Source organism: Triticum aestivum, chromosome 2D (genome assembly GCF_018294505.1).
Source record: "Triticum aestivum cultivar Chinese Spring chromosome 2D, IWGSC CS RefSeq v2.1, whole genome shotgun sequence".
NCBI classification, from domain to species: domain Eukaryota; kingdom Viridiplantae; phylum Streptophyta; class Magnoliopsida; order Poales; family Poaceae; genus Triticum; species Triticum aestivum.
In genome coordinates this window covers 238,180,465-238,252,553 of record NC_057799.1, presented here as the reverse complement: position 1 = coordinate 238,252,553, position 72,089 = coordinate 238,180,465, and the positions used below count along the sequence as shown (strand labels likewise).

Below are 72,089 nucleotides of genomic sequence, written 5' to 3'. Positions count from 1 at the left end.
TTAGTTGATTTGGATCACGTAATCACTTAGATGATTAGAGGGATGTCTATCTAAGTGGGAGTTCTTAAGTAATATGATTAAAAGAACTTAAATTTATCATGAACTTAGTACCTGATAGTATCTTGCTTATCTATGTTAATTGTAGATAGATGGCCCGTGCTGTTGTTCCGTTGAATTTTAATGCGTTCCTTGAGAAAGCAAAGTTGAAAGATGATGGTAGCAATTACATGGACTGGGTCCGTAACTTGAGGATTATCCTCATTGCTGCACAGAAGAATTACGTCCTGGAAGCACCGCTGGGTGCCAGGCCTGCTGCAAGAGCAACACCAGAAGTTATGAATGTCTGGCAGAGCAAAGCTGATGACTACTCAATAGTTCAGTGTGCCATGCTTTACGGCTTAGAACCGGGTCTTCAACGACGTTTTGAACGTCATGGAGCATATGAGATGTTCCAGGAGTTGAAGTTAATATTTCAAGCAAATGCCCGGATTGAGAGATATGAAGTCTCCAATAAGTTCTACACCTGCAAGATGGAAGAGAATAGTTCTGTCAGTGAGCATATACTCAAAATGTCTGGGTATAATAATCTCTTGATTCAACTGGGAGTTAATCTTCCGGATGATAGCGTCGTTGACAGAATTCTTCAATCACTGCCACCAAGCTACAAGAGCTTCGTGATGAACTATAACATGCAAGGGATGAATAAGACAATTCCCGAGCTCTTCGCAATGCTAAAGGCAGCGGAGGTAGAAATCAAAAAGGAGCATCAAGTGTTGATGGTCAATAAGACCACTAGTTTCAAGAAAAATGGCAAAGGGAAGAAGAAGGGGAACTTCAAGAAGAACAACAAGCAAGTTGCTGTTCAGGAGAAGAAACCCAAATCTGGACCTAAGCCTGAGACTGAGTGCTTCTACTGCAAGCAGACTGGTCACTGGAAGCGGAACTGCCCCAAGTATTTGGCGGATAAGAAGGATGGCAAGGTGAACAAAGGTATATGTGATATACATGTTATTGATGTGTACCTTACCAGAGCTCGCAGTAGCACCTGGGTATTTGATACTGGTTCTGTTGCTAATATTTGCAACTCGAAACAGGGACTACGGATTAAGCGAACACTGGCCAAGGACGAGGTGACGATGCGCGTGGGAAACGGTTCCAAAGTCGATGTGATCGCCGTCGGCACGCTACCTCTACATCTACCTTCGGGATTAGTATTAGACCTAAATAATTGTTATTTGGTGCCAGCGTTGAGCATGAACATTATATCTGGATCTTGTTTGATGCGAGACGGTTATTTATTTAAATCAGAGAATAATGGTTGTTCTATTTATATGAGTAATATCTTTTATGGTCATGCACCCTTGAAGAGTGGTCTATTTTTAATGAATCTCGGTAGTAGTGACACACATATTCATAATGTCGAAGCCAAAAGATGCAGAGTTGATAATGGTAGTGCAACTTATTTGTGGCACTACCGTTTAGGTCATATCGGTGTAAAGCGCATGAAGAAACTCCATAATGATGGACTTTTGGAATCACTTGATTATGAATCACTTGGTACTTGCGAACCGTGTCTCATGGGCAAGATGACTAAAACACCGTTCTCCGGAACTATGGAGAGAGCAACTGATTTATTGGAAATCATACATACAGATGTATGTGGTCCGATGAATATTGAGGCTCGTAGCGGATATCGTTATTTTCTCACCTTCACAGACGATTTGAGCAGATATGGGTATATCTACTTAATGAAACATAAGTCTGAAACATTTGAAAAGTTCAAAGAATTTCAGAGCGAAGTTGAAAATCATCATAACAAGAAAATAAAGTTTCTACGATCAGATCATGGAGGAGAATATTTGAGTTCCGAGTTTGGCCTACATTTGAAACAATGCGGAATAGTTTCCCAACTCACGCCACCCGGAACACCACAGCGTAATGGTGTGTCCGAACGTCGTAATCGTACTTTACTAGATATGGTGCGATCTATGATGTCTCTTACTGATTTACCGCTATCGTTTTGGGGTTATGCTTTAGAGATGGCTGCATTCACTCTAAATAGGGCACCATCGAAATCCGTTGAGACGACGCCTTATGAACTATGGTTTGGCAAGAAACCAAAGTTGTCGTTTCTTAAAGTTTGGGGTTGTGATGCTTATGTGAAGAAACTTCAACCTGATAAGCTCGAACCTAAATCGGAGAAATGTATATTCATAGGATACCCAAAGGAGACTGTTGGGTACACCTTCTATCACAGATCCGAAGGCAAGACATTCGTTGCTAAGAATGGATCCTTTCTAGAGAAGGAGTTTCTCTCGAAAGAAGTGAGTGGGAGGAAAGTAGAACTTGATGAGGTAACTATACCTGCTCCCTTATTGGAAAGTAGATCATCACAGAAACCAGTTTCTGCGACACCTACACCAATTAGTGAGGAAGTTAATGATAATGATCATGAAACTTCAGATCAAGTTATTACTAAACCTCGTAGGTCAACTAGATTAAGATCCGCACCAGAGTGGTATGGTAATCCTGTTCTGGAGGTTATGTTACTAGACCATGATGAACCTACGAACTATGAAGAAGCGATGGTGAGCCCAGATTCCGCAAAATGGCTTGAGGCCATGAAATCCGAGATGGGATCCATGTATGAGAACAAAGTATGGACTTTGGTTGACTTGCCCGATGATCGGCAAGCTATTGAAAATAAATGGATCTTCAAGAAGAAGACTGACGCTGACGGTAATGTTACTGTCTATAAAGCTCGACTTGTTGCGAAAGGTTTTCGACAAGTTCAAGGGATTGACTACGATCAGATCTTCTCACCCGTAGCGATGCTCAAGTCTGTCCGAATCATGTTAGCAATTGCCGCATTTTATGATTATGAAATTTGGCAAATGGATGTCAAAACTGCATTCCTGAATGGATTTCTGGAAGAAGAGTTGTATATGATGCAACCGGAAGGTTTTGTCGATCCAAAGGGAGCTAACAAAGTGTGCAAGCTCCAGCGATCCATTTATGGACTGGTGCAAGCCTCTCGGAGTTGGAATAAACGCTTTGATAGTGTGATCAAAGCATTTGGTTTTATACAGACTTTTGGAGAAGCCTGTATTTACAAGAAAGTGAGTGGGAGCTCAGTAGCATTTCTGATATTATATGTGGATGACATATTGCTAATTGGAAATGATATAGAATTTCTGGATAGCATAAAGGGATACTTGAATAAGAGTTTTTCAACGAAAGACCTCGGTGAAGCTGCATATATATTAGGCATCAAGATCTATAGAGATAGATCAAGACGCTTAATTGGGATTTCACAAAGCACATACCTTGAGAAAGTTTTGAAGAAGTTCAAAATGGATCAAGCAAAGAAAGGGTTCTTGCCTATACTACAAGGTGTGAGATTGAGTAAGACTCAATGCCCGACCACTGTAGAAGATAGAGAGAAGATGAAAGATGTTCCCTATGCTTCAGCCATAGGCTCTATCATGTATGCAATGCTGTGTACCAGACCTGATGTGTGCCTTGCTATAAGTTTAGCAGGGAGGTACCAAAGTAATCCAGGAGTGGATCACTGGACAGCGGTCAAGAACATCCTGAAATACCTGAAAAGGACTAAGGATATGTTTCTCGTTTATGGAGGTGACAAAGAGCTCATCGTAAATGGTTACGTTGATGCAAGCTTTGACACTGATCCGGACGATTCTAAATCGCAAACCGGATACGTGTTTACATTGAACGGTGGAGCTGTCAGTTGGTGCAGTTCTAAGCAAAGTGTCGTGGCGGGATCTACGTGTGAAGCGGACTACATAGCTCCTTCGGAAGCAGCAAATGAAGGAGTCTGGATGAAGGAGTTCATATCCGATCTAGGTGTCATACCTAGTGCATCGGGACCAATGAAAATCTTTTGTGACAATAGTGGTGCAATTGCCTTAGCAAAGGAATCCAGATTTCACAGAGAACCAAGCACATCAAAAGACGCTTCAATTCCATCCGTGATTTAGTCCAGGTGGGAGACATAGAAATTTGCAAGATACATACGGATCTGAATGTTGCAGACCCGTTGACTAAGCCTCTTCCACGAGCAAAACATGATCAGCACCAAGACTCCATGGGTGTAAGAATCATTACTGCGTAATCTAGATTATTGACTCTAGTGCAAGTGGGACTCTGAAGGAAATATGCCCTACAGGCAATAATAAAGTTATTATTTATTTCCTTATATCATGATAAATGTTTATTATTCATGCTAGAATTGTATTAACCGGAAACATAATACATGTGTGAATACATAGACAAACAGAGTGTCACTAGTATGCCTCTACTTGACTAGCTCGTTGATCAAAGATGGTTATGTTTCCTAGCCATAGACATGAGTTGTCATTTGATTAACGGGATCACATCATTAGGAGAATGATGTGATTGACTACCCATTCCGTTAGCTTGGCACTCGGTCGTTTAGTATGTTGCTATTGCTTTCTTCATGACTTATACATGTTCCTATGACTATGAGATTATGCAACTCCCGTTTACCGGAGGAACACTTTGTGTGCTACCAAACGTCACAACATAACTGGGTGATTATAAAGGTGCTCTACAGGTGTCTCCAAAGGTACTTGTTGGGTTGGCGTATTTCGAGATTAGGATTTGTCACTCCGATTGTCGGAGAGGTATCTCTAGGCCCACTCAGTAATACACATCACTATAACCCTTGCAAGCATTGTGACTAATGAGTTAGTTGCGGGATGATGTATTACGGAACGAGTAAAGAGACTTGCCGGTAACGAGATTGAACTAGGTATCGAGATACCGACGATCGAATCTCGGGCAAGTAGCATACCGATGACAAAGGGAACAACGTATGTTGTTATGCGGTCTGACCGATAAAGATCTTCGTAGAATATGTGGGAACCAATATGAGCATCCAGGTTCCGCTATTGGTAATTGACCGGAGAGGTGTCTCGGTCATGTCTACATAGTTCTCGAACCCGTAGGGTCCGCACGCTTAACGTTACGATGACAGTTATATTATGAGTTTATATGTTTTGATGTACCGAAGGTTGTTCGGAGTCCCGGATGTGATCGCGGACATGACGAGGAGTCTCGAAATGGTCGAGACATAAAGATTGATATATTGGAAGCCTATGTTTGGACATCGGAAGTGTTCCGGTGAAATCGGGATATTTTCGGAGTACCGGGAGGTTACCGGAACCCCCCGGTAACTTAATGGGCCTTAGTGGGCCTAGGTGGAAGAGAGGAGAGGAGGCCAGGGCAGGGCCACATGCCCCTCCCCCCCAATCCGAATAGGACAAGGAGAGGGGGGCGCCCCCCCTTTCCTTCCTCCCCTCCACCTCTTCCCCCTCTCTCTCCTAGTCCAACATGGAAAAGGGGGGAGTCCTACTCCCACCGGGAGTAGGACTCCTCCTGGTGCGCCTCTCCCCTTGGCCGGCCGAACCCCCCCCTTGCTCCTTTATATATGGGGGCAGGGGGCACCTCTAGACACACAATTGATCATTGATCTCTTAGCCGTGTGCGGTGCCCCCTCCACCATATTACACCTTGATAATATCGTAGCGGTGCTTAGGCGAAGCCCTGCGTCGGTAGAACATCAACATTGTCACCACGCCGTCGTGCTGACGAAACTCTCCCTCAACACTCGGCTGGATCGGAGTTCGAGACGTCATCGAGCTGAACGTGTGCTGAACTCGGAGGTGCCGTGCGTTCGGTACTTGATCGGTCGGATCGTGAAGACGTACGACTACATCAACCGCGTCGTGTTAACGCTTCCGCTTTTGGTCTACGAGGGTACGTGGACAACACTCTCCCCTCTCGTTGCTATGCATCACCATGATCTTGCGTGTGCGTAGAAATTTTTTGAAATTACTACGTTACCCAACAATTCCCCCCTCCGGCAGGGTGCCGGAACGGGTCTAGATTGGTTTTTGGTGGCCACGGAGCCCTGCGGCAGCGGAACTTCTGATCTAGGTTAACCTCGAAGGGTTTCGGAATATTTGGGAATTTATAGTGCAAAGAAGGGGTGCGGGAGGCCACCGAGGTGGGAACAACCCACCTGGGCGCGCCAGGGGGGCCTGGCATGCCCTAGTGTGTTGTGCCCCCCTCGGGGCACCCCCCAGGTGCAGCTCTGGCCCATTGGGTTCCTTCTGGTCCATAAAAAATCTCTGTGGAGTTTCGCGGTGTTTGGACTCCGTTTGATATAGATTTCCTGCGATGTAAAAAACAAGCAAAAAACAGCAACTGGCACTGGGCACCGGGTCAATAGGTTAGTCCCAAAAATGATATAAAGTTGTTATAAAATGATTGTAAAACACCCAAGAATGATAAAATAACAGCATGAATACTTCATAAATTATAGATACGTTGGAGATGTCTCAATCATACAATTTTTTATGCCGGATTGAATTTTGCATCTAGAAATCTTTTAGATTCCACCATGGGAGGTACTTTTATGGAAATTACTTTGGGAGAAGCTACTAAACTCCTATATAATATTATGGCTAATTATTCCAATGGCATACCGAAAGATCTTCCACTAGTAAAAAGGTGCATGCGATTGAAGAAATTGATACCTCGAGTGGAAAGATGGATGAACTTATGAAATTGGTTGCTAGTAAGAGTGATCCTATTGATCCTAATGATATGCCTTTGTCTACTTTTATTTAGAATAATAATGAATCTATGGATGTGAATTTTGTTGGTAGGAATAATTTTGGTAATGATGCATATAGAGGTAATTTCAACCCTAGTCCATTTCCTAGTAATTCCTTTAATAATTATGGTAATTCCTACAACAATTCTTATGGAAATTATAATAAAATACCCACTTATCTTCAGAACAATATTAAAGAATTTATTAATTCGCAAAAAAAATGCAATGCTATGGTTGAAGAAAATTGCTCAAGATTGATGATTTGGCTAGGAACGTTGATAAAATTTCTCTTGAGATTGATTTTTTGAAAATTAGATCTATGATACCCAATCATGATATTAATGAATCTCTAAAAGCTATTAAAATTTCTATTGATGCGTGTAAAGAAAGAACCGCTATGATGCGTGCTAAGCGAGATTGGTTTGTAAAAGCGTGTTCTTCTAGTTTTTGTGAGAATAATGATGAAGATCTTAAAGTGATTGGTGTGACTCCTATTGAATCTTTGTTTTCTAATATAAATATTGATAAAGATGGGACTAGAGATGATTCAACTTTAGCTAGAAGGCGTCCCAATGATTCGGAGTTTATAGATCTTAATGCAAAATTTGATAAAAGTGGGATTGGAGAGTTCAAAACTTTAAGTAGCAATGAACCCACTCTTTTGGATTTCAAGGATTTTAATTATGATAACTGTTCTTTGATAGATTGTATTTCCTTTTTGCAATCCATATTGAATTCTCCTCATGCTTATAATCAAAATAAAGCTTTTACTAAACATATCATTGATGTTATGATGAAGTCTTTTGAAGAAAAGCTTGAATTGGAAGTTTCTATTCCTAGAAAACTTTGTGATGAGTGGGAACCTACTATTAAGATTAAAATTGAAGATTATGAGTGCCATGCTTTGTGTGATTTGGGTGCTAGCGTTTCCATGATTCCAAAAAATTTATCTGATGTGCTAGGTTTCCGTGAATTTGATGATTGTTCTTTGAATTTGCATCTAGCGGATTCCACTATTAAGAAACCTATGGGAAGGATTAATGATGTTCTTATTGTTGCAAATAGGAATTATGTGCCCGTAGATTTCATTGTTCTTGATATAGATTGCAATCCTACATGTCTTATTATTCTTGGTAGACATTTCCTTAGAACGATTGGTGCAATTATTGATATGAAAAAATGAAAAATTAGATTTCAATTTCCGTTAAGTAAAGGCATGGAAAACTTTCCAAGAAAGAAAATTAAGTTGCCATATGAATCTATTATGAGGGCTACTTATGGTTTGCATACCAAAGATGACAATACCTAGATCTATGTTTTATGCCTAGCTAGGGGCGTTAAACAATAGCGCTTGTTGGGAGGCAACCCAATTTTATTTGTATGTTTTTGGTTTTTGGTTCTGTTTTGCAATAAATACACATTCTTACCTCTGTAATAATTGTGTTTTGGTGTTTTAATTAGTGTTTGAGCCAAGCAAGACCTTTGGGATGGTCTATGGTCATAGTTGATTTGATCTTGCTGAAAAACAGAAACATTTGCGCTCATTGCCAGAATTTCTAAATATCACATAAGCGTGGAAAAACTCTGAAATTTTTACACAAGATTGATATACAAATTGCCTCTGTTGTTCTAATTTTTCAGAATTTTTAGAGTTACAGAAGTATACGATGTTTTCATATAGCTACAGACTGTTCTATTTTTGACAGATTATGTTTTCTATGTGTTGTTTGCTTATTTTGATGAATCTATGGGTAGTATCGGGGGGGTATGAACCATGGATAAGTTGGAATACGGTAGACATTACACCAATATTAATAAAGAATGAGTTCACAACAGTACCAAAAAGTGGTGATTTATTTTCTTATACTAACGGATCTCACGAGTTTTCTTGTTGAGTTTTGTGTTGTGAAGTTTTTCAAGTTTTGGGTAAAGATTTGATGGACAACGGAATAAGGAGTGGCAAAAGCCTAAGCTTGGGGATGCCCCGGATGGCATCCCCACTTTTGTCCTCGTCTATCAGTAAGTTTACTTGAGGCTATATTTTTATTCACCACATGATATGTGTTTTCCTTGGAGCGTCTTGTATGATATGGGTCTTTGCTTTTTAGTTTGCCACAATCATCCTTGATGTACACACCTTTTGAGAGAGTCACGCATGAATCGCGAATTTATTAGAATACTCTATGTGCTTCACTTATATTTTTTGAGCTAGGCACTTTGCTCTAGTGCTTCACTTATATCTTTTTAGAGCACGGTGGTGGCTTTATTTTATAGAAATTGTTGAACTCTCATGCTTCACTTATATTATTTTGAGAGTCTCTAAACAGCATGGTAATTTGCTTAGGTTATGAATTTAGTCCTAATATGATGGGCATCCAAGAGGGATATAATAAAAACTTTCATATAAAGAGCGTTGAATACTATGTGAAGTTTGATTCCTTATAATTGTTTTGAGATATAAAGATGGTGATATTAGAGTCATGCTAGTGAGTAATTGTGGATTGGTAGAAATGCTTGTGTTAAAGTTTGTGATTCCCGTAGCACGCACGTATGGTGAACCGTTATGTGATGAAGTCCGAGCATGATTTATTTTTTGATTGTCTTCCTTATGAGTGGCGGTCGGGGACGAGCGATGGTCTTTTCCTACCATTCTATCCGCCTAGGAGCATGCGTGTAATACTTTGTTTTGATGGCTAATAGATTTTTGCAATAAGTATGTGAGCTCTTTATGACTAATGTTGAGTCCATGGATTATATGCACTCTCACCCTTCCACCATTGCTAGCCTCTCTAGTTTCGCCGGTGCATTAAACCCACCATTACCTTCCTCAAACAACCACCATACCTACCTATTATGGCATTTCCATAGCCATTCCGAGATATATTGCCATGCAACTTCCACCGTTCCGTTTTATTATGACACGCACCATCATTGTCATATTGCTTTGCATGATCATGTAGTTGGCATAGTATTTGTGGCAAGGCCACCGTTCATATTTTTTATACAAGCCACTCTTGATCATTGCACATCCCGGTACACCACCGAAGGCATTCAAATAGAGTCATATTTTGTTCTAGTTTCGAGTTGTAATTCTTGAGTTGTAAGTAAATAAAAGTGTGATGATCATCATTATTAGAGCATTGTCCCATGTGAGGAAAGGATGATGGATGCTATGATTCCCTCAGAAGTTGGGATGAGTCTCCGGACTTTATAAAAAAAGAGGCCAAAGAAGCCCACAAAAAAATAAAAGAGGCCAAGAAGTCCAAACAAAAAATGAGAGAAAAGAGAGAAGGGACAATGTTACTATCCTTTTTACACACTTGTGCTTCAAAGTAGCACCATGATCTTCATGATAGAGAGTCTCCTATGCCGTCACTTTCATATACTGGTGGGAATTTTCATTGTAGAACTTGGCTTGTATATTCCAATGATGGGCTTCCTCAAATTGCTCTAGGTCATCATGAGCAAGCAAGTTGGATGCACACCCACTTAGTTTCTTTTTGAGCTTTCACACACTTATAGCTCTAGTGCATCCGTTGCATGGCAATCCCTACTCACTCGCATTGATATCTATTGATGGGCATCTCCATAGCCTGTTAATACGCCTAGTTGATGTGAGACTATCTCCTTCGTTTTGTCTTCTCCACAATCACTATGTTCTATTCCACCTATAGTGCTATATCCATGGCTCACGCTCATGTATTTCATGAAAGTTGAACAAGTTTGAGAACACCAAAAGTATGAAACAATTGCTTGGCTTGTCATCGGAGTTGTGCATGATGACATACCTTGTGTGATGAAGATGGAGCATAGCCAGACTATATGATTTTGTAGGGATAACTTTCTTTGGCCATATTATTTTCAGAAGACATGATTGCTTTATTAGTATGCTTGAAGTATTATTGTTTTTATGTCAATATTAAAATTTTGTTTTGAATCTTATGGATCTGAATATCCATTCCACAATAAAGAAAATTACATGGATAAATATGTTAGGTAGCATTCCACATCAAAAACTCTGTTTTTATCATTTACCTACTCGAGGACGAGTAGGAATTAAGCTTGGGGATGCTTGATACGTCTCCAACGTATCTATAATTTTTTATTGTTCCATGCTATTATATTATCTGTTTTGGATGTTTTATATGCATTATTATGCTATTTTATATTATTTTTGGGACTAACTTATTAACCTAGAGCCCAGTGCCAGTTTCTGTTTTTCCTTGTTTTTGAGTTTTACAGAAAAGGAATATCAAATGGAGTCCAAACAGAATAAAACTTTACAATGATTTTTCTTGGACCAGAAGACACACGTAAGACCTGGAGATGAAGTCAGAGGAGTCCCGAGGCGGCCACAAGCCTCAGGGGCTCGCCCTGAGGGATTGTGGGCCCCTCGGAGCTCCTCCAACCCTAATTCTTGGCCTATAAATTCAGAAATATTCCCCAACCAACAAAAGGGTCCAACAAAATACTTTTTCGCCGCTGCAAGCCTCTGTTTCTGTGAGATCCCATCTTGGGGCCTTTTCCGGCATCCTGCCGGAGGGGGATTCAATCACGGAGGGAATCTACATCAACTCTATTGCCCTACCGATGAAGCGTGAGTAGTTTACCGCAGACCTACGGGTCCATAGCTAGTAGCTAGATGGCTTCTTCTCTCTCTTTGACCAATAATACAATGTTCTCCTCGATGTTCTTGGAGCTCTATCCGGTGTAATATTCTTTTGCGGTGTGTTTGTCGAGATCCGATGAATTGTGGATTTATGACCAGATTCTTTATGAATATTATTCGAGTCTTCTATGAATTCTTATATGCATGATTTGATATCTTTGTATTTCTCTTTGAATTATCGGTTTGATTTGGCCAACTAGATTGGTTTTTCTTGCAATGGGAGAGGTGCTTAGTTTTGGGTTCAATCTTGCGGTGTCCTCACCCAGTGACAAATAGGGGTAGCGAGGCACATATTGTATTGTTGCCATCAAGGGTAAAAATATGGGGTTTTCATCATATTGCTTGAGTTTATCCCTCTACATCATGGCATCGTACTTAAGGCGTTACTCCGAACTTAATACTCTAAATGCTTGCTGGATAGCGGTCGACGTATGGAACCATGAACATATTGCAACACCCTACAACGGGCATCCCTCCGTTTGCGCGACACGGAGGGCACCGTAGGACAACACCAAAATAAAATATACAACTCAAACCAATCATGATCATCTATCAACCCATAGGACAAACAGATCTACTCAAACATCATAAGATAGCCATAGATCATTGGGAAATAATATATAGCGTTGAGCACCATGGTTAAGTAGAGATTACGGCGGAGAAAAGGGGTGTTACACTGCTGCATAGAGGGGGAGAGAGTTGGTGGTGACGACGGCGAAGTTGTTGGAGTAGGTCGCTGTCACAATGATTGCCCCGGCGGCGCTCCAGCGCCACCGGGAGAGAGGGGGAGAGAGCCCCCCTCCTTCTTCTTCCTTGCCCCTAGATGGGAGGAGGGTTCCCTGTATGGTCCATGGCCTCCATGGCGGCGGAGAGCCCCTCCGTGGTTGGATCTGTCTCTCTATTTTCTTTTGTTCCACGTTCCTGTTTTCTGGCCCTTCACCGTTTCTTAAATTCCCGGAGATTCATAACTTCGATTGCGCTGAGATTTTAACACGATTTTTTTTCGAATATAAGCTTCCTTGCACCCAAAGTAGAGCTCTAACCGATGTTCGAGGAGGGCACAACCCATCACCACGCGCTTGGGCTGCCTGGCGCGCCCAGGTGTCTTGTGGTGGCTGTGGGCCCCCGTTTGCATTGATTCCACCTCCCCAAAATCACATATATTCCAAAATAATTCTCCATAAACTTTTATCGCGTTTGGACTTTGTTTGATATGGATATTCCGCGAAACAAAAAACATGCAACAAACATGAACTGGCACTAGGCACTAGATCAATAGGTTAGTCCAATAAATCATATAAAATGTTGCCAAAAGTATGTGAAAGTTGTATAATATTGGCATGAAACAATAAAAAATTATAGATACGACGGAGACATGTGAGGAGTCCTCCTCCAACCCGAATTCACCCCAAGCTTCTCCAACAAGCTAACGGAGGCGCCCCACTCTTATTGGGTCTTATGACCCAATAACTCTCCCCTACCAGGCCTTATTGATATTTTCTTTAGCAAATTGACTCTAAATAAATATTAGGGACTCTTGATAATTATCTAAGCCCTCTATTATTTATATTAGGTCCCCCAAAACAATTTCCGCCTATATATCATTTCCTGGTATTCCCTGAAACACTTCTGGTAACTCCGAAACGCTTCCGGTTTCTCTCGAAACTATTTCTATCATTCCTGAAACTATCTCGGGAATATTTTCTCATATTGAATCCAATAAAACTCAACAGATCGTAATTCCCTTTAGCATGTGACCCTGTAGGTTTGGTAAAACATAGACATGAACGAAAACACCTTTCATTCAATGGTCAATAGCGGGACCGTGGACATCCATATTGACCCCTATCTTTACACGAATGATATTCCTTTTGCTTTGCGATAAGTTACAAAACTCAGGTGAGATATGTCGGTATCCCTGCGAGTCATACACATGCTCACTATACCGGTCTCCTCGTTACCGGTTTTGTTCTTCTTTCTCGTAGTCATGTTCCGGCATCCCTGTGACCTAGTCACATGTGTCTGGACAAACGATGGTGGATGTCGTCAAACCGATAGGGCCATAAGAACATCTCTCCACTATCGGAGCAGCAAATCCCACTCTTGTGCTATCTAGCCCCTTTTCATACTTTTTGATAAACCTATAAGTTGTCGTTATGATCACTGTGTTACAGCTCATGTTGGAGCAACCCGAAAGGTGTACTGTCCATTATGAAGTCACTGGATACTCTCATGGTCTAAGGAACTAGGCATACATTAACTCTTCGTGTTATTACTATAGACTTGCGACGATAACATCTCTAAGTATGACAAACAAGTTGGGTCAATTCAATATGATCATTCTTATAACATCCTACTCTCAATGTTTTTGGCATCCTCATTAAAGTAAACAAATGCCTATGATCAGGAAAACATAATCATCATACAACGCTTGAGCTAGTCCTAGAGGCAAGACTAGGAATCAGGTTAATGAGTTTATCATTCTACACGTGCTAATGAGTTTTCCTCTGAATCACATACTCAAGAATCATGATAGTTATAGTATAGAACATAATACTTAATTATAAATGTGGAAATAAATAATACAAATATTATTTCCTCTAGGGCATATTTCCAACAAGCTTTGAAACCCTTGACTCCCAGAACCACACCGCCGTCTTCACATTTTCCGGTGAGTCTCCAATGAACTAGCCACCGCGGCGAGCCTCAATTTTTTCAGCCGTTCGATTTAGATCCAATGCACCATGCGCACTTAGTTAAGTCAACGAATCGATACGCAATGACAACTATTAAATCTAAATCCGATGATCCACATTTTAACTTAACCGATACCAACCAATCAGAAGCTCCCACGTGTCCTAGCCTTATACAAAAACATATCACGTTTTAATTTAAATCACTGGATTAGAATGGCACTTTTACAAAAAAAACCCTAAATATTCAAACCATTATAAGTTTTTACGAGGGAGTCTAAATCAAGTGAAACCTTTTGCAAAATGATCCTTAGGAAATACACTTAAACCTGAAGCAATAAATTTATATTTTGAAAAATTTAGAAATTCAAATTCAAAAATAATGTATTCAAATTAAAAAAAATGTATTCAAATTCAATAGGTGTGACGCCCCCGATTTGACCGTACACTAATCATGCACGCAAATGTGTACGACCAAGATCAGGGACTCACGGGAAGATATCACAACACAACTCTACAACATAAATAAGTCATACAAGCATCATAATACAAGCCAGGGGCCTCGAGGGCTCGAATACAAGTGCTCGATCATAGACGAGTCAGCGGAAGCAACAATATCTGAGTACAGACATAAGTTAAACAAGTTTGCCTTAAGAAGGCTAGCACAAAAGTAGCAACGATCGAAAAGGCAAGGCCTCCTGCCTGGGACCTCCTAACTACTCCTCGAAGCCGAACTCCATGTAGAATCATCCTCGGGATCTCTAGCTCCTGGACTCCAGCATCTGGTTGCGACAATCAGGTATAGAAAGGGGAAAAGAGGGAGAAAAGCAACCGTGAGTACTCATCCAAAGTACTCGCAAGCAAGGAGCTACACTACATATGCATGGGTATATGTGTAAAGGGCCATATCAGTGGACTGAACTGCAGAATGCCAGAATAAGAGGGGGATAGCTAGTCCTGTCGAAGACTACGCTTCTGGCCATCTCCATCTTGCAGCATGTAGAAGAGAGTAGATTGAAGTCCTCCAAGTAGCATCGCATAGCATAATCCTACCCGGCGATCCCCTCCTCGTCGCCCTGTTAGAGAGCGATCACCGGGTTGTATCTGGCACTTGGAAGGGTGTATTTTATTCAGTATCCAGTTCTAGTTGTCATAAGGTCAAGGTACAACTCCGGGTCGTCCTTTTACCGAGGGACACGGCTATTCGAATAGATAAACTTCCCTGCAGGGGTGCACCACATAACCCAACACGCTCGATCCCATATTGGCCGGACACACTTTTCTGGGTCATGCCCGGCCTCGTAAGATCAACATGTCGCAGCCCCACCTAGGCTCAACAGAGAGGTCAGCACGCCGGTCTAAACCCTATGCGCGCAGGGGTCTGGGCCCATCGCCCTATGCACACCTGCACGTTGCGTACGCGGCCGGAAGCAGACCTAGCCCCCTTAATACAAGCGCGAGCTTACGGTCCAATGCGGCGCGCGCCACTCAGTCGCTGACGTCAAAAAGAGCTTCGGCTGATACTACGACGCCGGGATACCCATAACTACTCCCGCGTAGATGGTTAGTGCGTATAGACCAAATGGCCAGACTCAGATCAAATACCAAGATCTCGTTAAGCGTGTTAAGTATCTGCGAACGCCGACCAGGGCCAGGCCCACCTCTCTCCTAGGTGGTCTCAACCTGCCCTGTCGCTCCGCCACAAAGTAACAGTCGGGGGCCGTCAGGAACCCAGGCCCACCTCTACCGGGGTGGAGCCACCTGTCTTTTCAGCCCCCTCATCAGAATCACTTGCGGGTACTCCTCGAGCCGACCCGACTTTAGTCACCACATGTGTCATGTATATAATGTATATAGTATATACCCGTGATCACCTCCCGAAGTGATCACGGCCCAGTAGTATAGCATGGCAGACGGACAAGAGTGTAGGGCCACTGATGGAACACTAGCATCCTATACTAAGCAGTAGGATAGCAGGTAAGGGTAACAACTGTAGCAACAATGACAGGCTATGCATCAGGATAGGATTAACGGAAAGCAGTAACATGCTACACTACTCTAATGTAAGCAGTATAGAGAAGAATAGGCGATATCTGGTGATCAAGGGGGGGGCTTGCCTGGTTGCTCAGACAAGAAGGAGGGGTCGTCGGTGACGTAGTCGACCACAGGGGCATCAGCATCGTCACGGGGTCTACCGAAGAGAAGAGGGGGGGAGAAACAGTAAATACATAGCAAGCAAGTGCATAACAGGACAACAGGCAGAGCTAGACGTGTTCTAACGCGGTATCAGGTGATACCGGTGAAGGGGGGAAACATCCGGGAAAGTATCCCTGGTGTTTCACGTTTTCGGACAGATGAACCGGAGGTGAAATGTTGCAGGTTCACTATGCTAGGGACCCGTGGCGGATGAACGGACTGCGTATTCGGATTCGTCTCATCGTTCTGAGCAACTTTCATGTAGAAAGTATTTTCATCCGAGTTACGGATTATTTTATATGATTTTCTAAAGATTTAATCATTTTCTGAATTTTAATTAATTATTTAATTCAACATTATCCAAAACAGTGTTGCGATGACATCAGCATGACATCATGCTGGCGTCAACAGTCATCTGACACGTGGGTCCCACATGTCATAGATTGATTAGGGTAATTAGGGTTAACTAATTAATTAAATTAGATTAATCTAAACAGGGTTAATTAACTAATTAATTAATTATTTTTATTTTATTTTTATTTATTATTATTTTTAATTCTTTTTTTATATAAACGTTCTGTGGGTTGGGCCCCACATGTCATTGGCCCTAGGGGCCTTGGCCGGTTTGATCGCTAGCGGGCGTGGGCACCAGCCCACCCGATAGGGCGCTGCGGCCAGTGGTGAAGGGGGCCGGCGCGAGGCCCAGCGCGGCGACCGTGGCCGGAGCGAGGCGGCGCGGCAAGGCCAGCCGGAGCGAAGGGAGGCGCGGCGGCGTGCGCGCGGAGTAGGACGCGCCCGGGGTGGCGATGCGCGCGGGGCGAGGCACAGGTCGCGGGCGGGCAGGGGCGACCACGGTGAGGCAAGGCGAAGGGGAGACGCGGGGACAGGTGGCCAGCGGCGGGGTCCGAACTCGGCGGAGGTCGATCCGCAATAGCACGCACGATGGAGGCAAGGCGAAGGGGAGGCTCACATCGCAACGTGTAGGGGGGCCCAGGGGAGCCAGAGGGACCCTGCCGGCGAGGTCCGGCGGCTGGACGGGCTGGCAGGCGCGAGGGCGAAGTAGAGGTGCGGGTTGAGGGAGGCCGTCATGCGGAGGAAGAGGAGCCGCGGGGACGGAGCCGACGAGGAAGGCGCGAGAGGAAGGGAGCTGCGAGGAGGAGGCCGGGGAGGCGGCCCTCGGCGCCGGCGGGCGGCGGCCGTCCTCGGGCGCGGGCGCGCCGAGAGGAGGGGAACGAACAGGGGCGCCCCTCTCCCTGGCAAGATGCGTGTGTGTGTGTGTGTGTGTCGTGTGTGGCTGCGCTGGGTGGAGGGGAACGAGGGGAGAGATGGGGATCGTGGGGGGGGGGTGCGGGGCTAGGGTTCGTTTCGGTGGGGGGGTATGTGTAGGCTGGGGTGGGCCGGCCTGGCTGGGAGATGGCCCAGTTGGGCCGGAGTCTGTTCTCTTTTCTGTTTTTACTCTTTTTTTGTTTATTATTCTTTTACTGTTTTTATTTTATTTCCCAATATATTTACTTTTTGTAAAATATGTAATTAACACCCAAATTGCATTACTAAATATACCTCTGCCACAATAACTTGGGCACCCAAACAAATTAGTTTAATATTTTATATATTATAAAAGGAATTTAATTATTGGTTTTAGCTACTGTTTTATTCATCTAATAGTATTTAAATATTTTATAAAGGTGTCATTTCTCCACCAATATATCCTATGAGTTATTTGCCACAATAAGAACATTTTAGTTTTTATGTTTGAAAACATTTATTGTTTGCCTATATTTTAAATTTGAATTTGAATCATCTTGAACTAACGCGAGTTTATCAACAGTAACCGGGGTGACATGGCATCGTTAACGTGGGATTACTGTAGCCTAATTATCCGGGCGTCACAATTCTCCTCCACTACAAGAAATCTCGTCCCGAGATTTAAGAGGGGAGTAAGGGGGAAAGTTCTGGTTACGATATTCTAACGGATCTTCTCGAAGAAGTTAATCCTTTGGTTGATGTCTTCAATTCTTTATTCCAAGGCATCATGATGAAGTCGTCGTCCTTTCTTCGGGAACTCCATCGTACTTACGGAAGGATAAGGGGCATTACGGATAAACGGGCCGCTACAATGTTTGCTTATCTAGTAGATAACATCAGGGAAGGTGGCGGGAGGTAACCCTCGAATTGAAACTTAAGACATTATCGAGAGCAAGTAAGAAGGTGCAAAACAGAAGTTTCAAGCGCATAGACAACCGTTCGTTGCCTGATACGAGATGTGACAGGGGTTCAGAGCAAATGGGAAAGTATTGTGTCTGGTACCTGAATAGATCACTAGGCAGGTGGCCCGTGAATCACATACGAAGTCAAGCTCGCGGAATAACTTCGACAACAGGGTGTATAGGAGAGTCAGGTTTCGATCCTGTGGAACTGTCGGTTATGGGCCCACCATGTGGGTTAAAAGTAGGAAGGGCGGTGACATCTTGCATGATCATGATAGCAAGGCATGTTAGAGGGTAGCCTGTCGATTATGTCGGCAACAACGTCGGTACCAAGGGCAAGGGACGAAGAGAACCATTTTCCTGCTCGTTGAACGAGGCGGACCAATAGCCAAGGTTCTCGTCCATCGGTGGCTACCGGAATGTCATCAACAATAGTAACATGGTCTACTGAGAGAGTGGTACAACGAGGTGCTCAACTAAGCAGGGAATTATCTCTGCTCAGCTAAGTCAGATTACAAGAAAGGTTAAACAAAAATAATGGAAAGGAAAATATGATTATCAGAGTAAACAGAACAATGGAAAGGAAAATGTGTTTAAACACATATTTCAAGGGTATAACCTTCCCAAGGTCAAGCAGAGCATGATATCCATGACAGGATATAATGTAGAAAACCCTTTAGGTAAGGGGAGAGAAATTTCATGTCATTACCCATACAACGGTGTCTGGATAATTGAGCAGGAAACAATTAGCTTTGGGCTACAAATGTTTTTATTGAAGATCGGAGTACCATAGACATTCTTCGAGATAGCATTGACATGGTCAACAGGTGAAGATCAGACTTTGGAAACAAAAAGGATCCATCAGGAACAACTTATAGAATAAGTCTTACAATTTCCTCATGGAAGAATGGCTAACCTTGCTAAAAAGGAAACTATAACAATAGGTCCCCCGGACAGGTGTGTTAAGCATGGCATCACCTTACCGGGTCTTATAAGGACCAATGTTATAACTCTTGGAAATATGTTCCAACCATCATATCTGACCGAGATTCAGATCTGATTGGTGTCAGGATAACTCAGACTCAGGATGCCTGAGAAGAAAGGTGCAACACAAATGGTCGAGATGACATTGTAAGATTCTCGAGAATTGAACTATGGAAGCGAGTTCCGAAACAAGAGTTCATCATTAAACCAAGGAGAGGATGAGGGGGTGGCTGATGGACTCAGCGACAATTCCTCGAGATTTCCAAAAAGAGGGATTTCCACACTTATGTGAACAAGGAGATAACATTTGTCAGATCAAATGATATAATGAGGTATGCTCGAGGAAAACATACACAATTAAACATTGGTTGAAAGGGGCACCCGAAATATGGGCTGGGTTGCACGACCAACGTCGGAATGGAAATTTAGCAACCAGCACACTACATTGGAATTATTGTCCATTAACTCTGAAGTAACAAGGTTGCTAGAGATATTAAATTCTCATAACAGAGTTCACTCAACACGGGGACCAAGAGAAGAATGATGATGGTGAGAAGCATCACTGTATCAAGAATTTCTTAAGAGGTGGTGAAACTCTCACGACATTCTTGACATAAAAGATGGTAATACTCCAGTGTAAAGAAGAACAATTGCTGGATTGCAAGGAACTCAAGGTATAACACAAAACAAGAACAAGTTTGTGTTGGAGGAAAGGTAGTAGAGAGGTCGATGATAATACTAATCATCGAGGGCAAGGATGGTCTTTCTCATCATGAATTCCATTGATATCCTGGAAGAGCTCGGAATGCTGTTTGTTGAGAGAATTCATGAAGATGTAATCGATTGGCGATGACATCAAGTCAAGGGAATGATGAAGCAGAAGGTTATTGGAACCAGGGGTACGACACAAACTCGAAATCAAGTTGTTGTTCAAGGCTAAATTATATGGCAAGGAAAATCGACGTAAGATTAGCTCACTGTCGAAATTTGTGCGCTGGGAAGGACCAGGTAGCACAGTTAAAATCGGCACGATAATGACATAGCTGAGCAAGCTAGGGATGACGTGATCGAGTACGAACTCGTAAGCAAAAGAGATTACTAAGAGTTGTTTAATCGTGATGCGGACTCGATTCAGTTATCGATGTCCTTGAGTGTTTAATAACTCGGAGCCCGTGAACAATTGGATTCAATGAGAATGTAATACTTGATGGAGAACTCATAAGAAGTTATGCAGTTCCGTGATAATCTCGAGATACCAGGGGGGTAATACTCGATGACAGATTAGGTTGGATTGGGTATTGCTCTACAGAAGTCAAGTGCTTAAACTTGCACGAGAAACGGAATCAAGGAGAAACATGGTCGGAACCACGTCCACGGATACCAGATGAACTTATTACAAGGGGGTAATTATTATAAGAGAAGCTTCCATGATAGGATCTACATCGTGTCCATGGGCATGAACACAAAGGTTCAAGGTCGACTCCCACTTCTTTAATGCATAACCTTCCATTCGCCTCTCGTATTTTGATAATGACATTAGTTGTCGAAAGTTTTACCTGGTGCAATACCAGATAAGTATGTCCCGCGAAATCTTTCGGGTTCACACAGATTAAGGAAGGCATAGGTTCAACCCATCGGGGCATCGTAGAAAGATATACTACAAACTTCAGGAGTAATTAACACAAGCTCAAAATTAGAGCATGGTTGACAAAGCAGAGGATACAATTTACCAAAGGCATTATGTATCCGAGGAAAAGCTCACCAGCTTATTTAATATGGAGGACATTGTCGGATAAAATCTGACAAAAGGGTCTGGTGGTCCACAAGGGATCTGATGTGAGCATCAGTACTCAACCAGAGGAAGAAGAATGCAAGGAGATCAGACTATAGAAACAACTGACTAACTCACAAGCTCAAATGCAAAGGAATTATGAATTCCAAGACAAGGGATCAGAAGCAATGCTCTGATTAGGGATGGATAAGTTGAATAGCCTTAGGGGTACAATCGATGACGATTTGATTGGTCGAGATCCAGCTCATGTTAAAGATGTCTGAGCCGGAAGGATGAATTCTAGGATCTGATTGAGGATTGCGAGCATTCGCAACATATTGAATCAATGGACTCCAAAAGATAATGACAAAGGGTGCCAATAAGATTTCGAGACTTATGGGATTAATCATAATGCTAGTAAGCAAGAATTTCAAGAGCAACAGGCTGCTGAGGATTTTCGGAAGATCGAATGGTATTTCGAAGACTTTGTGAAATACATGAATCATTTGGGGATGAGCGGATACTCGATAAGTGCGAGAAATTATTCGTAGGGGTATTCAGGTGGAAAAGAACTGCAAGGCAGTGGTACAAAGGATTCTTAAAAAGCCGGAGAGCAATTCGATGTATCTGGTAATAACACGAGAAACTCAGAGTAATTGTATGAACAACAAGTGTATGTTGTTATCCATATGGATATATCGGTAGTAGGGAATTGAAAAGGAAGAGAGCACAAGGGTCTCGGGAATGATCGAAGAGTATCTTCAACATCTTCTGGTGCAGTCGGCGACCATCTGTGATAAAGGGCTCTCCGGGAGAAAGTATTTACGAGAACCTACAGTTAGCCCTTTTAGCAAAATCATTTAACCCGAATAGGAGAGAGTTCAGAGTCCCAGAGTATAGACAAGGAGAAAAAGATCCTAATACCACCCAATGGCGACGTGGGCCCGTAAGACACACAGTCATGTTAGTAAAAGTTTTGTAATGTCTAGACTCGACTTCGGCCAAGGAGTGTGGAAAGGGCGATTCCTACAGGCAGTCGGCTCTGATACCAACTTGTGACGCCCCCGATTTGACCGTACACTAATCATGCACGCAAATGTGTACGATCAAGATCAGGGACTCACGTGAAGATATCACAACACAACTCTACAACATAAATAAGTCATACAAGCATCATAATACAAGCCAGGGGCCTCGAGGGCTCGAATACAAGTGCTCGATCATAGATGAGTCAGCGGAAGCAACAATATCTGAGTACAGACATAAGTTAAACAAGTTTGCCTTAAGAAGGCTAGCACAAAAGTAGCAACGATCGAAAAGGCAAGGCCTCCTGCCTGGGACCTCCTAACTACTCCTCGAAGCCGAACTCCATGTAGAATCATCCTCGGGATCTCTAGCTCCTGGACTCCATCATCTGGTTGCGTCAATCAGGTATAGAAAGGGGAAAAGAGGGAGAAAAGCAACCGTGAGTACTCATCCAAAGTACTCGCAAGCAAGGAGCTACACTACATATGCAATGGGTATATGTGTAAAGGGGCATATCAATGGACTGAACTGCAGAATGCCAGAATAAGAGGGGGATAGCTAGTCCTGTCGAAGACTACGCTTCTGGCCATCTCCATCTTGCAGCATGTAGAAGAGAGTAGATTGAAGTCCTCCAAGTAGCATCGCATAGCATAATCCTACCCGGCGATCCCCTCCTCGTCGCCCTGTTAGAGAGCGATCACCGGGTTGTATCTGGCACTTGGAAGGGTGTATTTTATTCACTATCCAGTTCTAGTTGTCATAAGGTCAAGGTACAACTCCGGGTCGTCCTTTTACCGAGGGACACGGCTATTCGAATAGATAAACTTCCCTGCAGGGGTGCACCACATAACCCAACACGCTCGATCCCATATTGGCCGGACACACTTTTCTGGGTCATGCCCGGTCTCGTAAGATCAACATGTCGCAGCCCCACCTAGGCTCAACAGAGAGGTCAGCACGCCGGTCTAAACCTATGCGCGCAGGGGTCTGGGCCCATCGCCCTATGCACACCTGCACGTTGCGTACGCGGCCAGAAGCAGACCTAGCCCCCTTAATACAAGCGCGAGCTTACGGTCCAATGCGGCGCGCGCCACTCAGTCGCTGACGTCAAAAAGAGCTTCGGCTGATACCACGACGCCGGGATACCCATAACTACTCCCGCGTAGATGGTTAGTGCGTATAGACCAAATGGACAGACTCAGATCAAATACCAAGATCTCATTAAGCATGTTAAGTATCTGTGAACGCCGACCAGGGCCAGGCCCACCTCTCTCCTAGGTGGTCTCAACCTGCCCTGTCGCTCCGCCACAAAGTAACAGTCGGGGGCCGTCAGGAACCCAGGCCCACCTCTACCGGGGTGGAGCCACCTGTCCTTTCAGCCCCCTCATCAGAATCACTTGCGGGTACTCCTCGAGCCGACCCGACTTTAGTCACCACATGTGTCATGTATATAATGTATATAGTATATACCCGTGATCACCTCCCGAAGTGATCACGGCCCAGTAGTATAGCATGGCAGACGGACAAGAGTGTAGGGCCACTGATGGAACACTAGCATCCTATACTAAGCAGTAGGATAGCAGATAAGGGTAACAACTGTAGCAACAATGACAGGCTATGCATCAGGATAGGATTAACGGAAAGCAGTAACATGCTACACTACTCTAATGCAAGCAGTATAGAGAAGAATAGGCGATATCTGGTGATCAAGGGGGGGGGCTTGCCTGGTTGCTCAGACAAGGAGGGGTCGTCGGTGACGTAGTCGACCACAGGGGCATCAGCATCGTCACGGGGTCTACCGAAGAGAAGAGGGGGGAGAAACAGTAAATACATAGCAAGCAAGTGCATAATAGGACAACAGGCAGAGCTAGACGTGTTCTAACGCGGTATGAGGTGATACCGGTGAAGGGGGGAAACATCCGGGAAAGTATCCCTGGTGTTTCACGTTTTCGGACAGATGAACCGGAGGTGAAATGTTGCAGGTTCACTATGCTAGGGACGCGTGGCGGACGAACGGACTGCGTATTCGGATTCGTCTCATCGTTCTGAGCAACTTTCATGTAGAAAGTATTTTCATCCGAGTTACAGATTATTTTATATGATTTTCTAAAGATTTAATCATTTTCTGAATTTTAATTAATTATTTAATTCAACATTATCCAAAACAGTGTTGCGATGACATCAGCATGACATCATGCTGACGTCAGCAGTCATCTGACACGTGGGTCCCACATGTCATAGACAGATTAGGGTAATTAGGGTTAACTAATTAATTAAATTAGATTAATCTAAACAGGGTTAATTAACTAATTAATTGATTATTTTTATTTTTATTTTTATTTTATTTATTATTTTTAAATTCTTTTTATATATAAACGTTCTGTGGGCTGGGCCCCACATGTCATTGGCCCTAGGGGCCTTGGCGGGTTTGATCGCTAGCGGGCGTGGGCACCAGCCCACCCGATAGGGCGCTGCGGCCAGTGGTGAAGGGGGCCGGCGCGAGGCCCAGCGCGGCGACCGTGGCCGGAGCGAGGCGGCGCGGCAAGGCCAGCCGGAGCGCAGGGAGGCGCGGCGGCGTGCGCGCGGAGTAGGACGCGCCCGGGGCGGCGATGCGCGCGGGGCGAGGCACAGGTCGCGGGCGGGCAGGGGCGACCACGGTGAGGCAAGGCGAAGGGAAGACGCGGGGACAGGTGGCTAGCGGCGGGGTCCGAACTCGGCGGAGGTCGATCCGCAATAGCACGCACGGTGGAGGCAAGGCGAAGGGGAGGCTCACATTGCAACGTGTAGGGGGGCCCAGGGGAGCCGGAGGGACCCTGCCGGCGAGGTCCGGCGGCTGGACGGGCTGGCTGGCGCGAGGGCGAAGTAGAGGTGCGGGTTGAGGGAGCCGCGGGGACGGAGCCGACGAGGAAGGCGCGAGAGGAAGGGAGCTGCGAGGAGGAGGCCGGGGAGGCGGCCCTCGGCGCCGGCGGGCGGCGGCCGTCCTCGGGCGCGGGCGCGCCGAGAGGAGGGGAACGAACAGGGGCGCCCCTCTCCCTGGCAAGATGCGTGTGTGTGTGTGTCGTGTGTGGCTGCGCTGGGTGGAGGGGAACGAGGGGAGAGATGGGGATCGTGGGGGGGTGCGGGGCTAGGGTTCGGTTCGGTGGGGGGGTATGTGTAGGCCGGGGTGGGCCGGCCTGGCTGGGAGATGGCCCAGTTGGGCCGGAGTCTGTTCTCTTTTCTGTTTTTACTCTCTTTTTTGTTTATTATTCTTTTACTGTTTTTATTTTATTTCCCAATATATTTACTTTTTTGTAAAATATGTAATTAACACCCAAATTGCATTACTAAATATACCTCTGCCACAATAACTTGGGCACCCAAACAAATTAGTTTAATATTTTATACATTATAAAAGGAATTTAATTATTGGTTTTAGCTACTGTTTTATTCATCTAATAGTATTTAAATATTTTATAAAGGTGTCATTTCTCCACCAATATATCCTATGAATTATTTGCCACAATAAGAACATTTTAGTTTTTATGTTTGAAAACATTTATTGTTTGCCTATATTTTAAATTTGAATTTGAATCGTCTTGAACTAACGCGAGTTTATCAACAGTAACCGGGGTGACATGGCATCGTTAACGTGGGATTACTGTAGCCTAATTATCCGGGCGTCACAATAGGGTCTAACTTGCAAATTATAAATCCAATTAAATCGAATCTTTTTGCAAAGTTAAAATTAGTGAATTATAGTTTCAACTTAGCTCACCATAATTTAGATTTGAACAGGTTAAAATTTGAATTTAAAAATAGTTCAACAAAGGCAAAATTCAAAATAAACTTCAAACCGTATTTAATGAGAGATAAGGAGTACCCCCTCATCTAGATGTGGGTTCGACTTCATCTTATTGGATAGGGAACCCTCCATCCCTCTGCTAGCAGGAGCCCATCAGCGACAAGCTCGATGCACGCTTGCTCCATCACCATGGACGACAACCAATCGCCCTTCTTCCAGTCAGGCAAAAGCACACTTGAGGAGGACGCATTCTTCTTGTTCTTCTTCTTCTTCTACTCGAGCTTGTTGTAAAGACATAGGAGGTGGCGAGAGATTGCGCATGGAGAAGATGGGCGCAACAGTGAGACCGCGGTGGAGATGAGGAATTGGGGAGAGAATGGCAGGATTTGATCCCTTTGTTTATTTATATATGGTAGAGGAGTAGAAACCAATGTGTGACCTCAGCCTCTCATTCACCAGATCAGCTCGACATGTGTCCAAGGTAATGGCATAAATTTTGGCAAGTGGAGTAATTGGGATGCAATAACTAAGGCGTTGTCTGGGCCCCTTCACCACACTGGTAACTATTCACACTAGTCAAAGGAGGTCAAGCGTGGGAACCAAGGAGCTTTCCTATGAAATTCTCCCGTCAATTCCTTTTGATCTCGCTCTGAATCTTTCGGCAACACGCACAATATATCCCCTGATCCATTTGAACGAGCCATTAAACGAATTAATTCCAGCCAGATGAAACAATATCGACTGGGAAAATCTTAAACCAAATTTTCCGCATAACTAGTGCAAAGAAAAGGGCGAGTGACCAATCACTCTTTGCAAATCAATTCTACAAGGTTATGAACCGATGATCCCTTCTTTCAGATTTTAAGATCACTCGGGAACATCTTGAATAAGGGGCAAAGTATCAAAACTGCAAGTTTGGATCTGAAGTGGATGAGGAATTGGTATTCCTATGGGATAATGGTTGGCATCTCTCTGAGAGAGTTAGTCCAAACACCATAACCAACACTTGAATTTTATGACACATCCTCACTCGAATCACTAGCTAGCCTCTCCTAAAAGATACTGAGTATCACTGAACATTTCCCAAAAACTTGTTCGTGATAATTAGGGCCATGAAAGTTCTTGCTCTCTAGAATCCACCAGGATCTTTCTCTGAGAAAACCCACGGCTCATTGAGATTTAACGATCACTTGGGATTCTGTTTTTCATGAATATTTAGCCGAGGTCCAATGAATTGCGTGATTCAACTTCCCAAGATCTTGATGGCCTCGAGGGCTAATGACGAGGTCATCTCCCACCAGGTAGACCCATGATGATCGGTTTTTGTCAGTTGAGATGGGTTACGGTTGAAGAGAATTTTGTCACTGCGCTCATAATTTTTTTCCGAGAGTACGCCAATAGCATACAGTATTTTTATAGAAGGAAGCAAAAAGTTTACAAGATTCCTACAATGATGCGAACATCGATGAGGTTATACCAACTCCAACTCCAACTAGATGATGCAACTACTCTCTCACAAATCTACTCAAACCTACCACACCCACTCCCGCAAGCTTCCAAGTTTTGATCTCATCTAGAATTTGTTGAGCTAGCCTAGTGGGAGAACTAACTTGCTCGACCCGGTTGAACACTCTTGCATTTCTTTGCTTCCAAAGCAACCATGCAGCAACAATGACAAAAGTGTCAAACCCTCGCTTGTATGGTTGTCGAAAGTTGCACCTTGTCTTCAACCACCACTCCTGGAAAGTATTAAGTGCGTATGGGATCTCCATATTTACCTGCATAACAAGAAAACATTGATGCCAAACTTCTCTCGCGTAGACGTGTTGTGCCAAGATATGATCCACATTACCCTCTTCTTGCAGGCACGTATAGCATGCCAAAGGCGCATCCTGTAACCCATGTCGAGCTCTGCGATCTGATGTCCATATGCGATATTGCACAGTCAGCCATGCAAAGATCTTGCACTTAAGGGTCGCCTAGCTTCGCCAAATGCATGAGGCCGTGCTTGATCTCACCAGTCCCTGGCATAGCCTCTCATACGTGGACCTGGTCGTGTATGCACCAGATGGCTCACATGGCCATCGGAAGGCGTCCTCGGTATTGACATCTCGTGAGGTGTTAGCAATGACATGTTGGAGGTGAATAAGTTGGATGTGAGCCATGAAAGATAGATCACCTTGGATGTCATGGGTCCATGCATTGTCTATCATAGCTTGCTGAATCGTTCTTCTATTTTTGATGCGCACATCAACTGATGCCACAATCATGGGTGCAATATCCGTAGCAGCGAAGCCTTGAATCCATCGATCAGTCATGAAAAGCACCTTGTCACCCTTCCTACTGTGATCTGGATGGTGTTGTCAAACACTGCTCGCGCCTCCTCATCAATATCATTAGTCAGTCCATGCCACGGCCGCTCAACGTCAGTTCGGCGTAGCCATTCCCAGCGGACTTGTAGAGCTAGTGCTTGCAGCTGCAGATTTTTGACGCCGAGACCTCCAAACTTGGTTAGTCTACATATGGTGCTCCATGCAACCAGGCATTGCCCTCCATTGGTTCTGTCTTTTCCGGCCCAGAAAAACGACCTCATCCAAGAATTGATTTCTTCAAACACCCAGAGGGGTGGGTTCAGTACGAGCAAATGGTGTATTGGTCTAGCTGCTATGACACTCTTGACAAGGATTAGTCCGCCTGGTCTCTGGATAAGGCCTCGCTGCCATGCTAGAATGAATTGCTTAACCTGGATAGCAGCAGCTGCCAATCAATCCTCGTGAGCTGGTTTGTGGCAAGCGGCAACCCGAGATACTTACAGGGAAATGTCCCAGATTGGCAATCCAGGAAGCTTATCACCCTTTCCTTGTCATCTTGATCTCCACGTATTAGTATGGCCGAAGTCTTCCTGTAGTTGATTTGTAATCCTGAGGCGATCCCAAAAATGTTGAGCACCTCTCTCACACAAGCCAGGTCAGAGGTAGATGGACAAATGAACAGGGCCACATCATCGGCAAAAATGGATAGCCTCTGTGCGGCTTTAATGCCCGAGAAGGATGAGAGCACCCCTTCGCTTGCTGCCTTTCCAATTACTACTATAAGAATGTCCATAGCTATGACGAAAAGTAGCGGCGAACTTGGAACTCCCTGCCTCAACCCTCGGCTGTGATAAAATCTCTTCCCAAGACATCAATTTACTATCACCTTAGTGCTCGCAGTCTGCAGCATAATTTCCAGCCATCAAATGAACCTTGGACCAAAGCCTTTGGCTCTTAGCACTTGGAAGAGGAATGGCCAGGAGAGTGTGTCGAATGCTTTCGAGATGTCCAATTTAAGAAACACACCTGGAGCTCTCCTAGCATGAATTCTCCTTGCGACATGCCTAACCATTATGAAGTTATCATGGAGCACTCTCCCCTTGATAAATGCTGATTGATTGGCATTAAGTAGGGCTTTCATCTGTTTCCTTATTCTGGTCGTGAGCATATTCATGAACAACTTTTCAAAACTGTGCGTCAAGCTGATGGGGCGGAAATCTCCCACCTCCTCGGCATCGCTTTTCTTCGGAATGAGCATAATGAAGGCTTGATTGAGCTTTACAAAGCCTGCTCCATCACATACGTAGAGCTTATGCACCGCTGCCATAATGTCGTGCTTGATGATAGGCCATGCTCTCTGATAGAACGCTCCAATGAAACCATCGGGACCCGGAGCTCTGTCGGGGTGCAGATCATTTATAGCATCAAGCACTTCCTGCTCCCTGAACATGGCGTCTAGTTCAGCTAGATCAATAGGTTGGACATCCAGGTATTCCAAGTCTATCGTGAAATCTCTGTCCTGATCTGTCCCAAGCAGGGTTTCAAACGCAACTATGAACACCTCTTCCTTCTGACTTTGTTCCGTATACACTGCATCTCCAACTCTGACGCGTGGTATGAATTTTTTTGCTTGCCTTCCATTAGTAAAAGCTTGGAACAGTTTTGTGTTTGCATCGCCCTCCCTAATCCATCCCATCCATGATCTCTGCCTCTCAATGGTCCGTTCAAGAGATGCCATACCCAACAGAGCAGGTTTGAGGGTGCGCCTAAGCCACAATTCCTGATCCGTGAGAATGCGACTCTCTTGCGCTTAGTCAAACCGAAAGATCACCATTGTTGCAACCGCCATGAGTATTTTGATGTTTCCTGTCTTTCTTTGACTCCATGCTTGCAACGCGGGCGTCGTGTTCCTATATAATGCATCAAGTCTCTTGAAGGGATCTACTATGCTATCTTCACAAACCCATGCCTCTCGCACAGCATCATCAAAGCCCTCCAACTTTGTCCAATATAGTTCAAACCGAAATCTCTTTTTAGGGCAAAACAGGGCTACGGTGTGAAGGACAGAAGGTGTAGCGGGGCGTGATCAGACACGCCAGAAGATAAAGCTTGGAGAAGACAATCCAGTTCGCCAGCTCCCAATCCACAAAGACTAGCACTCTATCGATCTTGGTCATGGTGGGCGAGTCCCTCTCATTTGACCAAGTGAATCTCCGCCCATGCATGTAAACTTCCTTGAGCTCATTGTTGTCCATGAAAGCCCTAAACTTCCCCATCATGCTTCGGTTTAGGTTAGCATTGTTTTTCTCAGACGCACACAAGATCATGTTAAAATCGCCCAAGACCATCCATGGCCCCGGACAGAGCTCTCTCACATGTTTAGCTGCTCCAAGAAGGCTGTTTTAAGCGCATCTCCTTGTGGTGCATATACAACCGTTGGCCACCATTGTTCTCCTGCTTTAGTGTGTATCATGCCTGTTATAAAGTTAGTGTCCAGCTGGAGCTGATCCACCATCCACCACATATGAGTCCCATGCATGTAGGATTCCTCCTCTAGTCTCAACAGCCGGCAAGTAAGCATAGCCATCAAAGGACGGCCCCAAGCATTGCATTACTGAGTAGCGATCAACTACATCAAGTTTAGTCTCCTGCAAACAAGCTATATTCGCCCTAACGGTGGTCACGAAACCTCTCACAACATCTCTTTTGGTTGGGTTGTTCAACCCTCTCACATTCCAGCATATGATTGATGGGCTTGGATCCATAGATGATCAAGCAGCCACCAACTCCATCTCACTCCGGGGCCTATTGTGCTCCCACAATCACCGAGTCCAGTGGGGCTAGAGCCCCTCCGATGGGCGTGGTTTTGCCAAACAGAGCTGCAATTACCCGGATGTGCTGCTCGCGTAGCGGTGAGTCAAACAGCCCCTTAAGCTCTTCCATAGCTCGATCATCAACTGCGAGATCCTCTGCAGCAAGTCCCAGCGTTCGGAGTAGCACATTTTCAGCAGGCGATGCTTTGGATGCTCCTATCCCCATGGTGCGCTTAGTGGCGCGTGTGGTGCGCCTAGGCGTGCATGGCTCAACAGTCGGGTGTAGGGACAAAGCCTGGATTTCCTTCAGAAGTGGGGGAGCCAGCTTCTTGACGATGCATGAGCAAAAAGCCTTGAGTTTAGCGAATGCAATCGCCTCTGGAGCTGTCATCCCTTGCTGAACCGAGTCTTGGACCTCCGAAAGGATCTCCCTTTCATACATGGCCAGCTCCGTGCATGGCCAGCTCTCAAGAGCGTTCGCCTCCAGGTGCATGTTGCCTATAGCCACGCGGGACGTGGTCACATCCAGGGTGCCATGCAGCGAGTTGCAGGCCAACACGTTCTCGCCCTCCATTGGCTGTGGCTACACTTCATTAAGAATTGGCAGCGCATTATCTCTTGTCTCCTTTGTCGGTGCACCAAGGATTTCCGCGCTGGGCCCATCTGCTGGCTTGGGAGCAGCACAACCCTCCTGGTCGCTTTCCTGACCGCCAGATGCTTGTCCCCTCTCTGCATTTTCACTCAGCTCCAGGCCATCCTGGGAAGCCATATCGATGTGCTTGTCGCCTTTGCTCCACATCCGCTGGTTTGGCTCCTAGACCCACATCAGGTTGCATGCTTGGCACTGGCTGCGGATGCTCAATCATTGGGAGCTGTGTTGGTTCCTCCACGCCCACTGGCGCTGGCTGCAGATGCTCAATCATTGGGCATGGTATTGGTTCTTCCACGACCGCTTCTCCCATGTGCATCATTGCTTCATCATTTGTCACTACTCCCAAAGTATCTGCCGTACCATCACGAGGGTTCTGGTCACCTGTAGGCTCAGTCTCACGTGCTGGCAAAGCATCTGTGGGTCCCTCAGGCGGACTCAGGTAGCTAGCTGGAGCAATCAAGTGATCCGCCTCTGCTTCGCTGATTGGCCGTCGTGCCTCAGTCCCCTCATTGCTGGGCCTCAAATTCAAAATCTGGAGCCCCACCGCGTCCAAAGCCACCCCAGCTTGCGTGGACAGCTGGTCAAAAGCTGATACCTTGACAGACAACCTATCTCTTATCGGTATGACGGCACCCCCCACTGTCACCATCGTCCTGGGCTCCATTGGCGGGAGGTGCCAGTTGTCGCCGGCAGCGGCCGGCGTGCACGGCGGCGCACCAGACGAGCCACCAACCCCTTGACCGCAAGAATCTCGCATTCCGAACCACCATGGAAGACGACGAGGAATGACATCAGGATCAGCACCACCACTGATTCTCCCATCTGATGGCACTCCACTTTGATCACTGCCCGACGAAACACCCAGGAAGAGCGGCTCATCCCAATCACTGTAATCCGCCACAGAGTCCAGATGGATTAGTACCTTGTATTGCAGCATTGGTGGTAGCATCAGAGGCACCACCAGTCCCGACTCTGGAATTGCCAGCCATCAAAGTGAGGGAATTGAATCCAGCTCCGCCGTCCATGCCGTGAGCTTGAACGCCGACAGATCCCGTCGCGAGCTGGACTCCGACGCCACCATATCCACCAGGCAAGAAGTGCCCAGTAGATCTTCACAACCTCGCGCTCCCAAGCATGCGGCGGAATACCCTCCAGCACGAGCTACACCTTGTAATTGAGCTGCGAATGAACTGCTTGCGCTTGTCAATTCCACTGCCTGAAGAAGAGGCGAACTCCCTGAAACTCATCGCAGAAACCACCAAGAAGTCTTCCGGCCTGAAGCAGTGCACCGACACCCACTCCGTCTCGGCGCCAGCCACTGCCCCCAGTGCTTGCAGGACAACTCCGGCCTGATGTCGTGCCGAGCCCCCCTCCAACGTACGCCACCATGGCGAACTGCAGCCTTCTCTCAAGGTCAGCCATGCTCCTGGTGCGACGGACGATACAGAGCTCATGCGAGCTTATATCTTCAGGCGCCGAACGCTCCAGGCGCGGGACACAGAGGCTTGGCCAGGCGGCTGGGGCATCAGCCATGGATGGAGGAGGGGGAGGCGGAGGCGGCGACGTCCTGGAAGGTCCACCGCCTAGAGCACGCGGAGGCGCCTCCCTACGCGCAACATTGGCCGCCGTCATCCTCCTGAGCTCTTCCTCCGGTGAGGGGCTCTGCGGCCTCTTGCAGTCCTTGGACTCATGGCCTGGCAGCTTGCAGCGAAAGCAGACCACTTGGTTGGTGCAATCCTTCTTGTAGTGCCCTTCCTCAAAGCACTTGTAGCATAATCCATCCATCTCCGGCGAAACCTGCAGGCAAGCCCGAGCCGCAGGCTGCCCACGATGAGGGCTCACGGTCGCGCTGGAAGCTTGGCGGCGCCTCCACAGCTCCTTCCTGGAAGGCCGAGGTTGCTCCCATGGCACCACCGCGGCCGGTGCGTCCGGCCCGAGCAGCGGATCTGTAGTGCCATGCGCACCCGAGGCCTCAGAGCTGGAGGAGATGCCAAGCCCCAAGATGATCGGCCGCTCCCCAAAGAGCCTGAAGGTGGAGGTGACGGGCAAGGGGCTGTTGGCCATAGCCTGGATCTGGGCGACCGGCTATGGAAGAGGGGACGCCGAGGTCGCAGCGACCGTCGGCGAGGGAAGGTGGACACCGGGGTCGGAGCGACCAGCGGCGGGAGAAGGGTGGACGCCGGGGTCGGAGTGACCAGCGGCGGTGGGAGGATGGACGCCGCCGCCGGAGTGGCGAGTGGCGGGAAGCGCTAGGCGCAGAGCGCTAGGCCGGGGAGACTTAAACTAGTGGGCTCATAATGAAAAGGACATATCCTCACTCAGATGGACTTCACTCATATCCCACGTTTTGTGAGATTAAGCATCATTTTCATCCCTCTTACAGATGTTATCCCACAACAAGTATGGCAAATTCTTATCGTCATAAAAAAACGTTCGATTTTCCATAATAAAAATTCCGGCGTCAGATTTACAACGTTACCGATAACATCCGTAATTTTTAACCGTTCTGGTTTGTTCCTTCTCTAATCGGTACTTTTCCTTGCCTAATAAAAAGAAAAAGAATACCCTTCCTCCCCGTCTCCTTCCCTTCACCGGCGGAGCCCACCACCGCTACCGCTAGTCGGCCAACCCGAAGAAGGCCGGAACACGTCACCGCCACCGTTCACTCCGCCCCCCACTTTCATTATTCAAACCCCCCTTCTTCTCTCTACTCCTTCTCCTCACTCACCTACCGTTCGCCTCCTCTCCTAGCCCCACCACCCGCCGCATCGCCGTCTCCTCTCCCCGGAGCACGGCGCCGCCCGCATGGCGTCCCCGACCGCTGCGGCCTCCCCGACCGTTGCGGCCTCCCCGACCCGTGCCCTCGCTGACACCACCGCGCCCTCGCCGGCCTCCCCGCCGCGCCGCCTCGCCTCGGCGCCGCCCGGCGTGGACGCGTCCGCGGTCTCCTCCCCGGTATCCGCCCACTCCGGGGACCTCTCCGCCTGCGATGTCTCGGTGGGTGGCCTGCTTCGGAATTGGAGCTTGTCGGACTTTTCCTGCTTTCTCCTCCTTTTTCTTCTCTCGTTTTTTATGCCGCGCGGTTTGATCGTGCAGAGCCCGTTCCTCGCTAGTAGGAGCGAGGAGTACAGGCTGATGTTCCGGCTCCCACCGGACGAGGTAATTCACATTTGGTGGCTTCCTCTGTTCGATCTAATTGTTGGCTTCTGATTGTGATGCGTTGTGCTAGGGGAATTTGTGTACCAAAGTGGTTGGACTGGGGTTGAGGGGATTTCATTCTATATGGAAGATTCCCCACGGATAAAACTAACAAATTCGTACTTTAATCTTCGCTCTGCTTACTTAAGGGCAACGTTTGTCGTGCCAATTTGGTTCCTTCTATAAAATGTGCATTATTGGTGATGGTTCAATTATTGATGAATTTGATATAGCTTGCCAAAATTGTGTCCCACTCGCTGTAGCTGGCGGATTTGCCGCGTTGGTATCGCAGCCATTTTTTATGTATGGATTCAATAGCCATTTCTGTATGTGGTGGATTCAGTAGTCAGTTTGTGGTTTCATGATCTTACGGTTGATAACTAATTGAGTGATTATTTTAATTTGTTTCACGTGATCGTACTGTTCGGGGAACCAAGGGCGTGTTTGGTTACATTGCCAATCCAGCCTGGCCCGGCGAGCCTGGCTCTAGTGAGCCGGTTTGAGGGGATGCAGGCCAAAAAACCCCAGATGCACATAGTTTGGTTGCCTGCATGCCCCTAGTTGCATGAGACAATCATTTTTGACCCGGCGTTTGGTTGCCCGCATTGCATTAGGTGCACATATGACATGGTGTTTGGTTGCAACCTGCATAAGGTGTTGTCACCACTTCTAACTAGTGGTGAGCTTACCACACACAATCTGAACATGTAGCGCCAGCTAGTTAAACAAATGACAGTTCATCCTAACTACTATCAAATGACAGTTCAAATTATTAAGAGCCATTGGCTAAATAGGGAATAGTTCATCGGTGTTGCTGCTACCAGATCTTCCTCTTCCTCTTCCGCTTCTTCTTCTTCCATCTTCAAATCCTGCACTGACCTCTATTAAGCCACATTGCCTCTGCCCACTCCAACCTTTTGTTCTTCCAAGCGTCATTGTCAAATGCCTCCACACCATGACCGGAGCTAACAACATCGTCAGGCTCGACCTCTTCCTCCTCAGGCACGTGTTCATCAAAGCCCCATTGGAGGATCCAGTTATGCAGAATGCAACAAGCAAGAACAAGCTTAACCTGAGTGGAGTATGGGTGGAATGGCTTCTGATCCAGGATCTTAAACCTATTCTTCAGAGCTTCAAATGCCCTCTCAACAATTACTCTCCAAAAACAGAAATAATATTGCCAGAAATTGATAAGGTAGAGGCTCGAGTGTTTGAGATTAAACAGCTCCTGTGCAGTCCTAGGATAGTTCCTACCAGAGAACTCGTTGAGATGGTACCTGATTTTCCTGAAGGGTGGAAGAATACCCGACCGACATGCATAGCCAGCATCTCCAAGGTAGAACTTGCCGTCGGGGACATGGTTTTTGAGTCGCTGATTAGTCGTTGTATAGTCGCCGACTAATCGCCAAGTCGTTTTCCAAAAATCAGGGCGACTCGCGACTATACAGCGACTTATGGCGACTATACAGCGACTTCGTCGACTATACGCTGAGCCGCAGGGCTCGCGGCGACTCGCCAAGTCGCGACTCAAAAACCTTGGTCGGGGATGTTGATCCCATCAGGTCGACTCATGCTGTCACTGAGAATGTTAGCATCATGCGCTGACCTCTCCCAGCCAGCCAGCACATATGTGAACTTCAGATCAAAGTCAACAGCAGCAAGCACATTCTGGCTTGTGTAGTGCTTTCTCTCCCTGTATGCCGCAGACTGTGACCTAGGAACTCTGGCAGTGACATGAGTACCATCTATTGGCCCAATGCAATCCTGAAAATGGCATCACAAGCCTGTGTTAGTGCTCAACTTGAACAATACAAGCATATCAAGCCATGAAAAGTGTATATTGTCAATGCTCACCTTGAAGTATGGATACTATCTTGGGCTTCCGCGAATCTTGGGTGGAGTCTGACCAGATGGTCTCCTGATCATCTCTCCTCTAAGCTCCCCAATAGCAAAAAGCACCTGCTTGAAGTACCTAGAGATGGTCTCCATTGGTCTCCTGAACGTGTTGTGAATGACCCTGAACCTCTGGTTATGGCCAACAACATGGAGGAACATGGCCACTTGCTCTTCGACACTGGTGTTGATGCTAATCTTGTAGCAGCCCCCTGCTCCTGAAGGTCTCGACAAGCCTGGCAAATGGTGCTCTTTTCATTCGAAGCATCCACAGAGCCTCGACGTCATTGCAGTTGTAGATGTAGTTCAGATTTTGGATCCTCTCCTGTTCCCGGAGAAACAATGGACCATAGCGGATCAAAGGTCTCCAGCACGACGAACAGCTCTCTGGTGCATGAACATGACCTATGCCTGAATCACACTAATCAGTGTTGCTGCCTGGATTATCAGCCTCATCCGTGCGTCCATAACCTAGTCGACATCGACGGTTCGTTCAATGGGAAATCGATCCTACACCTAGCCTAACGGCCTAACCACCGAGCTAACAAAGGGGGGAGGGGTGCTGCTTACCGGCATCGGAGACGAGGACGGCGTAGGGGGAGCCATGGCACAAACTAGGTCGACCAGACGGTGGCCAACAGCAAGGGAAGCACCAGATCGGCCGCAAACGCCGCCGCCTCTTCTGCCGCCGCCGCCGCCTCTAGCGCAGATCTGAAATCGCAGCCGCCGCCGGTGGTGAGGCAGTAGGGAAGAAAGGGGGGTAGTGGCTATGGGTGAGCGAGTGAAAGGGGGGTGAATTTGGCGCCGGGACGGCGCGCTAGATTTCCATCTCCCGCCACCCCCCCTCGCCCTCGCGTCGCACCCGCCCGTGCGACCTCGCGCCGCACTCAGCCTGGCTCGCGAGAAACTGCCGATCAGAGCGTTTCCAGCGAGCCAGGCTCTGGGCTGCTTTGAGAAGCGTGCGATGCAGGCCCAACAGTAAAGCCAGGCAACCAAACAGGCCTCTCCCTTCCCGCGCGGGCCTGGTTGGGCTGGATGCGGGCAACCAAACAAGCCCCAAAATGTCAACCTATCATGTCCTATCACAGTAAGATGCCAAGTTTATCTTTTGATCAGGACATAATTTAGCAAGTTAATCGATTGTTTATGGTTGGTCGCAAGGTAAAATTTGGATTTTTCTTTGGAATTGAATAGAGCACCTTATCCAGTTTTGTAACCATGCTTTGGATAGTACCCGCTCATAGTCACAAGTGATCTCGCATGATATTTCATCAATTTAATGTTAGGATGTTAATTAGTTATTGTGTTATTGCAGGTCCTTGTGCAAGATTTTAACTGCGCCCTCCAAGAAAATATTCTTCTTCAGGTTTTCTTTTCTTTTCTTCGCTTCAACTTCTTATGTGCTCCTCTCCCAAATTAAACTAGAGTATATGCCTCTGTGATACTCCCTTGAGCATAAGTTGCCTGTATTTAGCGGTCATGCATAGTCCAACAATCAACTTTATTGGAATTGGACTAGTTATAATTGGCGCAACTCACACTGCGTGCAACTATGTTGGTCTAGATTTATCTCTGTTTGAACTTGCTTGCAGACATGTAAGCCCAACAAAAGTCAATTCAAGTTTGTGCCATTGATATATAAAATATATATGCATGGACATACATAAAATATACATGCTTGAACATACATAATGGAAGTTGTAAATCCATCAAACTTCTACTCCCTCCGTCCCAAATTTCTTGTCTTAGATTTCTCTAAATACGGATGTATCAAGTCACGTTTTAGTATTAGATATATCCGTATCTAGACGAATCTAAGACAAGAATTTTAGGACGGAGGGAGTACTTGTGAGGGAATTTCTGCTTCCCCTGTTAATATGTCAATTGTAGTCCTTATTAAATGAGAGATTTCCCTGGAGCTTGTTTAAAATAAATACCTACGTAGATTACTAAGTGCCGAAAGTTGGGAAAAGGCATGTGCTTTGCAATTAAAGGAGCTGGTGCTAGTTACCATCTTTGTTGTCTTACCTTTGTTCGTTCTTCTCTTCATTGAAAAAACCACATATTCGATAATTTAGTGCCGTTAGTGCTTTAGCTTGTGCTTGTCTCTAAATTCTCTACACTCTTGCCAACCGCAAATGCTGGAATTGTACTGTAATTTTGGTTATTTCATTTTGCTGGAGAAAATATTTAGTTTCAGCCTTGTTCACAACACCAAAGAGCTAGCTATGGACAGGGGTGCGTGGAAGCTTGCTATCCATGTGCCAGAGCCATGAGTTGGTTGCGAGATCTTATGGGTTTCACCTCTAGCCTACCCCAACTTGTTTGGGACTAAAGGCTTTGTTGTTGTTGTTGTTGTTGTTGTTGTTGTTGTTGTAGCCTTGTTCACAATTTTCTGATTCTAACAAATATACATTGTTTGGCAGGGGCATATGTATTTATTTCTACACCATATATGCTTCTATTCTAACATTTTCGGATACGAGACGAAGGTAATAACTAATAAATGATCTGAAGACAGTTCCATCATGTATACTTTTTTTGGTTGCTTAATTGCGCTTGCTGATAACGAATTGATTTATGTAGTTCACAAATATTGTCAAATCATAATTTTGACAGATACCATTGCTCGAAGATTCTTGTTATCATTTGACACGTGTCTTGGCACTAACTTCATATAAAGATACATTGCCCTCAAAAGATTTGTTTGAGAAATGTATTGGGAGCTATGTGTCTATATTATTCTTTGAATCTGCTATGAAATTTTTATTGCTGTGTTCCATCACAAACAGCATGAGCACTATGTTCTGCAAGTCTGCTTTTATCTTCTGCAGTGTTTCTGTTCTGTAATAAGTTTAAACTTTTATCATCTTGGAAGTCTCATAGGCATCAATGCTTTAATAATATTTGTTAAACCTGAATTCCTGCTAGTTTCGTTTTGTACTTTCCATCTTCTCTGTGGTCATTGTACTAAATATCATGCTTTTTTGCTTCCTGTGACATTTTTTAACAGCTTGAATGGAGAGTTAGTTGGACTGGGACTGGAATTTTAAGTGTGGTTCTCCAACTAAGTTACTATATACTCGCATATTTACTGATTTACATGCTGACGAAGTTAGCTTTTTGTTACACATTGGAATTATTCAATGCCGAATATCTAAATTAAGTTTGTTACTTGATGTTAAATACTTATATGCTTATAGTATTGCTCATTAAGTATCTTGTCATTGCATATAATAATTTTTTACCAATATATGTACTGCTCGTACTATCAAAAACTTATTATTGACTATGTTACTCTGATATTGTTCTCTGCAGAAAACTATACCTTTACAGGATGTCACTGATGTTCGTAAAGCAAAAACAGCTGCTATTTTTCCTAACGCCATAGAAATTGTTGCTGGTGCGAAGAGGGTGAGGAAGATATCACTGCCTAAATTTCTAGTATATATAAGATGTCACTCACTCATGTATGATTACTTGCAGCATTTTTTTGGATCTTTCTTGGTGCGCGATGAAGCTTATCGTATTATAGTAGATGGTTGGGAACAGCATGTTAGCGATGCTAGGTTGCTCATTGAACGTCAGGTTGGTAAACTAGTTTCTATTGAACTCTTTTGTTCTAACAAGTTATAAAGAAGTTCATTTCTAATAGGCTGTCTGTACTTGCTCTTTTGCTGCACCGTAGGATGCAAAGTCAGCAAGCAGCAGTGACGAAAATGGTTACATTTTATTGGAAGAAGGAAAAGAATCTAAACAAGATGAAGGCTCGTCGCCATCGAACAGGTTATCTTTACAGGCTGAACTAAGTTGACCCTCTCGTTAGTTTAGCTCAAATGGACTTTTGTCCTTCATGAATTATCTGTGAATGTTCAGTTGGGTATTTTGAATGTAGGTCTGCCAATCCTACAGCTATCATCGGGGGTAGTACTGATTGTGGTGATCCAGATGCCAGTACTTCTAAAAGATTCTTAAAAGCGCCAGTGGATGGAACCGAGGACAACCCTGGATCTCTTAACCCATTCAACTTGCAGCCGTTTGATGATGATGCTCCTAATGGTTTGTTTGAATTGTTCTTTTCTTTGTCTTTCTTGACATTGTTAACCCCGTTAGTTTTTTGTTACTTAACTATTTTTCTTGTCTGCATATCTTTCCCTTTTCCAGTACCTGAATCATATACTTTGATCACGGAGTCTAAGTTTCAGGTTTGCCAGATTTCACTTATTTTGTACTGCTATGACTATTAACGTAACTTTGCCCAACTAACATTCTGATGTTAGGTGCCTGTGGAAGTTTTCTTTAATGTCTTACTCTCTGATGGCGCCCTTGGCTTTCTGGATGATCTCCACAAAAAGTGTGGTGACAAAGGTTAATACCCAATTCTCCCCCCTTTCCAGTTAACACATCTTGTCAGTAATATATTCTATTGATACCTAGATGACCTGCAGAATTTCGTTGTTCCAATTGGCGTTTGTATGAGCAAGGAGGACTTGTAAGAGATGTCTCATTCTTGCACCCAATTAAAATTTATCTTGGTATGTCTAGAACTTCATGCCTACTGGATATAATAATTTGCATTTCATATGTCACCGTGTGCCTTAATTACTTTATGTTGTCGTAACATTTATGTTGATAACTCTAAATTGTGTTTAGGTGCAAAATTTGGGACATGTCAGGAGGTTCAGAAGCTTCGTCTGTACAGAAACAGGTTAGTTTAAGTTTAACATACTTCTGCAGGCAGTCAAACGATCGCTAAGGTTACGAAGTCAAAGTTCAGCTGTGATATTACCTATTATTTCATGTGAATTTCTGTTCTTCTGCATGAACTTCTTGGTGGTGGTTTCTAGTGACATGGCCTAGAATTTTCTTCGTACCAGAATATTTTTTGTTTAATCCGAATGATTATTTGGAATAGAATGTTAGCTCAGTTACTCAACCCATCGTGGCAGTCTATACACATGCCCTAACTTGATAATTGGGTTTACTAGTGCCTGATAGGAAAATATGCAACTTGTATTTCAAGGTGGCCATAGGCCAGTATATATACATGTACAGGTGTGGAATATATGCAGGAAACCCCTTATACAATAGGGTAAATACGAAAGGTTACATGGCTATATATATATAACTCTAACACCCCCCCTCAAACTCATGGTGGATTAACAACACTGAGTTTGGAGAGATAGAAGCCATGCTGCGCTCTAGTCTGGGCCTTCGTCAGAAAATCCGCCAACTGTAACTCGGAAGGCACATACTGAAGAGCAATAACCTGATCCTGCACACCAGCGCGCACATAGAAAGCATCAACACCAATATGTTTGGTGAGCTCATGCTTCACAGGATCGCGTGCAATGCTAATAGCATCTGTACTGTCAGACAAGAGCGGAGTAGGTGTAGTAACAGAAACACCAAAATCCTGAAGTAACCACTGCCGTCAAAAGAGCCATAGCTCGTACTCAGCCTCTGCACTCGAATGGGAAACTGCAGTCTGTTTCTTCGTCTTCCAGGCAATGAGAGAACCACCAAGAAAAACACAGTAAGCAGAAAGTGAACGGCGATCGGAGGGATCACTAGCCCACGTAGCATCCGAATAGGCCTGAAGCTGTAAAGAACTGGAGCGAGGAAAGAATAGACGGTGAGAGATCGTGCCCCGAAGATATCAGAGAACACGAAGGAGGTGACTATAGTGAACCGAAGTGGGAGCAGAGACAAACTGACTCAGAATATGAACCGGATAAGAGATATCCGGACGAGTGACAACTAGATAGACAAGACTCCCAACAAGATGACGATAACGTGTCAGGTCAGGCAAGGGATCACCATCAGTATCACGGAGGTGAACATTGAGCTCCATTGGAGTCTCAACAATGCGCTCATCGGTAAGAGCAGCACGAACAAGAAGATCCTGTATATACTTTTCCTGGGATTTAAAAAAGCCATCAGAGGTAGAAGAGACTTCAATCCCAAGAAAGTAGCGAAGAGGTCCAAGATCGGACATAAGAAACTGCTCACTAAGACGGGCCTTTACAAAGGAAATATACTCGGGGTCGTCGCCAGTGATAATCATGTGATCAACATAGAGAAGAAGAAGAGTCCGACCACGAGGAGAAAGATGGACAAACAATGCTGGATCATGAGCACTTGCTGAAAAACCAGCGGCAGTCACCACAGAGGCAAAACGCTCAAACCATGCGCGGGGGGCTTGCTTAAGGCCATAGAGAGAGCGACGAAGACGACATACCATGCCATCAGGAATAGAATACCCAGGTGGTGGCTGCATGTATACCTCCTCATGCAGCTCACCGTTAAGAAAGGCATTCTTAACATCAAGCTGAGATACAGACCAGTGGCGTGCAGAGGCCACGGCAAGAAGTGTGCGGATAGTGGTCATATGGGCCACAGGAGCAAATGTCTCATCATAATCACGACCATGCTCCTGCTGAAAACCACGAGCCACAAGACGAGCTTTCATCATAATCACGATCATGCTCCTGCTGAAAACCACGAGCCACAAGACGAGCTTTGTAACGCTCAAGAGAACCATCGGGGCGAGTCTTAACCTTGTAGACCCACTTACAAGTGATGGAACGGACACCTGGAGGAAGAGAAACAAGATCCCATGTACCAATGCGTTCAAGAGCAGCAATCTCCTCTGTGTGGGGACCCCGACTCATAAGTCGTGATCACTGAATGCATGTGTACAGTGATCCCAGAGATCAATGCTCACTGAACACACAGAAGCTGAATAACAAGAGTCTTACATCCATACATACCGTATTACACAAGTAGGACCATTATGGTCAAGTCTTGAGTATAACATCGCAGCGGAAATCTTCGTCGATAACTTGGACCCATGCCATCTGCCTTAACCCTACAGGCATTCTGACTGGGAAGCGTCCTAGCTCGCATGTTCGTCACCGAAGTATTCTTCATCATATCCTGTTCTTTCATGCCTGGCCAATAAAATAACCAGTGGCAAGCCAATGAGTACTTTGAATGTACTCGCAAGCAACCCAAGGGTGATAACAGAATAATTATGCAAAGCACTACTGCTAAATTGGCATTTTTGCGGAAAGCTAGTTTTTCTCATGCAAGTATGATCAACATTTATCAAGGATATGAATGCATCTGCAACAAGTATCAGGAGGTTACAGACACCAACATCGAGAGAGAGTCATGAACAACTCATGCTCAAGCTCATCGTGACTTCCTCACGAATCACGTCAACAGATTTACCAGACCGTGTTGTTTGTCAGAAACATATGGACGTAGTCTAAGCAGCACGACCCAACTGTCCTTGACCGTGGACACGGCTATTCAAATAGTTTTACACTCTGCAGAGGTTGCACACTTTACCCACAAGATCCGGGGAACTTCGGTGTCATCCACTACCCGCGGTACCTCAAGTACCCGGGGTAAGCACCCGATCACTACCTTTCCTTAGACGACACTAACATAGTCCACTCGATTGGTAGTAACCCCCGTGCCCAACATTTCACATCTTAAAATTGTGGAGCCTCGCTCCCATATTCATCACATACCACAAGCACGGGGTACCAACGGTGTGTCCGGTGCCCTGTGAAAACAGTCATGGCCGCCCTACCTGGCACGACCCCGTCCCGAGAGAGCGCAACAACGACTCTCCCGTCACTAGTAATGCGGGCTCCAAGCTAGTATCGACCTAGGTAATCAATAATGCCCTTTCCCATATAAGGGTAGAGTGGTTGCGCATGTAAGGTTGGGACAGTCGACAAATCTTAAATCTAATCCGTCTCTGTAAACAACACTTTTGTCAAGCCTCGGTACACTACTTCTCCACCAAGTAGTGACCTAGTTCATCATCATCTCCCAGGGCATCAGTGGCACCCACTGGGGTTTTCGAAAAGTCTTTTGGAAATACTTTGTCTCCATCACCATGCATATTCCCGTCCCTTTTTGCGTAGCAACTACTTTAGCATCCTATATACTCCCACTGGCATAACCCTCATAAGAAGGTAGGGTCATACACAATGCAAGTACCAACGAGGAAGTAGCGGAGGCGAACCATCAAAGTGGTTACCACCTCATCATGAATCCGTTGCAACAACAATATGGTGCTGTATGACATGCATAAAAAGGGTTTCATAGACATGGTCAAAGGGCTGCTTGCCTGGTTCATCAGAGTCTTCAAATCTTCTGGTCCATCTCCGAGTATTTCGTCTACTTCGTCAACTAACGTCGGAAACAATCATAGTAAGCAACACAACAAGGCAGGAAATAAAAGTGCTCTAAAAATATTAATTTGACTTTTCTAGGACACCACTGGTTATATGAAAAATAACCAGACCGGTTTCATTGGAATTGGGTCAGTGGATATTTCTAAACATTTTGATATGATGGAATCAAGGGGTTTATGGATTTGCAAGAAGTGTACAGAAATATATTTTTGAAAAATGAGCAAAGGCACCCATTTAACAAACCATGATTTTAGAAGCATCTAGGAGTTGGTTTCACTGGATTTGGAGTTCAAATGAATTTCCTATGAATTTGCAAAGTTGACAAATATGAAGAAATGGCTCATTATATTGTGTGTCACGGAAAGTATTAAGAAAAATGTTCATAAACTAAGTTATGAACTTGGAAGCATCTGGAAATTTGAATCATGGCATTTGGATCAAATTTGAGCCCTCTGTGATTTTCTAAAGTTTATGACAGAAATGGAAAAATGGGATTTGATAATTATTTGTGAAAGAAATACTTCTGGAAAAATGTTCAAATAGCACCATGAGATAGGGCATGAATTTAGAAACTACTAGATATTTGAATCATTGGATTTGGAGCTTTGTTGAATTATTTATGGATTTTTGAAGTTGACCGGAAAAAGAAAAAGGAAATAAGGCTTTAACCTTATCTTGCGCACGAGGCGACAGATAGACCGTGGGCCGGCCCAGCCGCATGGCCGCACGGGGCGACAGAGGCGACGTCGAAGGCGCCCACGTGGAGTGCGCCTTCACCGCGGGGACGCGAGAGAGGGCGAACCCGCCTCCACTTGCCAGCGTGGCCCGGTGGCTGGGCCACTGACGAGCGGGGCCCGCCTTGCAGGGCCTTCGTCTTCGTCTTCCTCCCGCGCGCTTGCCTAGCCGAGGGAGCAGAGAGCCCCGACGGCGACTGCCGGCGCTACGGAGCACCTCCGGCGACGCCCTGGCTATGGATGAGCTCGGCGCCGAACGCCGCATCCATTCATGTATGCCACGACTGCCGGGGATGGTCGAGGCGACGGCGGCTTGGACGCTGGCGGACGGTGGCGTCGGGCGAGATTGGAGATGGCGCTACGGTGCGCCCTCGGACGAGGGAAAGAGCGTGGGAGCTCCGCCTTGCTCAGGGGAGCCTGCTGGTGGAGAGAGGAGAGGGAGAAGAGCTCGGGCTCGGCTGAATTTAGGTGGATGCCGGCGGCGGCTCTCTGGCCATGGAGGGCTATGGAGGGCGCGGGGAGAGGAGTGAGCCGGTCGGGATGACGCGCAGGAGGGAGAGAGAGCCATCGGAAGCCAAAGAGGGCTCGGGGTGGCCTTTAAGGGAAGGGGGCGAGGTGCACCGTGAGCTCATGCGCCGGCGAGGCTGTTGCCGTCGCTGCAAGCCACGGGGGCTCACAGCGAGGTGTTGGGGGTGCTTGTGGGGTCGGTCCAGGGCGAGGGGAGTGAAAAGAGAGAGAGCAGGGGGGCCAGAGGCACCGCGCGTGTGAGCGTGCTCACTGGTGCGCTCGGGCGGCCGGCGCGCGTGCGAGCTGGGGCAAGAGGAGGGAGAAGGAGGGGGCCGACCAACTGCCGTGCTGTGGACGCCGAGGCGCATCGTCGGGCGTGCTGGGGAGGCCCGAGGTGGCCAGAGGTGGTTGGCAGGGGGCGGCTACAGTGCTAGAGCGAACTGTAGCGCGCTCCAGAGCGTGCAAATGGCATGCCATGGCATTTTATATGCCTTGTGGGCGCGGCCACTAATGTCTGGTAGCTCTAGGAGGGAGTAAAGAAGAGGGGAGGGACATTGGATGCCCTGGTGGCCACTGGAGTGAGGAGGGAGGTGAGAAAGGGAGAGAAATGGGCTTGTCCAGAGAGAGAAGGAGAGGGTTTCACCCACCAATGATTGAGCCATGGCCATGCTAAACTTACTAGAGGTAAAGGAGAACTAGGAGAGGCTCTGGTAAAAAGTTGGGCTCAAGAAGAGCAAGGAAAGAGGTGAAAACAGCAACTTTTAAAAATTACCAGAAGGTGTTTGATGTAGGTTTGGGCAAGAAATTTAATTTCACTTGACATGAAACTTAACAGGATGAAATGGCACATAGAAGTAGGGTGTTCCACCAAGTTTGAGCTCATTTGGGCAAAGTAGCCAATGTAACTTTGGTAAACCCTAGAAATCAGCAGAAATGGCTTTACCAAGATTTAGTCATGCAAATCTATTCTCCTTGATGCACCACTTGGTGTAGTGTCATCATTTGAGGATTTGAACATGTCCACAAAAATTCAGATGAAAAGGACACACTTGGCAATGTAGAGTTGTTCAAATTTGGTTCTGGACAGAAAGGGTTTTGAGGGGGTTTGATGATGTTTTCTTGATCTTCAAGGCATGAGGCTTTGCAAGATCATCAAATATGTCATATGTGACGTGCTAGAATTTTCTTGGAATTAATGAAGAAATTTCCTTTGTAAATATTTCAAAAGCTTGAAATATGCAGAAAGGGTTTTTGAGGGATTTGACCAATATTTTGAACATGACCATGTGTTGAAACTCATATATATGGACAATATATGTCCACTGAGTTTCCCTGATTTTTATCAAATATTTTTGAAGCTTTAAAATAATTTTAACCTATTAAAGAACATTTCTGGCCTTAAGAAAAAGCCTTTAAATAAAATAGGAAAATAACTTCTAAAATTATATTTTTGTGGTTTATGGGAGTCCTATACCTAATAGGTTTCAAATATACCTTTTTAAAGATTTTTCACACCCTTAATTAAGTACTTGTAGTTCAAGTCTCAATTCAGGGGTTTTTGGAAAACCTAATTTAGAAAATACTTTTTGGCCAAAATATTTTCGCAAGAAATTATTTTTATGTCCTACACACATGGCATGATCATTGGGCAAGGTTTTGGATCAAGGAGAAGGAGTATAAGAGTTGGAGGATTTATTTGATTTTTAGAGCACTTGCAAACAGCAGACAAAAATCAAATCAAGCAAAGACCAAACACTCAAAAGTTTTTGTCAAACCACAATTTATCATGATTTATTAGCTTAAGTGTTGTGGCATGAAAATCAGGGTGTGACACTCTGCCATCGCAAACTGCCATTCAGGATGAACAACAACCTCACGATAAGAAGTCGGCTCAAGAACAACAACACCAACGGTTGAAAAACCAAGGCGATCAACAGGCGGAAGCGGACGAGGACGCAAGCCATAGGTAGGCTGAGACGAGGAGGACGGCACGTCAGCTGACACATCCACATTACGTGAACGACGAGTGTAATACTGAGGCAAAGATGGAAGAATACGAGGAGGAATAGCCGAGGTAGAATCAGGAGGTGGAGACGAAGAAATCACCGGGGATGAAGGTGCAGAATCTGGTGACATGCGAGGTGAGGAAACCATGGGAGATGGTGGCGGCAAATCGGCAAGCGGTGGAGAAGTAGAGTGAGCAGGACGGAGAGACAAGGGCTCAACTGGAGTGATAGGTGTGTCGGGAAAAGTGAGGACAGAGATATCCTCCACAGAAAAGGTCGAGGAAGATGGACACGGGTAGAAGGGACGAGACTCATCAAAAGTCACATCCCGAGAAATACGCATCTGACGACCGATAGGATCCCAACAACGATAGCCCTTATGCTCATCACTATAGCCTAAGAAAACACACTCAACAGACTGAGCGGTCAGTTTGGTGCGTTCCCGAGGGGCAAGAAGAACATAGCAAACACAACCAAACAAGCGAAGCGTCGAATAATCAGGAGAACGATCAAAGAGACGCTCGAAAGGAACACCACCCTGGAGAGCAGCGGACGGCTGAAGGTTGATGAGATAGGTGGAGGTGAATATAGCCTCGGCCCAAAAATGAGGTGGAAGAGAAGCGGCGATCATCAACGCACGAGCCGTCTCAAGAAGGTGGCGATGCTTTCGCTCAGCCACGCCATTCTGAGCATGAGCACCAGGACAAGAGAACTGAGGAAGAGTGCCCTGCTCAGCAAGAACACCACGCAACATCTTGGAAATATACTCGCCAGCGGAGTCAGCACGGAACACACGAATAGGCGAAGAGAACTGTGTGTGAACCATGGCAGCAAAACGCTTATAGATGGAAATAACCTCACTGCGAGAAGTCATAAAATAAAGCCAAGTGTAACGAGAGAAATCATCTATGAAAATAATATAGTATCGATGGCCCCCTTTCGAAGCGAAGGGACCGGACCCCATACATCAGAATGGACCAAATCAAAAGGACGCCGAGACACCGACTCACTAGTAGGGTACGGTAACTGAATCTGTTTTCCTAGTCTACAGCCCTGACACTCTAAAGAGACATCTCCTGAGACAGACCCCAGAAGACCTCGACGAACTAATGACGACAAGCGAGACCCACAAAGATGACCAAGTCGATGATGCCACTGCTGGAAGGTGCCGGTGGCTGAAGCGACAGAAGCGGATTGACTGGCGATAGTGGTGGCAACGGAAGGAACATGAAGCCAGTCTAGCTCCCAAAGACCCTGAGAGTCACGGCGGCGAGGGCCAGTCCCAACCAAAGTGTGCGTTCGACGATCCTGAACAGAACAAGAGTCAACGTCAAGGATGACGCGACAACCAGAATCAGTAAGTTGATCGGCAGAAAAAGATTCATGTTAAGTCGAGGAACATGAGCAACATCAGGAACAGAGTAAGAAGGTGTGGAAAGATTGCCTCGACTAGCAACAGAAAGAGGAGTACCATCAGTAGTGAGTACATGAACAGGAAAATCAAGCGATTTAAGACAGGACAAATTTGAAGAATGAGAAGACATATGAAAAGAAGCTCCGGAGTCCAGAACCCACGAGGATGTACCTGACTGTGTAGAGGGTGGTTGCTCAGTGCGGGAAGCATCAGTCACAGAACCTGCAGTACCCGTCGAAGGAGAACCTGAAGCGGCAAGCAGACGCTTAAGTCGCAGAATATCCTGCTCAGTCAAGGCGGTGGCTGAAGATGTCGAAGTAGAAGAAGTCCCTGAAGCTGATGATCGCGCCTTACGCAGGTGTTTCTTCTTCTGGAAACACTGAGACTCAACATGACCATCCATCTTGCAGTAGCCGCAGTGAGGACGAGACCGACCTTCGCCGCCCGTAGGAGTAGGCAAGAGCGGCGGAGCACTCGAGTGGGAAGGAGTCGGTGCAGCAGGCATAGCAGGAACTCGAGTAGCGAGCACAGAGGGAACCTCAAGTAAACCAGCGCCACAGAGGCGAGTCTCCTCAGCACGGATCTCAGAAAGCGCCTCCATGAGGGAGATACGACCACGAGCAAACAACTGAGCGTGCCGGGGCTCAAACTCCTTACAGAGTCGAGACAAGAACTCGTAGACACGATGAAACTCCGAATCAGCCCGCACAGCCTGGCAACACCGACAAGTACGACAACCAGCAGTGCGGAGAGAATCAAGCTGACGCCAGATAGCAGAATTCTGTGCATAGAACTCATCAACAGTGGAGTCACCCTGCTGAAGAGCATGCTCCTGACGAACCACAGACAGGTATAAGGCATCACTAGAGGGCTGATAGCGCTGACGAAGCCGAGTCCACATCTCAAATACAGTAGAGAGGCCGAGAAACTCAGAGGCAAACTGAGGCAGAACACTAGCAGTCAAAACAACTGCGGCACGAGCATCATCATCAAGCCACTGAGTGTAAGCAGACAGAGCTGCATGATAAGTCTAAAGTGCGTCCTCATAGGTCTGAACCTGCTCATCATAAGCAAGAACGGCAGCGTCATCAGCCAGCTTAGCTGCATCCTTTGCAGCCTGATCAGCGTCAGCAGCAAGAACCGGTGGCGTCGGCGGAGTAGGAGCCACAGGAGGAACTGGACACGGCGGACTGGGGACCTCGCCAGAAAGAACGCCCCATAGACGGATGCCACGCATATGAATGCGCATGAAGCCAATGAACTCGGTGTAGTTAGTGCCATAAAAAATAACCGGACAACGAGGAACAGCAACATAGCCCGATGCAGCAGACATTTTTTTTGTTGGAAAGATGCAGCTCTCCCGCGGGCCTGGCGGCGGGGAGGACCTGGCGACGGGCCTGAACCGGGTCAGGCGGGAGGACGAGCGGGAGGACCTGGCGATGGGCGATCTGAGCCGGGTCGGGCGTGGCCGGATCGAGCGATCTGGCGAGCGGGATCAGGCGAGTGATCTGGCGACGGCGGACCTGGTGATGCGGGATGCGCCTGGTGAGCGGGATCGGGCGCTGCTTGCTCGAGCGATCGGGGCGAACGGGAGAAGCGGGCCTGGCGATGGCGAGCGGGGGGAGCGGGCCTGGCGGCGGGGAGAGAGAGGAGAAACCGGCAGCCGGACCAGAGGAAACACGGCGGCGGCGGTGAAGAGGATCAAGCACGAGTTGCAAGTGCTAAAAAAAACCTATGCTCTAATACCATGATAAGAATATGCAACTTGTATTTCCAGGTGGCCATAGGCCAGTATATATACATGTACAGTTGTGGAATATATGCAGGAAACCCCTTATACAATAGGGTAAATACGAAAGGTTACATGGCTATATATATATAACTCTAACAGTGCCAATTCTTGTATTAATGATAATCCATGTCATTTGTATGTGAAGATGATTATGCTGCTTATCACCTACTCCTTCCGTTCCACGACAAGAATTATGGAACGGAGGCTGTACTTTTCTTTCTCGTTGAGTTTAGATATGTTTTGCGATTGCACTTAACCCAAGTTTGATTTTGCCTAGCAGTGGGTGGTATTGAGTTATTGACTACCACATCTATCTGCTTAAGTCCCAGTTTTTAGTGCACTTAACTCCCCAATGTTCCATTACCATTTTATTAACTCTCGGATTAATAGCGTAAACGATTGTATGGTACATATTGTCTTTTTTGCCACTTCTAAGCACACATGAATACTGTCAATGGACATCATGCCCCCACATCTTACGCCCTCCAAATATCACTCCTTCCCAAGAGAGTGATAAATAGATAGGGAAGAGAGCAAAAGAGTATATGTGGAAGATGGAGTGAACACCGATGTGTGATGCCACAGTTGCAAAGCTCTTCTCAAACTGGCCTTGGGAGTAAAGTGATCCGGCATTCGATGACCAGGGATTTAAGATCACCCCTAAAAGATCGATGGGGTTAAGTGAACAAACACAGTACTATAGAGCAGTACAGTGGACAGTTTCCTTTTTCTGTGATCTTGCTATATGTGCTAAAGAGCTTTTATGTTTTACCGCAATAAATGGTTCATGCTAAGACTTGCTGATGTTTCTTTTTTCTTGTTTACTTGACCAGTCATGTTGTGATTCAGACATCTCAAGAAATTGGTGATGCACCATACGGGGACCATTTCATTGTTGAGGTCAGGAAACAAGTCACAATGTTGCTTCATGTAGCTTGAAATCACTTCTGTCCACTAAACTCAGCATGACGAATATAGTTCACATAGCTCTATCTGTTCAATTATTAATGCGTTAGGGTACATGATCTAGCGTTTTCAGTTTTGTGATTATCTTAATCCACACATTTAATTGAAATATACCTTAATTAATTTTTAGTGAAGAGGTATTTCATAGCGGCATAAAGTGTCACAGGCTGTTGTAATATTTCATGATAAAGTAACATGTGATTGAACTTGTGATCTCTTTTTAAACCTTAACATTATTTATCATCGTTGCATATAAATAGTGGCAGATGCTGCTCACTACTCCTCCCTATTTGAGGACCATGGACATGAATGTGGAATCCAAGTTAAGCAAAAACAAAGCAATACCTTGCACCTTAATCAAACAGGTTAAAAACAAACATTGTCTCAAACGTCGATCCAAGCTTCGTCTTTTGGCAATGAAATATGAACTTTGAATTTTGAAACTTCCTTTTTAGCTTCTATGAACTCCCTATTGTTGTTACAAATGACTAATGTTGAAATATGAACCTTGCTTTTATTACAATAAATAGTTAAATCCTCATATGCCACTGCAAAGTTGAACCTCCTGTGTTTATGACACATGTGGGTACATGGGGCACCCTGCATCTATGACATGTGTGCCTAGGGGCATATAAGGATTTCAATTTTAGAAATGGCGAGTGTTATGGATGCTTACTTATGTCCTCTACACATACAGAAACATATATTTGTCATTGTAGGAAAGCCAATATTGTGTAGCGAGCTATTAAGTATTTTGTTGTTTTTGTATTTGTTTTGTGCACTTCCTGGAATTGTTGTTGGCCTATTTACCTTGCAGGGAATCTGGGATGTTGAACAAGATAGCGTAGATGAGAACAGTTGCCACCTCAGGGTATATACTAATGTAGCGTTCTCGAAGAGGACCATTTTTAGAGGTAAGATGTATCCATTGTATCCTGAATGGTGCTCCAGTGCTTTCAAAATTTAACTCAGTATGCTACAGTCAAAGGGGACAGAATTAGGCCAACTACCAGCTGATTGCTTTGCTCAAACTTCAGCTTATACGTTGATAAGCTTCAGGCCAAATAAACTCTTTGAGAGTTTTGGTTGTAGAAGTGTTGTACAGATGTTAGTTCTCTTCTCCTAAAATAGGCAGGACGACTTTCCTTGAGTAATTTTTATTCACTAAAGTTGATTAAATGTGCCGAAAAGTATTCAGTTTCATAAAATGGTTAAACCAGTGTAGTCCCTCTGTCATAAAATATGGTGCGTATTAGATATTTTTTAAGTCAAACCTTGCAAGCTTTGACCAAATTTATTGAATCAATCAACATCTAAAATACCAAATCATTAACATTATATGTATCATGAAATATATTGTCATATGGTATATATCAGGTAATGTAGATATGTAACATTTTATCTATAAACTTGGTCAAAGTTTGTGTAGCTTGACTTTCGCGAAAACCAATGCACACTATATCATGGGACTGGGGGAGTAATAAATAGCACGACTTAATTAAGCAGGGTAGTAATAACCCACTCTTGGTGGTAAAAAGCATGAGCACAATGTTAAATTAGTCTCTCCTGGGGTTGTTCAAACTTTTTTCTGTTTCTAAATCCTGAATGTAATTTTGATACCCAATAAATTTGCTGCGGTGGGCAGTGACTCCTGTTGGCAGTGTTCTAACATGCGTCTGCCTAGCCTTCTGCCTAGACCCACCTTGTCCCGCCTAATAGACGCTTAGGTGTTATGTGTCGGTCTGCCGCAGACTAGCTCCTAGCACCTTCGGGGATACTCCCCTTTGGTAATATTCTTGAAATGAAATCCCTTGTGGACCCAGAGTTGTGTAAACAATTATGATTTGTGGGAAACTGCTCGACACCCAATACGGGTGTGGCTATCTCATATATATAAGGGTACACGAAGTGTACAAATACAATATACAGAGTATACAAAGAAGCTACGTATAAACATTATCTAACACCCTCCCTCAATCTTAACTGTGGCTTGAAGTACAAAGCAAGTTAAGATTGCGCCTACAACCTTCAAACCGAGGTTGTGAAAGTGGCTTCGTGAAGATGTCAGCAAGTTGATCTTTGGAGGAGATGAACTTGATATGAAGAAGCTTATGTGCAACACGTTCCCTCACAAAGTGATAGTTAACTTCGATGTGCTTGATACGAGCATGAAAAACTAGATTAGATGAAAGATACGTCGCACCAATATTATCACACCAAAGAACCGGTGGCTGCTCTTGAGAGACTCTCAACTCTCTCAACAGAGACTGTACCCAGATGAGCTCAGCCGTGGCATTGGCCACCGCCTTGTACTCTGCTTCAGTGCTACTTCAAGATATTGTGGCCTGCTTGCACGCACTCCAGGTGATCAAGTTGCGACCAAAGAAGACAGCATAGCCCCCCGTTGATCGCCGGTCATCCAGGCTCCCAGCCCAATCTGCATCAGAGAACGCCGAGAGAGCACTCGAGGAAGACCGAAGATGCAAGCCATGGAGACAGTATGAGAGCAAAAGTTCGGCCGTGTGATAGTCAAGTACTACAAGCCACCAACAATACTGCGGTACTTTGTAGCATCATCTGAAGGAAGCAAGGCACCATCCAAGGCTGATAACCGATCAGTCGCAGACATAGGGGTGGTAGCATGCTTGCACTGCAACATACCAGCACGTCGCAACAAGTCCAAGGAATAGTTATGCTGAGTGAGAGTCAGACCAGCAGGGGACCATGAAACCTCCAGACCAAGGAAGTAATGGAGAGCACCCAGATCCTTGACAGCAAAATGACCACTCAGAGCAGACAGTAGACTATCAGCGGCAGTCACTGAGGAGTTGATAAGAATAATGTCATCAACATAAACCAGCAGGGACATAGTAACCTCAGGACGATGGAACATGAACAGAGACATGTCAGCAGTGGACGGAGCAAATCCAAGACGTCGAAGAACCGAGCCAAGTCGGGCATGCCATGCACGAGGAGCCTGCTTAAGTCCATAAAGCGCCTTAACAAGACGACACAAATGGTGTGGACGAGCAGGGTCAACAAAACCTGGAGGTTGCCGCATGTAAACCTCTTCCTCCAAGACCCCATGGAGAAAAGCATTCTGAACATCAAGCTGACGCAGAGACCACCCTTTGGCAAGAACCAAGGACAGAAGCAGACGAATGGTGGTAGGTTTGACAACTGGACTGAAGGTATCCTCATAATCAAGACCATACCGTTGTTTAAACCCTTTAGCCACCAACCGTGCCTTGTATCGCTCAATAGAACCATCAGCATGCTTCTTTACCTTAAACACCCACTTGGAGTCAATGATGTTGACACCAGACACAAGAGGAACCAAGTGCCAAGTATCGTTCCTCAGTAGTACCTGAAACTCCTGCTCCATGGCATTGCGCCAATGAGGAATCCGAAGAGCGCCTGAAAATGCCGAGGCTCAACCGTGGGGTTAGCATCTGTCCGTGCCATACACGCCACAATCCACGCAACCGTGCCGTCAGTGCGCTCGACAATACCATTCTGACTGCGCGTACGAGGACGCAGAATAGCGGTAGGCGGCGGAGGTGGCGGCGGAGACGGGGTTGGTGAAGATGGCGATGACGATGCAGACCGCTCCCCAGACGCAGAGCCAGTCGCGCCAGGCGACCGGCCCGACGAGGAAGGCGTGGACGCTGGTTTGGCAGAGGCTGGCTCGGGCGGGGACACCGGCTCGGCCCCGGCGGCAGAGGCGGGCTCGGGCGAAGCTGGCTCGGCCAGCTCGACCGGCTCAGCCGACTCGGCTAGCGCGTGGCCAGCCCCATGCTGGACCGAGGAAGCAGGGCTCGGCTCGACCAGCCCCGTCGGCAAGCCAGGTGACGGAGGAGCGCCGTGAGCGGGCTCGGCGAACGTCTAAGGGGACGTAGGCGGCTGCTCATCCAGAAGCTTGAGGCGTGCTCCACGCCCGGTACCTGCACCATGGTTAGGTAGCAACAAGGGGGCATATGCAGCATCAATAAATTGACCAGGCAAAGGTAAAACAGATTTCTCAGGTGTAGTGGGAGTGGTGGAGGTTATCGGAAGTGCGGAAAAAGGAAAAACATTCTCATCAAACACCACAACACGTGAGATGTAGACGCGGTTAGAGGGAACATGAAGACACTTGTACCCTTTATGAAGAGAACTATAACCAAGAAACAAGCACTGTTGAGACTGAAACTCCAACCTGCGTTGGTTATATGGACGAAGATGTGGCCAACACGCACACCCAAAGACCTTGAGAAACGTATAATCAGGAACTTCATTCAGCAAGAGCTCAAGTGGTGTTTTCATCCGATGGAGTCGTGTAGGGAGTCCGTTAATGAGAAAGCATGCGGTGGAAAATGCATCACTCCAAAACCGAAAAGGAACGGACGCATGGGCAAGCAAAGCAAGACCAGTCTCAACTATATGACGATGCTTACGCTTAGCTACACCGTTTTGCTGATGTGTACGAGGACAAGACACACGATGTGTAATTCCAAGCTTATTAAAGAATGCATTGAGGTTGTGATACTTACCCCCCCCCCCCCCCCCCGCCCCCCCAATCGGACTGCACATGAATGATTTTATGACTGAGCAGACGCTCAACATGCGCTTGGAATTGTAAGAAAACATTAAACACATCAGACTTGCGTTTAAGAAGATAAAGCCAAGTGACCCGACTATAAGCATCAATGAAACTGACATAGTAATTATGACCACTAACAGAGGTTTGGGCATGGCCCCATACATCCGAAAACACAAGTTCAAGCGGTTTATTGACTACACGACTCGACTCAGAAAAAGGAAGCTGACGACTCTTGCCCTGCTGACAGGCATCACAAACTGCATCAACATGTTTATTGGACACGACTGGAAGCTCATGACAATGAAGTACATGGCGAACAATGGGAGTGGCAGGATGACCAAGGTGCACATGCCAATGTGATGGAGACACACGAACACCACTGAAAGCACTAGGAACTGGTGGCACATCAAGTGCATAGAGACCATTATGGCGCAGTCGACCTCTAAGGAGTACGTCCCTCGTGTCTCGACCCTTAACAAAAAAATGAAAAGGATGAAATTCAGCAAGAACATTATTATCACGAGTAAGTTTAGGAATTGAAAGCAAACTACGTGAAACAGAGGGAACACGAAGGACATTAAGATGACGTAATTGTGTGGATCGACGTGTAAGAAGTGATGCCTCATCAATATCTGAGATGTGCATACCTTCTCCATTAGCGGTGTGAACCTGATCGTGTCCACGGTAGGGCTCCTGTGTAGAGAGCTTGCCCATCTCACTCGTCAGGTGATTGATAATAGGGATGAAAATGGAGTGGAAACTTTCCGTTTTTCCGGAGGAAAAATGGAAACGGAGAGGAAATACGAAATTGGAAACGGAAATTTGCAAAATGGAAGTGGAAGTGGAATTTTTAATGTGTAAATGGAAACAAAAACGGAACGGTGTTTTCCGGTGGAACAGGCGTGGAAACGGAACTTTCCATTTCCGTGAATATGGAATTTCCTGTGTTACTATGGACCTATGGCTGTTTTGTAGTCCAACCACCAAACAACACACAATTATACAATGAGTAGAATGGATCATTTGAGCCCAACTTCTACTACCACACATGTATTCAGCTTGACCCTATACTCAATTGTGCAGTACTACTACAATACTATGCTAAGTTGCTAACATAATGATATTATTTTGTAGCCATGTTAACAATTCATTAAATTTGGTTGTGTTTTGTGTGTATTTATCTATGATTCAAGGATTTTTTAAGTTCCGGTGAACACACACTTCTGTTTCCGCGTCCCCTTTGTATTTGCTCCATGTCCGTTTCCGGTACTATCTGTTTCCGTATTCATTTTTAGGGTTTCTGTATTCGTTTATGCTTCTGCAAAAAAATATGAAAACAAATATGGTAGCACTCAGTTCCATCCGTTTCCGCTCCGTTTTCATCCCTAATTGATAGCTCCCATATCCATGTACCAAGATGCATCAACCGGATAGGAAGGAGTATGCCCCTGCTCATGACTCGCTAGGGCAGCCTGCTTCTCATTACCCTTGCCATTGTTCCCGATCCCCAAGAAATCCTGCTTGAAGCGACGATGATACTGAGAGGCAAGGTGACTGTCAAGTCCACACAGCTGGCAGGGGACTTGAGCACCACATGAAGGGCAGCAGGCACGGACTCGAGCTCCCGTGGAGGTAGTGGTGTTCCGTGAGTTAGGCGCGGTCGGCGGAGGTTTGCCACCAGTTGGTGGCTTGTAGGGCTTGCCCTTCCCATGCGTTGCAGCGTTGGCGGAAGGGAAACTCGGCGTAGAGCGACGAGCCTGGACGCGCTGTTACGTGGCAAGAAGGCGCGCATACAACTCACGTGGCTGGATGGGGGTGAGGGGGGGTGTCACGACCATTGATATTCTCCACCAAATTATCATAGTCGTCACTCAGTCCATTGAGCACGTAAGAGGTGAACTCCTCTGGACCAAGAGCTTTGCCAATGGAGGCAAGTGTGTCAGACATACCCGTCACCTTGTTGAAGTAGTCGGTGACGGTGAGATCATGAAGCTTCACCTCCCCAAGCGCAGTGCGAATATCATGAGCCCGCGCCTGAGACTGCGAAACAAAACTGGTATGAAGAGCTGTCCACGCGTCCCGAGACGCAGCGGCGAAGATGACCAGCGACGAGACTCCCTCCGTGAGAGAGGACTGGATGGCAGAGAGGATGGCTTGATCTTGAGCCACCCACGCATGATGCCCCGGATGATATGGCGGAGGGCACGATAGAGTACCATCAACAAAGCCCTCCAAGTAGCGACTGTAGAGAAGCGGCCGCACCTGTGCCCGCCACGACAGGTAGTTATCCGTCGTGAGCTTCACCAGGATTAGGTGCGTGAAGTAAAACGGTGCAGCAGCGGTGACATGATCTGGCGGAGGCAGTGCGTAGTAGCCGCGTAGTAGCCCTGATGCGGACCACCACCAGACGTCAGTGAGATGTGAACGAGCTCCGTCGAAGGAGCCGCAGCTGGTGGAGGATACGGTGTCGGGGAAGAACCATAGTACGGCTCGATCGGAGGAGCCGGCTGGTACCCACCGTAGATCGCCGGTGCAGTGCTGTAGGGCGACGTAGCAGCGGCAGCTGCGTTGTAGGAAGCCGTGTAAGACGCACCATGTGGAGCCAGGTTAGCCGACCCAGGCGCGGGTGCTGCGCCGTATGCAGCCGGAGGCCATGCGCCGTAGGAGGTTGCTGACCACATACCGTAGACAGCGGGCGACGCTTGGGATGGCACCGCGGGCGCGGCGGGAGCCGCATGGGCTTGCGAGGTGGCCTCGTAGGGAATCAGCCACGGCTGGCTATGCATGGAGGTAGCGGCCTGCGAGGCGACCCACGCAGCAGCTGTCGCGGGCGGCACCCGCGATGAAGGCCAGTGGGGGTGACGCCAGGAACGGAGAGACAGCGCTGGCCCGAGCGCCGTGGACCAGAAGCAGCGGGCGGGGCGGCGGCGGCGGCGGCTGGTGCGGCACCGGCCGCGGCAGATGGGATCGGGACACTAGCGGCGGTGGAAGACATGTTCGTAACCTAATCTGATAAACAATTATGATTTGTGGGAAACTGCTCAGACACCCAATACGGGTGTGGCTATCTCATATATATAAGGGTACACGAAGTGTACAAATACAATATACAGAGTATACACAGAACTCTCCGCGAGATTGGTCAGTATCTGCAGCTTTGGCAGATCATGCAGCGCAGCGAGCTCTCCGCCACACCGGACAGGTTGATCTGGAGATGGACGGCGAGCGGCAACTACTCCACGCAGTCCTGTTACATGGCCACCTTCCATGGATCAACAGCCTGCTATTCCTGGAAGCTAATCTGGAAATGCTGGGCGCCGCCGCGAGTCAAGTTCTTCCACTGGTTGGCCAACCAGGACCGATGCTTTACTGCAGAGAGGCTGGCTTGCCACGGCCTCCAGCATCACCCACGCTGCCTCCTATGTGACCAGCAGCCGGAAACGGTGCGACATCTGCTGATGGAATGTCCCCTCGCCCGACAGGCATGGCACGAGACTCTGGCCTGGCTACGCATCCCAGCCCCGATCCCCACGCAGGAACTGTCGCTTACGGACTGGTGAAAAAATGCCAAGGAAGACACGCCGCCGATCTTACGCAAGGCCCTGAAATCTGTCGCGTTGCTCATGCCATGGATGGTCTGGAAGCACAGGAACAGCTGCGTCTTCGACAATGTGACGCCATCCCTCAACACGCTTCTAGATAGCATTAAGGACGAGGCCCGCTCTTGGGCGGCAGCTGGGGCACCTGGCCTCCGACTCGTGCTGCCTCAAACCTGGGATGTACACTAAAAACCGGCTGTAACCTACGCACCATCGGATGACTGTAACTGAACCTTCCCCTTTTCAATGAAAAGAAACGCAAAGCTTTTGCGTTTTCTCGAAAAAGTATACACAGAAGCTACGTATAAACATTATCTAACAAGTTGGTGGATTATCATGTTTCTGGTGGCAGTTAAACCAAGGCCTCTTCATTGCTGTCTAATAGACTTCTCTGCACAGATGTCTTTAGTTGTGTACTGATTCTTTTTAGAGAACGTCCGAATGCTTTGCACATCATTTTATTAAGCAGGAAACCAAGATAATGTACCGGAGTTCTGGGCGGTGAAGAAGGGCTTTTCCATAATGAAGATAGGAAAAGGCCAACTAAAACCCCAAACAACACACACCTATGCCTCAGGGTGGATCAAATTTATTTCCTAATTACATCTTTACTTTAAATATGGAATTAGTTCTAAGATATTGTTTCTTGTGTCTGTAGTGTGATTAGCTTATTTCTACTCCCAAGAGCATTTCATTATTAGAATTCAAGACATTGCTTCTTCTTATATTATCATGTTCATATTACAGGGAAAATAGAGCAATCAACAAAGGATGAATGCCGTGAGGTTTTTGGTCTCTGGATCAAGCTTGTACGTCTCTTGCAATCCCTGGAACATATTTCTATTCAGTGGTATTTACATTTCAAATTGTAAAAATCCTTCTCATCACGTGCGTGTTTTAGGCCCATGATATTTTGAAGCAGGATAGCATCTCTCGGAAAGGTTTGTATTTGCAGTTTCTACCACTTACCAACTCTTTCGCCGTGATTTGGCTTGTTTGATCCAAATCACATCCTAGGCCGCACGCAGCAAATGTCTAATTCTGAAACAATTGAATGACTTGATTCTTGCAGGAGCCTCCATCACCATGAACGCTGATGTTGAATCAGGGCCTAGTCTGAACATTGAAGGTCCTTTGGAAAATACAGTCGCATACATGGCTTCGGCACCATACGATTCTGGTTTGAGTAGCCTTGTTCCTCCCATTGAACATCGTCAACAAAGCGTAGGCACTTTGGCATCCACTTCACAAGAATTCTGGGGCTCACTCGCCTCATATATGAGGTCTAGTCAATTTGGTCCGGTTTTAGGAGTGATGCTGGTGGCCATCGTTATCTTAATGCAGGCAAGTATTCAAGGCTTTTGGTGGCCTATCCTATCATGGGGAATGCTCAGTTTTTGCTCTATTGTGACACTGTATTTATCACAGGTAACAATCATCGTTCTGCTCAGTAGATCCCCCAAGGTCCTCATGGTCAGTCCCGAGGCTTCTGCGAGCGGCTTGGGTTCATATAGCAAGGAGAGCATAGAGTGGTTGCAGAAGCGAGTGAGCTTACTGAGCGAGGAGATGCACATGGCGGAGGCGCACATGGAGAAGATGGGCCACGAGTTTGCATGGCTCAAGTCTCACCTTGAAAGACTGGAGAGGTTGAGGAGCAGCTCATGACCGGCCAAGGTGAATACGGACGTTGGTTGCATGATGAAGAATGTCTGTTGTGTGTAGAGACCGTACAGTTACATGAGTACAGGGCGAGACATGTCTGTTGTGTGTTAGTCCTGGTATAGCATTGGTGAGGTACTGAGGTGTATATATATCCGGACTGCGCGCCGCTGTGCCCGGGTGCAAGGTGGTGTATGTATGAGACGGCACGGCAGGATGGGGATGGTGGTGTGCAACAAGGAACGCTGGTGACCAATGATATTCAATTTTCTAACTGCCTCTTCACTCCTATCTCTGCTACTCCTACATAAATGTAACGCGGCTATATCTCCCACGTGTCGAGGCACGATTTAGAGGCATAACCACATTGTGGTTTTGTCGCAAGAAAGGTCATCTTCATACAATCCCATGTAATGAACAAGAATGGGATAAAGAGTTGGCTTACAATCGCCACTTCACACAATACATAAATGAATTCATACATCATTCAAGATACACACATAGGTCCGACTACGGAACCAAAATAAAAGAAGACAACCCAACTGCTAGATCCCCGATCGTCCCAACTGGGCTCCACTACTGATCAACATGAAAAGAAGCAACACAACGAACAAGATCTTCATCGAGCTCCCACTTGAGCTCGGTTGCGTCACCTGCACTGGTATCATCGGCACCTGCAGCTGTTTTGGAAGTATCTGTGAGTCACGAGGACTCAGCAATCTCACACCCGCGAGATCAAGACTATTTAAGCTTAAGGGTAGGCAAGGGTAAGGTGGTGAGGTTGCAGCAGCGACTAAGCATATATGGTGGCTAACATACGCAAATAAGAGCGAGAAGAGAAGCAACGGAACGGTCGTGAAGCTAGCAATGATCAAGAAGTGATCCTGAACTCCTACTTACGTTAAACATAACCCAGAAACCGTGTTCACTTTCCGGACTCCGCCGAGAAAAGACCATCACGGCTACACACGCGGTTGATGCGTTTTAATTAAGATCAAGTGTCAAGTTCTCTACAACCGGATATTAACAAATTCCCATCTGCCACATAACCGCGGGCACGGCTTTCGAAAGATAATACACTGCAGGGGTGTCCCAACTTAGCCCATTATAAGCTCTCACGGTCAACGAAGGATATTCCTTCTCCCGGGAAGACCCGATCAGTCTCAGAATCCCGGTTACAAGACATTTCGACAATGGTAAAACAAGTCCAGCAAAGCCGCCCGAATGTGCCGACAAATCCCGATAGGAGCTGCACATATCTCGTTCTCAGGGCACACCGGATGAGCAGTCCGTACAACTAAAACCAGACCTCAAGTTTTCCCGAGGTGGCGCTGCAAAGGGCTCTAGTTTGGACCAACACTCCGAGGAGCACTGGCCGGGGGGGGGGTAAAATAAGATGACCCTCGGGATGCGCGACTCCCAAGGGAAAAAGGCTAGGTAAGGCAAATGTAAAACCAAGGTTGGGCCTTGCTGGAAGAGTTTTATTCAAAGCGAACTGTCAAGGGGGTCCCATAAATCACCCAACCGCGTTAGGAACGCAAAATCAAGGAACATAACACCGGTATGACGGAACTAGGCCGGCAAGAGTGGAACAAAACACCAGGCATAAGGCCGAGCCTTCCACCCTTTACCAAGTATATAGATGCATTAATAATATAAGAGATATTGTGATATCCCAACATAAACATAATCCAACATGGAGCAAACTTCATCTTTACCTGCAACTGGCAACGCTATAAGGGGCTGAGCAAAAGCGGTAACATAGCCAAACAACGGTTTGCTAGGAAGGGTGACAAAGGTTAGAGGTTCATGGCAATTTGGGAGGCTTGATAAGCAAGTGGTAGGTAGCGCGGCATAGCGATAGAGCGAACAGCTAGCAAGCAAAGATAGAAGTGATTTCGAGGGTATGGTCATCTTGCCTGAGATCCCACAAGGAAGAAGAACGAGTCCACGAAGTAGACAACCGGACGTAGTCGAACGAATCCTCACAACTCCGGAACGAAACCGAAGCTAATGAGAGAAGCAACCCGGAAAGAAACAAACAACATAGTAAACAACCACCACATACACATGGCATGATGCACAAACAAGTATGATGCATGTCCGGTTTAAAGAGGCATGGCATGGGAAAATGCAACAAACGATACTACAAATTAAGTGGAGCTCAATATGCAACGAGTTGCATATTGACGAAACACCACATCAATTGTTTAGTTCTCCCGGTTATGTACCCAACAATATTACATGTTGATTAACATGGCAAGAGGTGAAGCATAATTAAACAACCTATGTAGGCAAGTTTAAATGAGGCCGGAAATAACAAACGACAATTCCGGAAAAATCCCCATGTCATTTAGCAATTTTAATGCAAACATCAATTATAGGCATTTAAATGTTGTTATCATGATGCGAATGACATATGCAAGTTTTTAAGCAATTTTATGAAAACATGGACATGAGCATGTTATGAAGCATTTGTTACCGTGGTGGATCGAAAAAGGGTGCCACGGCAACGATAACGAAAATGATGCCACGGCGACATATCGGTTCCGGTAGCTCACAGAGATTCCGGTGCAAAAGGAAGCGTGGCGTGAGCGTGTCATGCAAGATGGTGGGGTGATCCCGGTTACCGGGTGTCCCACAAGACGGCGGCATGGCAATCGAGGAGGAACATGGAATGACAACTCGGAAACGGTGCAACCACGAGCATCTCATACAACACACATGCATTCGGTCCACGGACGTCGTCTCGGGGTTATACCTTCGAAGCGTGCATTCAGGGCGGAACGCGTTCGAAGTGGAAGTAGTTGTTCACGTGTCGTAGGGGTAGTAGTTGTACACGGATCTTGTCGGATCCACGGCGACGGTAGACGTACACGGTTCGTAGATGTTCGGGTCGCCGGTAGAGGAACTTGGTGGTACATGTAGTCGAACTAGGCGCATCCGAAGGGGTACTTGGTGAATCCGAAGTAGAGGTACACTTGTTGAAGTGGGACTTGGCGTTTCGGCCTGTAATCGTTCGGGCGTCGTGGAAGAACTTGACGTTCACGGGTCTCGGTCTTGGCCATGGTACAATGGCTCCATGAACACAACAGGGCCAGATGGATGCAAGGCCATGGCAGCAACGGGTCAGAGCGCTTGATAGTAACCGAAGTCAACAGGTGCTCGAGGACAGGGGCGCTCGGGGCAGCGATGTGCAGGACGCAGGTGGAGGGGTTGATGGCGACGGGCGGCGAGGTCGGTTGCTTGCTGGTGGTGGGGAGCTCCGGCAATGACGAACTGCAGGAGGCCGGCCTTGGAGCGTCGGTGCTCGAGGCAAGGAGCAGGAGACGACGCAGACAAAGTCGTGGGGCGCGGGGACCTGCTCCGTTGAGGCAGGAGGGGGCCGGGGTGCACGGAGCGGTGACGGTCGCCGGAGGCGAGGACGCGGGGTCGAGGCAGAGGCGACCGGCGGGGCAGGAGCAGAGCAGCAACCGCGGCGGGGTACATGGCGAGGAGAGGTGGCCGCGGCAGGGTCAGGAACTCGCGGGCACGCCATCGGCAGAGGACGACGCGCGGGGCTCTGCTCCTCTCTGCGTGTGGCGGCGAGGGTGACCGGGAGCAGGGCTTCGGGCGCCATGGGAGGCAAGGCGTGGGCGCAGGAGGAAGGACGAGTGAGGGGAGCGAGAGGAGGGAGATGGGGATCGGGCGCGAGGAGGGAGATGGGGTCGGGCACTGGCGGCAATGGAGGAGGGACGAGGGGGAGAGATCGAGAGGAGGGAGAGATGGGCTAGGGTTATGACGCGCGGGCTGGGCCTTGGAGGGGCAAATGGCCGCGGGGCAGGATGGGCCGGCCTGGGAGGCTGGCTGGGCTCTCTCCCCTTCTTCCTTCTTTTCTCCCAAAACAGAAAATATGAAAGGAGAAAAGGGGAAGAAAGGAAGTGTTAGGGATAGAATTTGCGCGGGAGGTTAATTGTTAATTTTTCCGGACTCATAAAAATATGACCCTGACCCTGACCCGTCCGATGGACGAACATGACCCTGACCCTTGCCATCCTAGCGACATGTGTCACCTAGGTACAGAGAGGTGGAGATCATGGTAGATCGTGGGTGAGTTGTTTAATCTGTCCTCGGATGCAAAACGGTTTGAGCGGCAAAAACCGAAAATTCAGATATGAAAATTTTAACGTTTCGTTCGCAAATTCTTCAGCTGACAAGGACACAGTGAAGATTTTGAACGGGTTTCAAATAGAACGCACATGAAGAATTTGTGAACATACTGGGTTGAGTTTAGCATAGAGGGGGAACGGGTCCGATCACATTCACTTAGAAGAAAATCAACTTGAAGAATTAGCAATAAGTGAATGCTGTTGAGGACATGAAAACTCATATATATATATATATATATATATATATATATATATATATATATATATATATATATAGGCAATGAAGAGCATCATTCAAAAAGTTGAAGAAATTGCAAAGTTGAAGAATTTGACCAATTGAGGAATTTGAAAATTTGAAGAATTTGCAAAATGAAGAAAAACTCAAATTTGAAGATCTTCAACTTTGGTTGGTGGCGTGACCCACCGTATAAGAATGATGATTTCAGACGCCGCGTACAACTGCCGTAGGGCTCTGAGAATCAAATTCTTCATTAATTTCTTCACACTTAGAGGGTTAGTCTTCATTGATTGAAGAAAAACGTTACTTCATGTGTTGCACATCTAAGTCATCAATTTTGCATAAGTGTTAGGATGTGTGTCCTTTCAAAGAACATTCGATAATTCTAAGATATTTAGCTCACACCGCAACTTGCTAAATCTCTTCTCATCCATGGGCTTTGTGAAGATATCCGCTAGCTGTTCTTCAGTCTTCACATGTTCGATGGAGATGTCGCCCTTCAACACATGATCACGAAGAAAATGATGACGAATCTGGATGTGCTTAGTCTTCGAGTGCTGAACTGGGTTATGAGCAATCTTGATGGCACTCTCATTGTCGCAGTAGAGTGGCACATTCTTCATGTTGATGCCATAGTCCTTGAGGGTTTGCTTCATTCCCAGCAATTGAGCACAGCAAGAACCAGAAGCAATCTACTCAGCTTCAGCAGTAGAGAGTGATACGCAGTTCTTCTTCTTCGAGGACCAACATACCAAGGATCGTTCGAGGAAATGGCATGTGCTTGATGTAGACTTGCGATCCACTCGATCACCAACATAGTCAGAGTTGAATATCCAATGAGATCAAAAGCCGAGCCCTTGGGATACCATAATCCAAGTGTTGGAGTGTGAGCTAGATATCGAAGAATATGTTTCATAGCCTTATGGTGTGATTCCTTTGGTGTAGCTTGAAAACGGGCACACATGCAAACACTAAGCATAATATCTGGCCTAGATGCACATAGATACAATAAAGAGCCAATCATGGAGTGATAATCCCCAAGTGCAGGGAATCATCGTAGCAATTTCCAAAGGTGGAAGTGATAAGTATGGAGTGTCGAACCCACAAGGAGCTAAAGGTAAGATCAATATTCTCTCAAGCCCTATCTGCCACTGATATGACTCTACGTACACCGAACGTTTGCTTCCAACTAGAAATGAGAAATAAAACTATGTTGTGGGTATGAAGAGGATAACTTTGCATGATATCGGAGAGCTAAAATATAAAACTAGTTGCTGTTATCATAAAGTTAGAATATACTACTAAATATTATAAATAGCGAGTGTGGAATAATGATAGATCGGTGTGCGTAATTGTCCTAGGCAATTGTTAAGAAGACCGATAGTCGTCATTGCAATTTCATATGAGGGAGAGGCATAAGCTAACATACTTTCTCTTCTTGGATCATATGCACTTATGATTGGAACTCTAGCAAGCATCCGCAACTACTAAAGATCATTAAGGTAAAACCCAACCATAGCATTAAAGCATCAAGTCCTCTTTATTCCCATACGCAACAACCCCCTTACTCGGGTTTGTGTTTCAGTCACTCACCAACCCACTATAAGCGAATCATGAACGTATTGCAACACCCTATAGCGGGAATCCCTCACGCTTGCGTGACACGGAGGGCACCATAGGATAGCACCAAAATAAAACATACAACTCGTACCAATCTAGATCATCAATCAACCCAAAGACAAAGGATATCTACTCAAAACATCATAGGATGGCAACACATCATTGGATCGTAATATGTGGCATAAAGCACCATGTTCAAGTAGGGATTACAACGGGGCGCGAGAGAGTGGACCGCGTAAAATAGATGAGGATGGTGATGATGATGGTGATGTTGATGAAGACGATCACCGCGGCGATGATTCCCCTCCTGATGGCACTCCGGCGCCGCCGAGAGAGAGGAGGAGAGGTTCTCCCCCTTGTGCTTCCTCCTCCATGGCCTCCCCCCTAGATGGGGAGAGGTTCTCCCTCTGGTCCTTGGCCTTCATGGCGATGACGGCCCCTCCGAGATCCTCCTCCATGGCCTCCGATGATGATGGCCCCCTCCGGCAGGGTGCTAGAGAGGGCCTAGATTGATTTCTCGTGGCTACAGAGGCTTGCGGCGGTGGAAGTTCCGATCTAGGTTAATTCCCGAAGGTTTCTGTATATATATATATATATATATATGAGGTTTTGGCGTCAAGAACAAGTCAGGGGGGTCTTCGGGCTGTCCACGAGGTAGGGGGTGCGCCCAGGGGGTGGGCGCGCCTCCCACCCTCGTGGGCAGCCCGGGACTCTTCTGGCCCAACTCTTTTACTCCATGGCCTGCTTCTGGTCCAAAAATAAGCTCCGTCAAGTTTCAGGTCAATTGGACTCCGTTTGGTTTTCCTTTTCTGCGATATTCTAAAACAAGGAAAAAACAAAAACTGGCACTGGGCTCTAGGTTAATAGGTTAGCCCCAAAAACCATATAAAATAGCATATAAATGCATATAAAACACCCAAGGTTGATAATATAATAGCATGAATACTTCATAAATTATAGATACGTTGGAGACGTATCAGCATCCCCAAGCTTAATTCCTGCTCGTCCTCGAGTAGGTAAATGATAAAAGAAATAATTGATGAAGTGTGAATGCTAGCAAGTGCTTAAGTTTGATCAATGATAATTTCAATCACTTTTTCTAGCATCAATACATGTCATAACAGTAGCTCATCTCATACAACTTTTCATGATCAAGTAACAAGCTATTCACATGTTAAAGTATAGATCATAAACTTTCTTGAAAAATATCAAACAGTGTTCTTAGTCATCAAACAATTGCAATTCATCTTATTTTCAGGAAGGGTCTATGTTAGAGCTTTGATTCAGAAAACTTCACATACTCAACTATCATTTAATCTTTCACAATTGCTAACACTCACGTGATATTTATGGGTTCAAAGTTTTAATCGGACACCGAGAAAGATAGGGGCTTATAGATTCGCCTCCCAACCTTTTACCTCAAGGGTAATGTCAACAATAATAGTTCATGATAACTTACATCCAATTGGATATATATATATATATCAATATCTTTCCAACACAATGTGCTTGCCAAACGATAAAATGTAAAAAGGAAAGGTGAAGATCACCATGACTCTTGCATAAGGTAGAAGATAAAAGTAAAAGATAGGCCCTTCGCAGAGGGAAGCAGAGGTTGTCATGCGCTTTTATGGTTGGATGCACAAAATCTTAATGCAAAAGAATGCCACTTTATATTGCCTCTTGTGATAGAGACCTTTATTATGCAGTCCATCGCTTTTATTACTTCCCTATCACAAGTTTGTATAAAGCTTATTTTCTTTGCACTAATAGATCATACATATTTAGAGAGCAATTTTTATTGCATGCACCGATGACAACTTACTTGAAGGATCTTACTCAATCCATAGGTAGGTATGGTGGACTCTCATGGCAAAACTCGTTTTAAGGGATGTTTGGAAGCACAAGTAGTATCTCTACTTGGTGCAAAGAATTTGGCTAGCATGAGAGGGAAAGGCAAGCTCAGCATGTTGGATGGTCCATGACAATATACTATTTCGGATATAAGAAAACATAACCCATTAAGTTGTCTTCCTTGTCCAACATCAACATTTTATCATGTCATACTTTAATGAGTGCTCAAAATTACAAAAGATGTCCAAGATAGTATATTTATATATGAAATCTCTCTTCCTTCAATATTCTTTCATGAATTGTTCAAGTGACCAATTCTACGTTTGCTAACTTTCAATGAGTTTACTACCTATACTTATTATGTGTGAAGTCATTACTCCCCATGTTATAAGCATATGAAACATATATAAATTCAGATTTATGACATTCAATTCATTCAACCATTTATTCATAGGATATACGTGAAGCACATGAGTAAATGACAAACTACTCCAAAAGATATAAGTGAAGAACACTGAGTAGTCAAATAATTAACTAGCCATGGGAGGATTCTTTTTATTCAATAATTCAGATCCAATGATTTTATTCAAACATCAAGTAAAATTGAAAATACGCTCCAAGCAAAACACATATCATGTGACGAATAAAAATATAGCTCCGAGTAAGGTATACCGATAGTTTTGAAGACGAAAGAGGGGATGCCTTCCGGGGCATCCCAATCTTAGGCGCTTGAGTCTTCCTTCAATATTACCTTGGGGTGCCTTGGTCATCCCCAAGCTTAGGGTCTTTCCACTCCTTATTTTCCTCATATCGATATCTCACCCAAGGCTTGAAAACTTCAATCACACAAAACTTAATGGAACTTCGTGAGATAGGTTAGTATGATAAAGAGTAAACCATTCACCTTGGTACTGTCAAAGACAAGGTTCATAATTGTTCTCACACAATGCCTACTGTACCATATCATTTCTACAATTTATATTGAGAAATATAAGCCACAGAAACTCAAGCAAACTATGCAATGAAAACAGAATCTGTCAGAAACAGAACAGTCTGTAATGATCTGAACAGCAACCATACTTCTGCTACTCCAAAAATTATGAAATAAATTGGTGTATGTGAGGAATTTGTCTATTAATCTTCTGCAAAAAGAATCAACTCAAAAGCACTCTTATGTAAAAAATGGTAGCTAATCCAGTGAGCGCAAAGTTTCTGTTTTTTACAGCAAGATCACATTAACTCTCACCCAAGTCTTCCCAAAGGTCTTACTTGGCACTTTATTGAAAAAAATTCTATGAAACATGATTACTACAGTAGCTTAATCATGTAAACACACAAAAACAGTAAGGGTAAATATTGGGTTGTCTCCCAACAAGCGCTTTTCTTTAATGCCTTTTAGCTAGGCATGATGATTTCAATGATGCTCACATAAAAGATAAGAATTGAAACATAAAGAGAGCATCATGAAGAATATGACTAGCACATTTGAATCTAACCAACTTCCTATGCCTAGGGATTTTGTGAACACATAATTTATAGGAACAAGAATCAACTAGCATAGGAAGGCAAAACAAGTATAACTTCAAAACTTTAAGCACATAGAGAGGAAACTTGATATTATTACAACTCCTACAAGCATATATTCCTCCCTCATAATAATTTTCAGTAGCATCGTGAATGAATTCAACAATATAACCATCACATAAAGCATTCTTTTCATGATCTACAAGCATAGAAATTTTTCTACTCTCCACATAAGCAAAATTCTTCTTATTCGGAATAGTGGGATCACTAATTCCTAAAGTTGACACTCTTCCAAACCCACTTTAGATGATAGTATTATTCATACTCCAAAACATACAAGTGAAGTTCATGGAGCATTCTACAAATAATAT

At 45.9% G+C, this 72,089-nt stretch overlaps 1 protein-coding gene across 2 annotated transcripts; it reads left to right on the top strand.

The window, feature by feature from the left end:
- The first annotated feature begins 34,431 nt into the window (after window positions 1-34,431).
- Window positions 34,432-62,608, top strand: LOC123052659 (protein VASCULAR ASSOCIATED DEATH 1, chloroplastic). 2 transcript variants are annotated; one of them, XM_044475963.1, is made up of 18 exons: window positions 34,432-34,765; window positions 34,865-34,927; window positions 38,175-38,225; window positions 39,286-39,351; window positions 40,178-40,273; window positions 40,346-40,447; window positions 40,548-40,645; window positions 40,755-40,918; window positions 41,024-41,064; window positions 41,140-41,227; window positions 41,308-41,394; window positions 41,513-41,567; window positions 52,362-52,428; window positions 53,312-53,408; window positions 61,423-61,484; window positions 61,577-61,616; window positions 61,748-62,019; window positions 62,104-62,608. In XM_044475963.1, exons 1-18 carry the CDS (start codon window positions 34,574-34,576, stop codon window positions 62,338-62,340), a joined length of 1,878 nt encoding a protein of 625 aa, XP_044331898.1. In that variant the 5' UTR covers window positions 34,432-34,573; the 3' UTR covers window positions 62,341-62,608. The 2 variants fall into 2 exon arrangements, with proteins under 2 accessions (XP_044331898.1, XP_044331899.1); XM_044475964.1 differs by lacking the exon at window positions 34,865-34,927.
- The last annotated feature ends 9,481 nt before the right edge of the window (window positions 62,609-72,089 follow it).

Coding starts and splice junctions, on each gene's coding strand:
- LOC123052659 (XM_044475963.1), top strand. CDS start 34,574: ATGGCGTCCCCGACCGCTGCGGCCTCCCCGACCGTTGCGGCCTCCCCG. Junction 41,065..41,139: donor TCACGGAGTCTAAGTTTCAG/GTTTGCCAGATT, acceptor TTCTGATGTTAG/GTGCCTGTGGAAGTTTTCTT. Junction 41,395..41,512: donor CCCAATTAAAATTTATCTTG/GTATGTCTAGAA, acceptor AATTGTGTTTAG/GTGCAAAATTTGGGACATGT.